Source organism: Nyctibius grandis, chromosome 13, assembly GCF_013368605.1.
Source record: "Nyctibius grandis isolate bNycGra1 chromosome 13, bNycGra1.pri, whole genome shotgun sequence".
NCBI lineage: Eukaryota > Metazoa > Chordata > Aves > Nyctibiiformes > Nyctibiidae > Nyctibius > Nyctibius grandis.
In genome coordinates, this window is record NC_090670.1 from 13,112,142 (window position 1) to 13,178,080 (window position 65,939).

The window sequence follows — 65,939 nt, forward strand, 5'->3', positions numbered from 1 at the left end:
GATTCATAGCAATTCCACATTTTCATTTGTTCAGCTGAGTCAATTTAATCTTAAAGTGCCTCAGTATTAGCTTGTATTACAGTGGGTTATTAAGGAGGTATGATAGCACGGGATAGAAAAGCTCACATTTTAGGCAAGTACAGTTTGTCCAACATGCTGAAATTTGCTTTCCTTTTCCTGATTTTGACCAATGTATGTCAAGTCTAGCTCTGAATGGCATTTGGCTCTTGCACAGAGGTTGCTGTACTAGTTACATGCTAATACAGAACATGTAGTACTTCCAGTACTCTGTTTACGCTCTTATGAAATATAAAGCAAAAACACCTACATATGTTACATGTAAAAGCAAAACTATGAATCATAGGCAGGTCACCTGCTGAATATTTATGGAGACCATTTTGGCTTTCTAAAGTTTTTTGCATCAGTAATAACAGGGTCAATAACTTTCCTATGTATATTCAGTACAAGCAAAATGCTCTCCTAAGAAGAGGACCAACAAAACCTTGTGTGGGCTGCTCAAATCCTGTGTAAAAACCTAGTTTCAGGAATTAAGAGTTAGGAGGAGTAGGTGGTATATTAAGCCTCTGCAAAGGGTGAGTGTAGCTGTAGGGATGTCTGTGCAACACTGAGAGCATTTGTTGCAGCCTGTGCAGGAATACGTGAGCATCATCTCACCTCGCTCGATGCGTACCTGTGACAAGGAAGTCATGGAAACAGTGGCTTCAGCGCCAGCTGGATGAGGCAAATGGGCACTGGCTACTTATTCTGGCAGCTGTATCACATGATAAAGGCTGTGCAGCTGGGTCTTGGCTGCTTAGTTCTCACCAGACTAGCTGGACTGACACTTACACAGGAGCTGCAATCATCTCTTAGGTTGTGGTATAACTTTTGGTGACGTGCTATGCCTTTGTCCCGGACTTGGGATATTCTATGGCTCTACCCAGCGACAGGTGTGGGAATCAGCTCATTTGCAGTGCCATGACAAGAAAGCAAGACCTGAGGCACTGGCCCATATCCCCTTCAGTCTTGAATCAGATCACCTACTCATGACGGGAGCTTCTGTCACATCCAACATAGTCTGTATAATATTAAACAATTTCTGTAATCTAGATACCATCTTGCAGCTGTATTCTCAGAGAAGACAAAGAATGTACAAATAATATAGTCACTCTGAGTTCTCACTAGCTCTTATATCACAAAGGGCCAAGTGTTCTGCTTGTTCTGCTTGTTCAGCTTGGATGTAAGGAAAAATGCAGAATGCTGGCATTTCAGTGTCACGGAACTGAAGATCCTTATGCAGCTCAAGGCCCTGTGATGTTACTTTTGCTCCAGAAGAAATCCCTCTTGTATTCTTCTATCCATTATAGGGGAGAAATGGAGAACCAGGGTAAGTAATACACTATTTCATAGTGACCTATCATTATTCTTCAGGTTCTTGTAGTCTACACTGGTGAGCAATATCTTCCTACTTCATGCAGGCTTATTGTGGATGAAGGAGTAGTGGTGGTCATCATCCTCTCTTGCATCCTTCATGCAAACGTTAAGGTCATACAGAAAATTAGAACAGGTTAATCCTCCCTCCAGCTTCTTTTTCACAACAAAATTGTTGTTGTAAATCATACATCAGTTTATGATGGGATCATACATCAATTTATGAATTGAATTATAGGATAGGACTGCCCACAATAACAAGGGACTGCATTTGATAACCAGATAAGCCTTTTCTACTCCTTGCTTACTTTCCTGCTCGACGATTTAGCCCATGCACTGTCTTGTCTGAATTCCATGGGATTTCCCCACATACTCAGTTTACGTGAGAAGCTGTATATACTGAATGGACGGTTCATTAAACATCGGAATTTCCTGGCCTTTTCTTTGCCTTCACCCTTTCCCGTTGATAGCTGAATGTACTGCTTTACTTAAGAAAAACAAGTGCCCTGGCAGGAGGGAGGCACAGCACAAGCACATGACCTGAATATGGAGAATTGTGAGTGCAGCTCTGGCAGCGCATCTCATTCCCAACCCTCAGCACCTCTGCCACGGGCATGTCTGCAGGGCTCATCAGGGCAGACTTACCATGCATAGCAAACACCCTGTACAATGGTGCAACTATGCAAAAATTATCTACTGAGAGGAAAATCTTAGAGCAGTAAGCTCCTTCCCTGCTTAATTGGAATGTGAGGACATGGGTCTTACAAAAGAAAATGCTGATAGTCTGTGTCACCCTGGTCTTTCCCTCTTCAGCCTCTTTTCCTGTGTCTTAAACCTGATGATACCTGTTTATACATGTTCTGTGAACGCAGCAGTCTTGCACATTCTGTTTTAGATTCATTTCTTGTCTGAGGTGAGCAATGTGAATAAAGCTCTGTACGTAGATATACGGGAATCTGAAGGTTGATTTTAAACTTGAAGCTAGGTTACAAGGATAAAATGACAACGTAAAATCTTGTGTTCCGTCTGGTTTAGAATGGAGCTCTCGCATATCCATAGAAGCATTTTGCTTTAGTGCTTTCAAATGAAGAAATTCTGCATCATACACTGGGAATTTATGACTATGCACACACATATACCCACACACAGTATTTCAACCAATAATAAAAGCTTCTTATTACTAAAAGAGCTATCAAAAGTCACAAAGCTAAATGGGATATTCAGACCAGCATCAACTAAAGCTTTCTGTTTCTCCACTTCCTCAGCACCTCTTTCACTGTACTTAACAATGTGATATTTTCATGCAAGTTTTACTGTAGTTGTAACAGGGCCAAAAATATTAAAACATAACTAAAACACCCTTGGATCCTCATAATTTACCGTGATATTGTAATAGTGATTTTTTTACATGAAATTCTTAATCTGTTGTATTTTAGGAATAGTTCCTTGATGCTGTTAAAGCACCTTTGTAAATTTAATGGATTCATTGTGAATTATTAAGCTTGAACGTTATAAATACTTTTTATAAAGATTGCTTCTCATTGGTGCTTTAATATTTTTAAAACACAATGACAAATATAAAGCTGAACTTAATATCTCATGTCATCTCTTCATAAAATAGTGCTTTTGCCTAACAGCATTAACCCTGTCCGAGATGAGTCTGTTCTGCCAGCCTACCTGCAAGAGCTGAGCTGGTCTAATTGTTCTGGCATGTCAGAGCTTGCCATTCTCTTCCTTCTCTGCCTGCATGAATCTACCACCACTAGGAATCCAGTTGCACAAGACCTTCTGTGCAAATTAAATAGTATTGCTGCTGGAACTGATATCAATTATTGCTGAGTTAAAAGTTAACCATGGCTTTTGCAGGCTGAGCTAATTTTGAAAACAATAAACAATTGACGAGTTAAGGCCAAGAAAATGTAAACTGATTTCTGGAACGTCAGGGTCCAGAACAAAAACATAACTATATGATTAATATTTCTTGTGCAGGTGGCCAACTTGGCAAAGAAAGCAGGGATTTAAGTGTCCTTAACTGAACTACCTTTATTATAATACTAAAATACCTGCCCACAGGTCAGGAAGACCCTCACCCAGGTGAGGACCCTTCCTCTGTGCAGGTACTGTAGTGTGAGAAATGACTAAGCAGATATTATATGTTAATTGTTAACCAATCATTGTAGCTGGGAGTGTATGAACCTGTAATGCATGTGTGTAAAAGATATCGCAGTGATGAGTTCTGGTGTTCTTGATTTGAGGAAAACCACTGAGTACCTAGGATTGTGCAAACCTGGAATAAACAAGCAATGTCTCTTCCGAGTGTGTGACAATTGGCTTATTGCACACTGGGCCATGAGTCTGCTTTTCAGACTACAGAACCACCATAAAAAGGGAGTTAGTGAAACCTCTATTGCTAGTTTCCTTTAAAAGGCTCATAAAATGTAGACTTTTTAGTGAAATTACAGGAAGACGTAACATGTCTTTTCACCCATTCTCAACCACTGTCAAAATCACAAGAGCAGAGGACACTTTCTGATTTGGTACCCGTGTGTGTGAAGTCTCTCAGTGTGGGTTACAGGTTATCAGGTTAAGCATTGATATGCCCATGTCCACTTAGAGTTCTGTAATCACCACATCTGGTCAGAGAGCAGAACTTTTATCTTTTCTGCCTCCTTTTTTAAACCTCTGGCTCTGTTTTCTTTTATTATGAGTACTGAACACAAAGATTTTTTTAATGTGAATCAAAAAACTTGTTTTGATTAGACAAAAGGAATACATTTCATTTTGGGTCAGTTCACTGTTCTGAAAATTACTTCTCATGTTTCAGTTAAGTCACCGAACCAAAATGAAGTATTCACACCGTTCTTATAAGTACCTCACTGACGTGCTAGAAGGCTTACTTAAATAGTATTTGTGAAGCAACCTGAGATCTACAGAAATGCTGACTAAGATGCGTTTATGGCCACTTCTCCTTTTTCTACATCCCATTCCATTGATGGGGTATGTCTGCCTTGTCACTTCCTTGCACTGAACTATGCACCGAAGAACCCTAAGGCAACAGTCTCCTTGGGCTTCCTTGTATCCAGCTCTGGTTATTAAGGCTGATGTAATGCAAAAAAAAGTGTAACATAAAACCAATAAAAAATCCTATTATAAACCAGCTTAAATGTCACAAATTCAGCATCCTGTTAATCTCAAAAGCCTGAGCCCCAGGTCTTTGGATATGAAAACTTTGTCTACATAGGTTCAGTTTTTAACCTGAACGAACAAATTTGAAAACCTTCCCACTTTCAGTAAAGCTGAAGGTCCCTGGGCATTGGTCAGTGTTTCAGTAAGGTTTCAGTAAGGTTCACAGGTAGAAATAAACTTCCTACAAAAATGTGCCAAATAAAATCAATTATTTTAAAAATGCTAATCCAGAAGTGGGGATCTCATTTGTACTGAGCCAGGTGTTGAGGACTCCTGTGTTTGTAACACGGTCTCCAGCAGAGGACACTCACATGGTTCCTGCCTGAATTTTTCACAGCATTGTGCCATTTCTTGTCCACAGAGACATGGGATGGTCTCATGTGTGAACCCTCTTAACAGTTTGGTTGCACAATTTTCCGTAGAGTATTTATACGAACATTTGAGCAGTGTAATATATTGTTTAGAAGTCCTGTCCTGTTCAGTATAAGTAATACCTAAAAGTATTTTTTTTAATCCTGGATGAAGGTCCTTGTCCCTCCCTGTACCCTGGACCAGGTACTAGCTGCAATCAACACAGCACTGTCCTATCACTACATCTAAAAATTTCATTGCAGTTTTATTTACTTTTTGGCTCTTAAGACATAAAATCTGTAAATGAAAAGCAACAACTTGCTGCTGCTGCTTCATGTTGCTAGGAACCAGATGCTGCCCTTGGTGTCACAGAAGCACAGCATGGGTGCCATAGCGATGGCTGAGAGTTCTCCCTTGGGATTCTCACTCAGCTGGTCACTTCCTTTCAGCTGGCCATCTGGCAGGATAGTCTGGCTGCTAAGGTAGATGGCTTCAACTGAAAAATTTACTCAGCCTGAGAAAAAAGAATTTAAAATGGAGCTTTCCTCATGGGAAACTCCAGGGGATTCTGTTCTGGACAAGGGATTTGATTCATCAGGCTCAACTTCTTCACTCCGTCCAGCATGTGACATGAGAGTAGCTAGTCACGCTGCCTTTGGGCCTCCGATAGATAAATGGTATGTATAAATTTTGACTAAGCAACCCTGGTCACAAAGTAGGAAGTGCATAGAGTTTCACCTACAAATAAATAGCACTATAGCATTATTCCTCTGTTTCATGTGGGAAATGGGTTCAATATGATTATGTGAATTGTACACACTGCAGTCACTCACCAATTCTGCTTCACAGTGGTGGTCTGTAATGCCAAATTCGAAGACATCACTTCCCCAAAATATCTTTTTGCATCTGTTGGCTTTAGAATGGCGTGGATTCACCCCTGTATCTAGCTTTTTCCTACAAACACCTGAGTAATGTCAGTTGAGGACCAAAATGTATTCGATCCTCTCAGACAAAAATCTTGCTGGCATCCAGGAGACCGTCACTGGCATGGGGTGTTAGCACTGCTCCCTTGTTGTGTGATAAAGATCCATGCTTTTCATGCATAGTAAAATGTAATAAAATAAAAAGTCTCTAAACAAATCCAGAATTGTTTTGAAGATCAGAGGAGAGAGAGATTCAATTTTGCACCATGAACAGCGTGTCGGTATCCAGCTGCACTCTTTGCAGGTTTAGGTACACAGGAGACTACCACACACAACTTCAATCTGAACCTTTGGCATGAAATAAAATGATGGGCTTGAGAGTCGGGCTCAAAGAGTTAGAGTAAATAGGGTTACATCAGGCTGGCAGCCAGTCACCAGTGGGGTTCCCCAGGGCTCAGTTTTAGGGCCAGCACTCTGTAATGTTTTTATAAACGACCTGGATGCAGGAGTCGAATGTACATTAAGTTTGCCACTGATACTAAACTGGGAGGAGCTGTGGACTCCCTCGAGGGTAGAGAGGCCTTACAGAGAGATCTGGATAGACTAGAGAGCTGGGCAATCACCAACCTTACGAAATTTAACAAGAGTAAGTGCCAGATTCTTCACTTGGGACGGGGTAATCCTGGTTATACATACAAATTGGGGGATGAGAGGCTGGAGAGCAGCCCCGTGGAAAGAGATCTGGGGGTCTGGGTTGATGGTGAGTTGAACATGAGTCAACAGTGTGCCCTGGCAGCCAAAAGGGCCAATTATGTCCTGGGGTGCACCAAGCACAGCATAGCTAGCAAGTCGAGGGAGGTGATTGTCCCACTCTGTACTGCACTCCTGTGGCCCCACCTCGAGTACTGTGTGCAGTTTTGGGTGCCTCAACATAAGAAGGACAACAAACTATTAGAGTGTGTCCAGAGGAGGTGACAAATATGGTGAAAGGTCTCAAGGGCAAGACTTCTGAGGAGCGGCTGAGGTCACTTGGCTTGTTCAGCTTGGAGAAGAGAAGGTTGAGGGGGGACCTCATCGCAGTCTACAACTTCCTCAAGGTGGGCAGCGGAGGCAGAGGTGCTGATCTCCTCTCTCTGGTGACCAGCCATAGGACACGAGGAAATGGAATGAAGCTGCGTCAGAGGAAGTTCAGGTTGGACATCAGGAAAAGGTTCTTCGCTGAGAGGGTGGTCGGTCACCGGAACAGGTAAGTGGTGACAGCACCAAGCCTGCCAGAGTTCATGGAGCGTCTGGATGACACTCTTAGTCACATGGTTTAGTTTTAGGTAGTCCTGTGAGGAGCAGGGAGTTGGACTTGATGATCCTTATAGGTCCCTTACAACTCAGGGTATTCTATGATTCTCTGAGATGACCTTGAATCAAGAAGTGTGAAACGTATCTCAATTTTATAGGTAATTTAAAGACTAGAGGGTAAGTGCAGAACTGTTCATTAAGTCCATAGTGATTCAGACTCCAACCACAGGGTGGTAGTGCCTGTGCCACAGCCACGGTGGCACTAGAAGACCTTAATGGCCCTGCCCAGCCTCACCTGTGGGTTCCATCCACACCCTGCCCATTGCCCAGGAGCCCTGTTTAAGCTCATCTCCAGGCCTCCAGTCCCAGCTGGAGTTCTGCTGGAAGAGGGCTGGTCCCCAGCATAGCTGGGTCTGGCTCCCCCAGCTTCGGACCTGATCCTGACCTACAGGCTGACTTTGTACTGTGACTGCAGACCTGCTTGACCATCAGGGACGTGTCTGATGATCTGGACTCTGGACTGACCATGGCCATGCTTTCTGGGTCAGCCTCTCTCAGGTACTGTGGGGTGAATGCTGGTGAGGCCCCTGCCCTGCTAGCCCTGTTATCCCCCAGCTCTCCATCCTGGATGGAGCAGCCAGCCCTTGCTTTGCCCTGACATGTTCTTTAGAAGGTATTTGTACCCTTGCATGGCTTGGTTTTGCTTCATGTCAGTAAAAGACTGGTGTTTAGCCTTTCTCCCCATGTTAATTCATGGATGGCCGAGTTCACTACCTCCACTTTGGAGGGATGGAAATTGTAAGTTCTGTACCAGTTTTGGTACAAAATCCCAGTTTTTTTCAGCTCAAATGGCAACTTGTAGGTGTGGCTGAAGCACTAGTTTGGGGATAAAAAGGACATCCAAAGACACCTGCTTCTTATCTCCTTCTTTGAGGTGGTGAACTAATTGTAAGAAAAGTAAATACATTAGTTTATCTGCGACTGGTGAAGCTGCTCTTTCCTGTCCTGCAGTGAGCTGGCTATAGCCATCTGGGCCTATGACAGCTCTTGCCTGGATTATTTTTCTTTATTTGTGCCAGAGTAAGAAGCTCAGTCCTATCAGCTTTGACGGGGATGAGAGATGGCAGACAGTTATGAGGTAGGACAAGCCAAGGGGAGCCTATTATGTCAGTACTCTGCAGTTTCCTCTGATTGCTTACAGTCAACTCTACAACAAGGTTTTGATGCTGTTCTTAATAGGTATTTAAATGTGGGGCATTTAAAAATCATCTCCTTACAGAAAACCCCAGGAAAAGTTGTGAGCATCCTGCAGCCCCGAGAGCTGTCCAGAGTCTAGCAAAAATGCAGCCTTCCCAGGTTCTGAGACAGCTTCTCTCCCAACAAGGAAAGCCTAATCTCTAAGGCTGTGTCGATTTCTTTAAGCCTGGTTGATCTTTTTCCTTTGAAAACAAATTAGTTTTGCCACTTATTTTTTCCAGTTATTTAAAACTCTTCCTTGTATTTTTGGAGTTTTTTATCAAGTTACTAGAAAACAAATTTCTTCCACCTTCAGCAGTCAAAACACACACAAAATTTTATTGCCAAAGACAAGGGAAAAATTGCTCTGTCTTGTTTGTCAGCCTCTTACCCCAGATATTGTTTTTTTTTCATAAAACTTTCCACCCTATTAAAAGCTATTTTCTCTTCAAAGTTTTGATGATAAAATGTTCATGCACTTTGTTCAACGGTAAATTTCACAGGATCTCCTACCATCTGCTTCATTGCAGAAGATTTTGCCCCCTGTGAAATGCAGATTTCATGTCAGCAAGTTCTTCTCCAGAGACTAGGAACTATTTGCATGAGCAGGAACTATTAGGTTGATTGTCTCTTAATATTGAACAGTTCCTAAATTGCTGGTTAAATACATCCAGACAACATACAGATAGACTGATTTTTATTTATATAATGTATATAATTAAGACAATACAGAATGTGAAGGAGCTGTAAGAATACAAATCTATGTAAATAAAGAAATCAGATCTATGCAAATAACTGACTTGGGGCATGATGAAAGGAGTTTCTAGTTAAATGAACTGTTTGACCTGACAGATCTTGTTTTGGAGGGTTTTAACACTTCCTTAAACTTTCATGTATGAATCAACTTTTTTAAACAAAATACAAAAACCAAAACTTTATTGATCTGTCAATATTTTAATCCAAAATTCTTTCAAGTTGATCTGAATTTTAATTTTCCTTTTCTTCCTCCTCAAATACCATTTATTTGCTCTGGCACCTAACTTATGTACTGGAAAACAACTTGCTGCAGGAACTAGAGGTGGAATATTGTGAGCTCAGTGCCCCTCACTCTAACCAAAAACGCTGAGGACTTGCACTGTAATATGCACATGAACCGGGAGTTGGTGCAGAAACAGTAGGGCAGGGAAGACGTGATTTAGTCCCGAACAGAAGTCTAGCTGACATGGTGTCCTGGTTTTGCTGGGATAAAATCATAGAATCAACTTTCTGTTACATTTTGGTTTAGTTTGTGGCCAGCCATGGTATGCAGGTTCCCATGGTGATCAAGGCCATTAGCAGTTTTGAGTTAGCCAGGTGCTAAAGCTATGAGGAGGGAAAGCCAGGGCAGCTGACCCAGGCTGGCCCACAGGTGTATTCTATACCATAAATGTCAAGTTTACTATAAAGTGGAAAGTTTGCTGGGGATGGTTGGGGAATTTTTGTTCTTCTCTCCTCAATGGCCGCTGTCTCTGGAGGGTCCTGCCACTACTATGTGAGCTAAGTATAACTTTGTGTCTTTTGTATGAGCATTAGTATTGACATTGGTTTTCTTATTTTATTAAATCTGTTTCAGTTTCAACCCATGAGTCTCCCTCCTTTTCCCAATTCCCTTTCTCGGTTGGGGAGGAGACATTGGGTGATAGAACAACTGGTTATTGTTTAGCCCTGGATGTGGGCTAAATGGAGACACATGGACACACAGTATTTGGAGGAAGGCAAGTGTTGTCTTACCTGACCCTCAGTGACAGTTGCAGAACAGCCTTGTAATATTTCCCAGAGTCTAAAACTTGACCAAGTGCAGTTGATGTATGCTGAGCTAAAAAGAACAGTTTCAAAAGTGACCCATCATGCTATGTGCCTCACCTGGGTGTCAAGAACCTTCTGTCTGCTCAGTGCCCAAGAGCAAGTATGAGACTTATTTAGTTACATGAAAACTTGGACTTGAGGCCTCAGTCTAGCAACACTTCTACAATTGCTGAACTCTAATCCTGTGGCTAATTGTCTTGCTTGTTTTGGGATTGCTCAAGGTTGTAAAGTCAAGGATGAGTTTGCAGAACAGAAGCTCAACAATGCAGAAGCTGCATTGATTGGCAGGAGAGGAAGAAATGAAACCTGATCTTTTTACCTATGAAACTACTCATAAAATGTGTATGCTTGATGGAATGTGTTGTACTTAAAATGCAAGTGCTGTATTGAACTCTGTTCCTCTGGAGGAAAATAATTCTCAGTCTGAGAGACTTGCCATATGAATAGCTGCTACTTACGTAATCTCTTCTCCTTTTCTACTTTGTCCTTTTGCTGAAGTAGTGACTTACAACAGAGGCAGACAACTCAAATCTCTTGATCTGAGAGTATTCCAACTTTGATATATCCACGTATACCAGGGATATGAGAGTTGTCATGGGGAAAGTTAATGAAATTTATTAGTCCATCTTTTATGAAGCCCAAAGGAATGGTTAGTGTGTGAAAGCCTGTCTGCTATTTCTGATTTAATAGTTGATTACCTGCTTTTGGAAACTTTCAAAGGTTTGCTGCCATAATAGGCTACATCAAGTTGTTGGTTTTCAATGCCCTTAAAAGCAGAACTTGTGGTGCAATTATTTGGCTTGAGTTGGTCTGGTAATAAGTAGAAGTGGAAATAACTGCTAACCAGTACAGCCCACCTCCAGCATTGCACCTCTGCTGTTCTGATGTCTGACTTTGCACTGTGCTACTTGATCTCTCACCAAGGTTGTGGAGCACAGTGCCTTGCCCTTAGGGGAAACTCAGACTGGGAAACTGACCTAACCTTGCCACTGAAAATTTCTGTAGTAGTGCTGCAGTCCCTTAGAAACCTGGAGAATCATGCTAACAAAATCCCGTGTGACTAGCAAATGTTTGGAATGAGAATAGATTTTCATTCCACACAAAGCCTCTTTTTGGTGCTCCAGAAAAGGCTGGTCACACAGGGAGCCAGAAGCAAGAAATGTCCTTCCTCTACCTCCAGCCTGATAGCTAGATGGCTTATGGGGTAGAGGTCTGCATCTATCATTGCTGAAGGAATGGCAAGAGACTTCCTGAGTGCAGTATGTATCTTAGCTTTATTAACACTCTTTTCCTAACAAGCACATAGAAAGGAATAAAATACTGAACAGCTCATCCTATCTGCTCCAGCCCCCCCAAACCAAACTTTTCCACAGGCAAAGGAGGAGCTGCTTATGAGCATGTGGAACAGCTGAAAAGTTCTGTGGTTTCTGTTAACGAAACCTGTCTCTGAAGAGAAGCAATGGTTGGAACACTAAACACTGAAGTGCAAAATACTTCTCATTCTGTGCAGGTACTCCACAAAAAACACGATAGTATTTTTCAGTGAAAGAAGAGATAGTGGGTTAGAAAAAGAATAGAAGAGAAGGAAAGGAAGAAATAAAAAACAAAATTCCAATGTTGACCTTTTGCAGACAAAGATAAACATCTAAGAGTTTTCAGTGATATGTATTTTCTATGGGCTGTTTTAAAAACACTAAATGCAGAGTCTTTGGAAGAAGCACAAGGTATTGTTTTCTGATGAATCATAGTCAGAAAATAACTGAATCTGAGAGGCTTGTGAACATTGCTGTTTGAGATATAAAGAAACACTGAGACATTTTCCCCAGACTTTATCCGCCTTATTGTAGAAGTGATGAACTTGCAATGGAGCAAAGGGAGATTGTTCATTTCTAGGAAAAAAGCATCTTTAATTTATAGCAGTGTTTCTCAGAAAGGTCGCTGATTTTTCCCAGGGTAAAATCCATGTGCTTCCATGGGAATTCTTCAGTGCTTCTGTGGTCTTGTGCGTGACTGTTTGTAATTATGTTCACTCTTCTGCTTTTTTGAGAGACCAGTAATCACTGATCTAGACTTATTAATACTCATTTGCATTCATTCTGTTTTCAGAGTATCTTTGTCCTACTTCCACAACCACCCTATTTGAATTCTGTTATGCAACAATGTTTTTTACTTTGGCAGGAGGATCATTGAGGCCCAAAATGAAAAATCAGAGCATTGGGTGATATGTATTTCCCTATCTTTCATTCCTGTTCTAACAATCTTGTTTCCTGTGCTATTTAATTGCTTCTCTGTGGTGTTCTGCACCAATCAAACTTCCTATAGAACTAATTTCAAAGTACATGAGGGCTGATCCCTGAATTGAGCTCCTGTTGCAACACTGAATCATGAGCTACATTAATTTAGACAAGATGAATTAGCTCTGTTTGGGATTGGGAGAGGGAATAGCAAACAAGAAACGTATCTCATCCTCACTAGAAGCCTGAATCTAGATTGCTCCATTTATGAGGGCTAATTTCATATAGTGATCAAAGCTAGCTTTTGGCTTTCTATCTTGTGAAGCTGGATGCTAATGACACAAGCAGGTGTAAATCTTTAGTAGCTTCTCTGAAATCTGCTAAAGCTATTTATCCTGATATGATTTAGAAAAGACTGTTTCTTGAAGTATGAGTTTTTCTTTCTTTCACCTGAGGACAATTTTCACCTACATGTAGAAAGGTGCTACTTTATTCTGGAAAGAAAAATCTATCTGTTATTTAAAGATTCCTTTGGCAGAAGAGAAACTGTTGTAAAGTTGCTCATAGGATCCCGTGGGAAATAAAGGAACAGAGTATGCTGAAAGGGGAGGAAAAAAAAAGAAAGGAAATGTCTTCAAATATGTGTCACTATATTATTGTGATCTATAGAGGCTTTTCCCAGTGTGATGCAGTACCGTTTATTTTAGGGGGGATAGCACCCTCATGAGGCGCAATTTTGAACTGATAGATGTCAAAACTGGGGGGGCATAAATAGCATAGAAGGGAACTGCTGCTTGCTTCTGCCATGTCTTTACATAAAAACCAATTTGCTGTGAATAATAGTGGCTTTGGAAGCAAAGGAGAGATAAGTGTGCAATAAAAGACGAAACAGTGTAGTGATTTTGAGTGCTCTCTTCACACATCTATGTGCACAGTCATGCTAGGAGAAGATTACAATTCATGTAAATAACTGTTGTAATGACTATAAGGATTAATGCTATTAAACTAGGAGTCTTTCTGAATTCTAGGGGTGTGTGAATGCCAAAGCCTGCTGGTATTATGAACGGAATTAGGAAGAAGTTCTTGTCAGTGATCACCTAGCCCTTCGGTGAATGATCAGTAAGAAGCAACACACAGTGTTTAAAATTAGCAGCTTTAGCTCTCCTTCCTTGGAGAAGACTAAAACCCAGCAGGAAATTCATGATGACATGCAATTTGTATGCATAAAACTATGGGCATAAAGGCTAGATAAATGCCCTTAACTTGGATCACTGAGGTCCACAATGCCCCTACCGCCTTGGAAAACAGAGCTGCATGTTAGTTACGCATGGTGTGGGGCAGTCAATCAGTAAGATCTATTTAACTTTATATTTCTGAATACGTTGCTACTTTCTGCCTTCTAGGACATGCTCAACATTTCATGCATATTTTGGATTTGCAGAAAAGCAAGTCATTTAGTGCCTGAAATGTCTCTGCATTATAGGTCAATAGGAACTCTTTAGTCAGCTTTTTCCCTTCTCTGTGTACAGAGAAAATTTCAAAACATGTCACTCAGCCCAAGAAACAAGCTGATGCTCTGACTAGTTATTTTTAAATTTGGGTCTTCACAAACAGATCTAACAGATTTCTTAATTTGTTATGCCACTCACTGGCTTCAAATCTATAGCACCATTCAACAAGACCAGTTTTGCTGTCACTCTTGCTACCTGCTATGTTGTACTACTCTACTACCTGCAACCTGCAGTACTTGGTGACAGTCCGTTTGTTTTAACTAGAAGCAGCTTCAATTATAGTTTAAGCAAACTCAGTTTGTTTTGGTATAGTAGATTAGCATGTTTACAGTGCATGCATTTTGCTACCTACCACATATGAGCTGAGTAGTTCTTAGGTTTTATATCACTCTAACTTGTTTCCACACAAACATGAAGTCCTACATCTCTAATACAGGGGGGAAAGGTCTTCCATCTATGTGGTGAAACAGTAACAGTTGATGAGTTCTAGCCCTCACTTTCCAGTGTATTTCTTGGGTTATCTGTGAGAAATTCTGTTATGCTCAAAAGGGGCTCCTTCAGTCTTGGACTGCTCAAATTAACATGCCTGTACTGTGATCTTTGAGACACTGTCAATAATTATCTGAAGTTGGAGCCTGAGGCATTGAGAGCACCTTAAAACTTTGCCTCTGTGTGCCTCAAACTTGGCTTCAGTATTGGTTACAAACTGTAAGACACAGACATTAGCCTACCAATGTCTCTGTCTTTTTATGTCCTCCTGTTTGGAAAACACTGAATACTGTCTTAGTGAATGCTGACAACTACGTGGAAAGCATTACGGTGGCGTGTAGTTTTTGATGGTTTTCATTTGCCTTTTCTGATGAAATATCCTGCTTCTACTCAATGATTTCCACAAGTACCATACTCATCCTCAAGGTCTCTTCATGCAAGCCTTGCTCTGTGAAAGACTTTATGTTCTGTAACTGTAGAAAGTGATAAATAGGTTTTTCTATTATCTGCCTCCTTTAGCAGCTCATTTTTTTCCACTTTCTATTTAATTTATCAGTCTTGCTCAGACCCAGAACTCTTTCTTTTCAAGTTAGGGCATAAATTTGATAAATGTTGAAATCATGTACTTTACATTGCTTGTGCCTTATACCCTTTCTCTTAAAACAATTTCGCCTACTCATACTGTCAGTGGTTTGGAGGTAGGACAAACCTACTACTCTAACTGTACTGTGCCAACCAAGTGAGCTCTTGCTCTAGGCCCTATCCAATGCAGTAATGCAGCAAATGTAGTAAGAGGAAACTGCAGTGAAAGTCACTGAGAAGCCGGTTGCTAGACAACTGAAAGAACAAAAGAGAAAATAAAGGCAATACGTTTGCAGGTAAAGTTCAAGTAAGTCTGAAACAGTTTTCTTTAATAGAAAAGTAAAAATGGAATGGTAGACCAAAGAAAGAAGGAGAAATCAAGAACCTGACAAAGAGATCAAGGGAAGTCAGTATTTTAGACTTGACATATTTGCTGAAAATTTCATATTCTTGCAGATATTCTGAATGAATGGCTTGCACAGCATGTGTTTCAGGCTCTAAGAATGCTGGGAAATGTCTCTTATTGGTGGATGGACCAAGAAGGATGCTACTCCCCTCACTGTTTACTTAATTTAGACTGAAAACAGACTTGAAAAGAGACACCTCAGTTGTAGTTCTTTATTTAGGGCATTAGGAAGACAAATAATTTTTATTTGAACATAGATCCTCACTTTTCTCCTCGGAGAATGCTTGCTCTGTTCTGATGTACAATTTTGTTATCCACAGGGGCACATACAGCCTCTCAATCACCTTTTCCTCATTAAATAGTCTCTCTGAATGACTTACTAAATCACTCTTTTTCATGTTGGGAAGCTGTCAAAACTAAAATCAAATCAAGTGAACACATCAGCAATAGCTAATTACTATATCTCCAAGCATTGCTGGGATTTGATAGACCTGTTTCATGTACAGAGGATTGTTGGATCTACCCTGCTCCTAGTCAGGTAACAAACAAAACAGTTCTTGATGTTAATAGGAATCATTTTTACTTGATATTTGGCTTATTCAAGAGCTTAATTAAGATTCCTGGCCTATTATGATAGACCTCAGAAATAAAGGAGAAAGATACTGTGCCACAGAGCCTGCCTACGCCCTTCCTGTCCTCCATCAGGATCACACTCGTGGCTTTTCCTCCTGTCCTCCTCCTCTTGTGGGACAGAGGGCAGGGAAAGGGTGGAAACAGGCTTTATGCTGTTGCTCTTTTCAGTGTGTATCTTGGCTTTTTCAGTTCATACAGATTCACCATCAACACTCTGCTGGCTCATAAAGCCACTTGCTTGCCAGTATTTATCTTCATATCCAGGATCCCATTTTTATCTGCTTCAGTGACATCTCCTTGGCCTTCCATCCTCCTCTCAATTGTACCATCCAGAGCAGGAGTTCTTAGTTTTTCTTCCTGTATTCTCTACAAAACTCTTATTATCATTTTGATAACAGTCATCTTCCCTAGCACTTTAGCCCAGAGGTTGCGATTTATTTATTCTTTGTTCAATCAACAACAAATAGTTGAGAAATTACCTGATGAGCAATATTATAGACTCACAGAATCATAGAAACGTTTTGGTTTGGAAAGGATCATCAAGTCCAACCATTAACCTAGCACTGCCAAGTCCACCACTCCTCAAGTAACCACACTCCTGCTGTTCTTCCTTGGGCTGTTGTAAAAAGCATAATGGGTTTGCAATGGGCCTAAAGCTTTGACTAGCTTTATTTTCTTCTCTTTCATGAGTGACACAACTAAAGCCATTGATAGCCTTTACAGTTTACTATAGAAACATTTCCGTTAATATGAATTGGTACAACAATTTGTGTTTATACCATTTGGAAGCTGCTTTACATGAAAGTGCCACACTACTTCATTAAGACAAATTCCTTCGGGGTTTAAGATGCCTGTCATAATAATGTCATGTAAGAACAATTGGTCTCTTGTGATTCTGACTGAGAATGCTTGTTTCTTTCTGCAAAATGTTAGACAGTCATTTCAGAGGCATTTTCCTTCTATTCAGAGATGCTTTTTCTCAGCTGTTGGTTAACTGTGTCTGCTGTTATTTTATCCCTCTGTGTTCATCAGCTACCTTTTGGCAATACCCGACATCACTATAAAGAAGAAAAATATTGTCTCCTAAGCTTTATTTTTAACCACAGATGTGGCATTTTAATATTTAATGAAAACTGGCCACAGGGACATCACTTCTTGTTCCATCAAATAGCATGAATATCTGAACATGCTTGAAATGCAGAATTACTGCACCAATACAGAATCATAGAATAATTTAGGTTGGAAGGCATGTCTGAAGGTCATGCAGTGCAACTCTGTTCGTAGCTGGGCAACTTAAATCCTGAAGACTGATGTGGTAGATGACAGGAGGAATCCTGACCTCACTGAAACCAGTAGCAAAGCTCCTGGGTACTTCTGTTCAGCAGAGCACTTCACCAAAATGAATCTTATCGCAGGACCTCAGTATTTGTGGTGTGGTTTAGTTTGTGATACAGAGTGAGAAATAGCTTGTGATTCCTAGTGATGACTTCTTTCATGTCACCAACCCAAGCTGTTGTTTTGCATGCAGACTAGGTGATGCCAAGCAACAGAAAAATGGCCACCTGCAACTGGTGCAGAGGCACATCTCTGCAAGAATAATCATGTCTTTCACTCATTGAAATCTGTTAACTTTTCTTCCACAGCTGAAACACTTCTTCCACCATCTCCCAGATTCAGCAGTGTCTGTTGTTGCAAGAGATCCAGAGAGCACTCAGAGAATAAATCTACACTTCTTTTTTCCATGTCTTCTGAAAAATGTTACACGTACAAAAGGAAAAATGGTGCATTGAATGAATGCCACCTCTTTAAAATGCAAATCGGTAATCATGTCTGACATCAAAACGCTGGAATTCTGCCAAATCTTTTATAAAGGTGTGAATTGCTAATCTGACTTAGTACAGGACTAGATGTTTTGACAATAATGCTAACAAATGCAGAAGATGTATAAAGCGGGGAGACAAATGAGTTTTGCTAAAACACATGCTAATCACTAGCTAAAAGACCACAAAATCATCTATTTAGTCTCATGACTTTTTTTTTTAGGTGGGTGGGGGAACAGACACCATGTTGTGTCCATGGCATTGAATCCTTGTCACACAAGTTGTGATGCAAGAGCCTTTCAAACTGTATTTTCAAAAACAGAACATACACTCGCAGGCTTTTGCCTACAGTAGAATATGTAAATATAGGAAGGAATTAGCAGTGGAGTTAATTTATATTTTCTTATTGGTGAATATACCATATAAATTTGGGGCTGAATTCCCTTCTGGTACAATTCCATCATTTATAAAGGAAATAATTTTAATTACGTTAAATTAGGTCCAGCAGTGCTTATGCTTGCTGTCTGGTATTTTCCGTAGTGCCAGAGAAAAGACCAATCAATGGAGTCAAATACTCTACTGATATTTACACATACAAGAACCTGGCTTCCTACTAACATGATGATACACCTGCATGAGATTTACGTTAGTCTTTCAGGTGCTTTGCTATTGAGGAAGTACTGATTAATACTGGATGATCTATCTAGATGTATCTTTGTAAATAAAAGCACACTGGTTATTGTAGTAATGATTTACCTAAACTCACTTATTCAAGCCTAAGGTCAAAGATATGTCATCAGTATTTTCAAACCCAGATTAAGATATTTGAGGCAAATGTTCTCTATGACACTTTAGTAAAACTAGTTCATACTGGTTTTAAGAATACCTAAGTGTCACTTGTGTTGAATATGGGCCTAGAGCCGTTGATTGTTACCTGAGCTGAAGGGACTGTATAACTCGTTACAGAATGGTAGGAATATTCATGATAATTAATTTCCATTTAACTTGATTATCATTGTAAGTAGAATATTGCCTTCTTTTCTAGTATCAAAATGCATCTTACTTTCTCTGGAATTATATTTGTTTGGACCATCATAAACTACTTGTACTTCTTGCGTGTTCTAAAAAGTAACGGGAAAACGTCCTGGTTTTGTCTATCTGTAAAGCCAGGGCCTTTGCTTTATACCATATACTTTTATAATCGAGATTCACCTCTTCTGTAGTCAGAATTAGACCATTCTAATGGGTTACTGAAGCTAATTTTTACACATATATTTATTCACCTAAGTGTCCTGATTTAGAATTTTCTAAACACTAAGCAGACTATCTTTTTGAAGTTATGACCTTAATTTTTCTGTTGTTTTGTAAAGATAGACTTTTCTAACTTGCTATTAAAAGGTAGTTTAAAAGTTTTGAATAAGTTTCCATTCCTTGTTTGATGCTCCCAACTTTTTTTTGAGATTAAATTAGAGGGGACGTTCCTTTAGCAGCCTTCCATTTAATATCATTATGGTTTTGGTGAAAATCTCATTTGATTTGGTTCAGCAATACATTGTTGAAGTGGAGCTTTTGAAAAAGTACAGCACCGATGTCCTTCCTGTACAATGAGAACATTTACTTGACTTTTCATTAAAGTCCAAGAGAGCACAACCTCACTCTCCACTTTCAGTACGTATGATTTTCTTTGAAAGTCTGTGAAAATGAAAAGAACTCTAAGCTGAAAGGGACATGACCATTAAAGTAGAATAAGTATAGTGTAATAAGTAGAATAAGTATAGTGTAGTTAAAGGGTTCATAAGGGAACTTCAGGATTAAGTGTTTCATAGTCTTCTGAGTGGATGAAACTAATGGAAGAACAATCTAGATCATGGTATACAAGACAGTTCTCAAAATTAAAATACATTTAGCAATAATAAAAAGAACCTTTTTAAGTTTTTGAATTTAATACTAACAAAAATAATAACAAAAGGCATTATACGTTCTTAGTGTTTAATTTGGTTCAAATATGGTTCCTGGGTTTATGTGAAGTATTATTAGTCCTAATGTAGTCTGTAGGCAGTATTTAAGGAGCTAATACCATATCTTCTTTCAAAATTACAGGGAAATGTATAAACTATCATAAAGCATAATTAAATACGTAGCACACATCAGTATTCTGAAGACAAATTTGTATCAGTTCGTTTTCCGCACAAGACAAATTGTCTTTGGGGGTCCTCTTGTGGTAAGACGTAATTATTGCACTTAAAAATCTTCGTGGCCAGGCAATCTTCAAACCGATCTGTCGTCAAACATTTTCTGCAGTTTGTGAAGCTACTGAAAATGCAAGTTAACATTAAGTGATTTTTGAAACCCACAGGATAAAAAAGAAAGGTTAAAGTATATCTATGCCAAATATGTCCAGGATGTAAACCTATAAATGGTATGTCAAAGACTGTTTTTCAAACTAGTAAAGGATAAAATGTTAGCTGTTGAGACAAAAATGTCAGCTAAGTTAGCTGAAAAAAACCCCAGAAAGCAGGACTAAAAGACTGTTATTACAGGCTGTGTCCTTTGCTTTTTATTTTTTTTCACACTATTCACCTGTTGCCACAATATAAGATTACAGCGTTGTTTTCTATAAAAATTTAGTGGAAAGATACAAATCTTTGAAGTTATATATGCTTGTAATAGGAAGTTAAATATCACGGTCTGTCAGGACTATGACATTTTATATAGTACTTCCATAGCACTCCCCATCAGGGTCAATACAAATAATGTTAAGGCCATATAAACGTACTGGCATATATAACCTTTGAAATACAGACCTATTGCTGCCCAACATCACTGGGAATTCTGCTATGGATTGGGAAGAGTCATGTGATCTTTTCAGATTAATCTCAGCAAAAACTGGAGTATGTTCAAAAGAGGCAGTAAATCAGCCTTCATAAATCTCTGTACTGGCTTCAGTATTGAAGCATCCTGCTCATATGCACAAAATGAATGCACCGCTAAAATCACTACCTGATGATCGCTCAATTGATTTACCATGTGTGCTGGAAAAACCTGCTTGCATTCTGCAGAATTAGATGTGAAATATTCTAGAAATGTCTCTCTCGTACAAATAACTTTATGTTCTAGATTGACGAGAAATGTAGACCCTATAAGCTCACAAGTTCCATCTTTGAAGTTGATGCTGATAATATTTCCCTTTAACAAATACAGAGGAGCTGGTGAAAACTCGCTAAAGGCTCATAATGTGGAATTCATCTAAGTGCAGATGTCTACAGTGTAGCTGTCTTCATCTGAATTGTTATCTAAGGTTCTGCTTGTGGCCACCGAAATGTAGGGCTGTGCTTGCCTCACTCTCAAGACGGTGAAGTGAATCACAGACATTTTGATGCCAGGAACTCCTGGATATGATTCTTAATTGTATAAACCAAAGCCATCCCTGGTGAGTGAACTTGTAATGCACCAGTCTTTTCTATCTGGCAACATTAATGCCTATACTCGTGAAAATCGTAGAATATTAAGGTTTACAGCTTCCAGAGATATAAACTACTATTTAGGTGCTGTATCTTCATACTAAAACTCACTTAACTGAAATGAGGACTACTGTATAGATTACCATACAGTACTCACACATAGCCATCCAGCATGCATATTGTAGGGGAGCATCTGTATGTTTATGGTTACAAATGCTGCCCAACCACATGAAAAGCATTGAACATTTCTCTTGCATTGCATTCTAACCAGTTGTACTCCAAGTTTTCTGTAATTTTTTTTCTGTTTTAATTCATCCATTTTCAAGATCCACATGATTCAGGGAATCTTTTCACTTTCATCTCAAATGTGATTTGGTTAATGATTAATAAAAAAAAAAATAGCTGAATAAACTAACGTGCAGTTTGACACATGAATGCGAGTGTCATCTGTTAACGTAGACTGTTTACAATACCAATGCACTTCTGCAGACGAAATAACATGAAGGCTTAATATACTAATAAATGCATTTGTGGGGTTACGAGAGAAAAGGATAGAAACTCATGAGTGGAAGATCAAACTGAATAATTAAGTAGCAAAACACTACATGGTATGTTTTCAAATTCACTACTGATATTCAAAAAGAAAAAAGGGAATGTGTTGCTGAGAATTGTAGACCAACAACAGGATATACAGATATTGTTCTGGAAGAATGCAGAAATTACTATTAATTTTAAACGAGACCCATTATTCCAACAAATAACATAATACGGAGCAAATAAGAAAGAGATTGCTCACCAAAACAATTATTTCACAGGTGAGTTGAATGACAATGACAGTTGGTTTTCCGATGACCAAACCGAAGTAGAACTTGATAGTTAGTAGGCAGTATTTGAAAAATACTTATTTTTAGAAGATTATAATTTTGTGAGTTACGATTTTAATAACCTTCTGAAGTTTAGATTTCAGTCTTTACTTCTTTGACTCTTCTCTGTGAAACTGGGAAGCTTCTGTACTGCAGACACAAAGTAGACCTAAATCCCTCAGGCTTCCTTCCATATTCAGGTCAGGAAGATACAGTATACTGTAGAAACTGAAAACCACTAGTGGAAACATATATCTGCACTAAAGTGGAATCTGTGACAAAATGAACCTTGGACGCCTATCCATTCTGAACTTACTATACAGAAAACTATACATTTGGAGAAGGAGAAGATGGAGTAATAACTTACAAAAGAAACAAATAAACAGTCAAGTTTATTCGAAGGTCAGCTTAAGTAATTATGATAGAAAATCAATACAGATTAGTTGGGTCTTCTCATTAATGTATTTTTACAAGATCGAAGAAGATTACCCACCAGTCTAATACATATACTGAAGAATTTTTGGTTTTAATCACTTTACAATATTTGGTTTTGCCTTTTTGTAACGGTTATGCCTCTCCATGTGAACACTACCTTTTAGAGTATTTTATTGGGACTCACAGATAAAGTTCACATTAACTATTCAAAGAACTGAATCAACGGGCATAGCATAATCTGATTTCTCGTACACACACAGTAATGCTTGCACATCTTCCCTGGTTTAGTTCAACTTCTCTTAACAAGTGCTGGGAATATATCCACTGTTCTACATCCCAATTTGGATATACGTCATTTCTGGGTATCGCTTCAGTCAAGGACAAGCTAATAAAACTGCAATATTTTGGTTATATTCAACCTTCAGCTACTACTGATCAATCATAAAGCAATCTTGTCTAAGAAGTTTTTCATCTTTATATCTCTATTGATTGTAACTGCTTCTTCCAATTGCTGACCTGGTTGTTATAACATCACCATTTCAGTTCGATTACTGAAAGACACTTTATTGAGACCACATTGTAAACCAACAGGAAAGGAACATCTGACCACCTTTAAACTAGTGTGATAGCCTCCTGCCCTCTGAAACTTTTGGCTAGAGCTATAAACTGACAAGACAACAGTCTGAACTGTTTGGTCTAATTGAAATACCTCAAAATCCTATGTATCTCAGATGAATGTAAAGTCTTTTTTTTCTCAGTATCAAATACAGTCTCAGAAATAAGCTACATATATTGTGACTACCAGGCTTAGATGGAAATACAGAAGTCTAAATACCACCTCTATGGCATGCTGAAAACCATAATGTAGGGGAAAAGAAGTCAGCCAGGAAAGGCTCCTGTCTGAAGTGATGCACAAGGAAAAGCAGCAGATAAAAATTTGAAAGGTTGAATTGAAATATCTATGAACCTTGGCAAGACTAAGCTGAAGCCCAAAATAGGTGTGTAAATAAGGAGAACTGTATAAAATTCTATTAAGAGACTTGGATAATTAATCGGATTACCGTCTCTTAAAAAGAACATTTCATGACTAACTCTTATTTGTAGTCCCTGACCAAGCCTTAAGGTAAATAGCACAAGATGGGGAAAAATACTCAGTTGTTCCTGTCACTCTTACCCCAGTGTCTATATGAAGGGTCTTTCACAAATCAATGCATGAGCACTTCATGATGCTGGGAAAGGCTCTGATTGTTGCTCCTGTTCTGAAAGACTGGTGTTGATGGCTACATTTTAAATGCTTAACTCCTTCTATGTACTGAATCAAAGCCAGCATTTCCTGGTGAAGATCAATAGACAACAAACTTGAATGCTAAGATACAAATCCTAGGGAAATAGTATTAGCTAAATTGGTACCAATGATCAAGGATACAGGACTCTGACATGCCCTGGGGAGTGCCAGTTCCTTTAGCTTTCTGTCCTTCAACTTTCCTAAGGAGGACAAGATGGGAGGAGAGCTTTCTCTTATATTCTCTACAAATATTTAAGAAAGCATTTGAGTAAATCCATTAGTGAATAAGTATCAAAGTTGGGGTTTTTTTTAAATTATTTTGATGATGAAAAGAGGTATGCCAAATGCAGAGAGCCTGAAGTACCTTCAAGTAGCAGATCAGCCTGCAAATACCAAGGAATGTAGATCTGAGTAAGAAATAGAAGCACCGAGCATCTGTAGAACCAAACCCAAGACCTGGAACAGGGGAGTTGAGATTGTTGGGGAATATGAAGGAATTTGGAGGGGGGTAGAGAGGTGGGGAATTTTCACTGAATTATAGTCCCATAGCCACTGCATAGTGTAACTGAACACTAGGTTATATATAAGAAGTCTAACGTTTGAATGAAATAACATTTCGCCTTTAATATTAAAAGACTTTAATGGAATTACTGAGATGTGTTTTTATACTGTCATTGCATTTGAAATATAGACACATTTAAAAGGATCTAGTTTTCTCTAAGTCTACGTGAGAACTAGTTACTTAGTTTGGGAACACATTTCAGAAGGGATGGACAGTTCAGTCTGAAGATAGTTCAAAGTAAAATAGCAAAACCAGTAAGTAATTTGGAAAACAGGAAAGGTTGAGAGTCAATCAGCAGAAAAACTAGAGAGTATGCTCTGGAAATATGTAAATTCTCTCATTAAGTAGACAAGAATTAGAACATTCACTAGTGAGAAGAAAATAAAAAATGTTGAATTTAAGCAATGGCAAGGAAAATTTAAGTTAAGCATTAGGGAAGATTATACAGTACAGCAGCTTTTAGCTTAGGGCAAGTGGTGAAATCATCACTGGAAGTCAGAGCTAAATTAGGCACCTTTATATTCTGTCTGCTCAGAGATAATCTGCCTGTGTGAGAGCAAGCTATTTTATTAACTAGAGAATAATTATGACAAATAATGAATGCAAAAAACCCACTTCTGTTAACTTTGTTTTAGAGCTGCGCATCATCTCTTCCAGTAGACTGTTGAAATTTTGAGTTGAACCATTTATACGGTTTCTAGTTTTTAAAAAAGTATTTCTAACATGAACAAGTCACAAGAGAGGTCTATTTTAACTGAATTTCTTTATGGACACTCTGTGAGATCTCATTTCCAATGTGTTTTTATTCACACACAAATCTTGTGTCATTGCTGCTCGTCTTTACATTTTTCCTCCTTCAGTCCTCTTGGACCCTCTGCCACCCCCAAGCAAGTCAGTCCTGTGACTGCCTGTTTAATGAGCACAGCACACTGTCAAACTGAATCATTGGATTGAATTGATCCTTCATCGTACTCAAGAATTTTGCTGAAAAGAGTCTCCAAACCTGATGAAAATCAAACACCTTCCCTTCAAGGCACACTGAATAGCAATATACTATTAAATTTACTTCAATACTGTGAATGCATACAATAAACATCACAAGAAGCAGGTGAACACAGTACACAGGGATTGCAACAGGCAACTCTCAATGTCTTGCACATTAAAAAAATAAACAGAAAGCAAAAATTTTGGTGGCTACGAAGAAATACCATGCACCCTTTCATAGCTTAAATGTAAAATGCATACTGAGAAATACTGATTTGCAAGGTCTGAAACATAGTAATGTAAAAAACAAGAGGAAGGATGAAATCATAGGCTTGCTGATTTCAAGAGTTTTGAAAATTCATCAGTAGGTGCAGAATTTCACCCCATGACTTATAAAAGGGGAGCATCACACACTTATTCAGAGAACTCACAGCCATGGTAATACATCGTAATTGTGTTTTTTGAGCGTAATGGTAGAACTACTTCTTTTCTTCTTATTCTTTGTAGTCAGTAGGAAAAAAACCCACATAGGAAGATCATGTTAATGTTTGTGCAGGTCTAATAAAGGCTGAACAAGCAGCTTTTGTGCCAGTATACTTTCAGTTGTAAATGCTCCATCATGGATACAGCAGCTCTTTAAAACTTTCACCAGCAGGTTCTACGGTGAACCACATGCAGTCTTACACTTTACTGTCATAAAAGTTGAGGTGTTGAAATGTCTGTGAGTGTCCACATGTAGCTAAAATAATAGTATATGTTACATGGTGATCTTGTTTTGTTCAGCAAAGCTCATCTGAGATGGAGAGGTAGAAGGACTAGCACATCAGCGTTCGAGGCCAACAGGTCTGTTCATGTTGTACTACAACACTTAAGAGGTGTTGGGTCTTCAGCACAACCACAGCAGCCAGACCATTCGTTAGTGCAGTACTCGTTAAAAACTGCCCCAACAGTTCACGTTGTATTCTTCCCTCTTGACCATAACCAGGGAGGCAGAGCCCACTGCACGGCTGAGCCCCCTTTCCCCTGCTGCGACCGCCATCTCTCGCAGCACCCCTGATGGCCTCGAGCCGAGGCCCCACAGGCCGCGGCCTCCCCCTTCCCCCGCCCATCCCGGCAGCCCCCACGCTCTCGGCCCCATCATTCCCATCGCCTCTCCTTGGGGCTCTGCAGCGCCATCGCTCCCAAGAGCCGTTACCCGGCCCCGTTTGTTCACCCAGGGGACCGCAGCACTGTCCCCCCGTCCCCTCCCTCAGCCCAGGCCTCTCCCCGCCCGGACAGGCGGGTGCACACACACGGTCACCCCCCCACGCCGTCACCGCGGCCTGACAGAGTACGCCGCGCGCCCCGCCCCACTCCGGTCACAACGCGCAATTTGATTGGCCAACGGGGCAGTCACTCAGCCGCGCTCCAGGAGAGGAGGCGGGTTCTCAGGCACAACTGCCGGGTTCCAGGGCGCCGCGCCGCTGCGCGCGCGACCCGGCCGTTGAGCAGTGGGCGAGCGGCGCGTGCCGGCTGGGGCCAGCTCCCCGCCCCGCCCCCGCCGCGGCCCGTCACGTGACGCGGGCTTAGCGTTTACATTCGAAACGGGCGCCCCCCCGCCCCGTCCCCCGCGCGCACCGCCCGGCCGTGACCGTTTCGCTTTCATTTCCGGGCGGAGGAGGGTGACGAGCGGCGGCGCGCGGCGGCCCCCCGCGCGGCCCTGCCCTCCGCCCCTCGCGCGGCCCCACCCCCTCAGGCTCGGAGTGTACCGAGAGTCCCCTTCCCCTCCCCCGCGCCGGCACATACACACACACACCCCCCCCCCCCCCCCCTCCTCCTTCTGCTCCTCGTCCTCCCTCTCCTGCGCCGAGAGAGAGAGAGAGAAAGGGAAGGGAGGAGGCGCCGGGCCTGGGTCTCCCGCACCGAGACGCCGCGGCACAACATGGAGGAGCTGGTGGTGGAGGTGCGGGGCTCCAACGGGGCCTTCTACAAGGTACCGGGTGCTTGGGTGGCTGGGTCGGGCTGGGCCTCAGGGGAGGGAGTGGGGCCTGGGACGGGAGGAGGAGGAGGAGGCGGTGGCGGCTCCTCCTCCCCGCTCTGAGGGAAAGCGGAGGCCCCGGGGCAGGAAGGAGACGAGGAGGAAGAGTGGGGCAGGGGTGGAGGCCGCGGCGGGTCCCTCTCGGGGTCTGGGGAGAGGGAGCCGGGCCTCTGGGCTAAGCAGAGCTGGCGCGCCGCCGCCCCAGGGCTGAGGGAACTCGAGGCCTGATGAGGAGGGAGAAAGGGAAGACGAGAGAGGGCCCCGGCGTCCGAGGAGGCCTTGGGCCTTCCCCCTATTGTGGGAAGGGGAGGCCCTAGCGCTGCCGGTGTGTGAGAGGAGGCGAGGAGAGCCCTGGGCCGCCGCCTCCGTGTCGCTGAAGCGAGGATCAGGGCTGGGGATGGGGCATTAATTGCTAAATCCTCAGCTTTTGTCGCTACTTAAGGAAAGTCTGTCTCGCTCTCTAGGTTTCCAGGAGAGCTGCACTGCTAGTGCATGGCGTTTAAGGCGGGGGAGGAGGGGGGAGCCCTTGTTAAATACACGTTCATGATAAAACACTGTTGTGGATTCCTGCTCTTGGTGCCATGGCAGGGGACACTGCCTGCTGATATTAAAGAGAGCATTGCTTGACCAAATATATATGTGCTAAATACATTTAATTATCAAATGTACTTACTGAAACTACTTAATGGCATTCTGTGTTTGCTGCCAAGCCCTTGTGCTGGTGCTGAATAAAGCCATCACTTGAGCCTTCAACATATATGCTGAGTACTTAATATTTTTATTAATACTGTGTAGTACTGCTGTGGCTTTGCATGAGTTGGGTTGTGTTAATCAGCATATTAATAGGGTATAATTTGTGGGTTTACTCTATTCACAGAAAAATAAAACTTGGACACAGTGGGTTTGGGCCTACCATCATTGACATCTTATAAACATACCAGAAACAATCATGGATCGGTTTCTGCAAGTCTACCATTGTTTAAATGTTCCTAGTACTAAAAAATTGGGCCTAGTTATTGTGCGACATCCAATATTTATGTTAGCAATGAAGGAACAGGTAGAATTTCACACTCTGATGTTAGTGTGGTAGGGCAGGTTGATGTCCCAGTGATACAGTTCCAACAGCTCTGAGTGTTTCTAAGAAAAGAAGACCTCTTAAAACCTTAATTTTAGAAATGAATGTGATAATCTTGTATTCTGAATTTTTTTTTTAAAAGTATGTATGAAACAAGTCTGTAAATATGGTAAATAAGCATCCTGTGGGTTTGCAGTGTTGTAGCCAAAGTCCTAGATCTGTATATTGCTTCCTGAAATAAAATTATTTAGTACTTTCAAAAATCAGTTTTTACATTTTTAAAGCTACAGCATTCACTCAGAAAGAAAGAGAAGGCATAAATATGTTCCATAAGGGAACTTTTAATGAGGCTTTTATCAAATTATATGAGAGTATTTACCCAATCATGTGAAATAAATTATGATAAAAATGACATTAAGCATTCTTTAGTAACAAATATTATCAAAGAAACCTGGGAGAATTGAGAGGTTCTGCAACTCTTTTTGGTTATATTCAATTTTGACATTAAGGGGTCCTCTACCCCTTTTCTCCACAACATACTGACATTTCTGGTTGTAGTTTAGGTGAAAATTTCATTTGAGCATATGTTCGTGGGAGCTTATTCATTAATTATAACTTAGTGTATCCAAGTTATAACACAGACATTGCCTTCAAGTTGCATATTATGTTTGCCTTTTAACTTTTAGAAATTTAAACATAGGATTTTTTTTCTCTCTTAATCTCTAACAAAGAGGACTTGGTGAAATTATCTAATGGGAGAAATGGGGCACACAGATTTAGTGTTCTTCACCTGTATTACCTGCCTAGATGGAGCATCACACTTAAGATAAATGCAGCAACTTTTTTTTTAAACTAAGAAAAGTTGGTTTCTTTTTTTTTGAAAAAAAAAAAAACCAAACCCCTCATGGAGTAATGTTCAGTGTAAATCAGAGATTTTTCTCTAGTGTGAACTACTTGAATTTTAGACACAATTTTTTCTTTCATCATAATGTCTGAGTATCACTGTTAGTAAGTAATTTATCTAAATGTTTTCTTGTGAGTTTTATGCCTGTCTTGCAGATGGGGAATTATAAAATGAATTGGTTGACCCAGCATAACAAGAAGTGTGTGATGATGTCAAGTGTGGATTTAATTGCAAGATGATTTTTTTTTTCATGTAAAAAGTTTCTTTAAGTAGCCTCCTGAGAAGTGTTTTGCAACAGTAACACTACAAACAAATCAAAAGCAAAACAATTCTTTTATTCAGTCTCATGGTTTAACTGATAACTTGTGATAATTTCATTGGCTTTGAATTGTTCTGAAGATCTTCATCAGAATATGTAAATGTTTTGGAAAAATACACCTATGTCTTGGTATTAAGGCATGGAGGGGAGGAATATGAGGCTGCTAGAGTCATGAAGGGGGACTAAGTGGCACAAGTAGGCACCTAATTGCCACTTCAGGTTTTCATATCCTCCTTGTAGCCCTGTTTGAGAACCCTATAAATTCAAGTCCCTAAGCACTTAGTTTCATTTTTGAGTGTACCCAGCAGCATCTTGGTCTTGACAGTACAAAACTGGTGCCTAATTGTCACCTAAGCCCTACTGAGGGTAATAAACCAGTCTTTTCTCTGCTTGTATTACATGTGGGACTTGATCCAGAATGCATTCTGAGATACATCTAGAGGGATCATGTTCCACACAAAACATAGGAGATGATTGGAGGATGCATTCATACTCAACTGGAAGATTTGAATTAAAATTTCATACTGGTCAGGTGCACTGCGTTTCACAGGGTCCTGAAGTGTGTTGATGTGATCGCTGTAGTGGAGACTAGTTCTTTCTGAATGGAATTAAAATATCGCTTGGTGAATGCTTCCTACTTCCATGATTTTTTTTCCTCCTTGGAGAAGATGAATTATTCCATGGAAAGCGCAGTGTGATCAAAGAGCATGATTCAGGGATAACTGACAATCTAGTACCTAGAGATGCTTAGTCATGACTTGGTATGTTGCTGGGCCCAGAATCCTTGGAAAGAAAAGATTAGATTCCTTTGTTTATTTTAAGATGATTGGTCCAACAAACTACCGGGACTGTGAATCCTAAGGGGAGGGAACTGCCTTTTGGCAGCTCACAGCTCAGTAACTAAATCTTGAAGATGTGTGCTATCAGGGCATATCTTTTCATGTCTTCTCTTGTATAGGTGTAGTAAATTGGGTTTTGACGTTCTTTTCTCATTCTCGGAGGACTAATAAACAGTCCTTTGTCTAATCTTTCCAGGACTAGCTTTAGATATAATTTCCCTCTGAAAGGGGACATGCTGGATGCCTTTCCAGCATGGGATTGATTTTTCTTTTGCAGTTTGGGAGTGATTGTCTCTTGTATCCTCTGCTAAAGATGGAAAGCATCCTGTTTATGAGGCAGATAGTTTTGGAATGATGTTTGCCTTTAACATCTTTTTGTTGTCTGTAACCAATATTTACCGCTTCTTGCTCTATAGCCTTGTTAAAAATCTTCCACTTTTTGTGCCAGTAGTTTCAGGACTTTACCATTGTTTCCTTGGTTTTATAGATAGCTTCAACGAAAAAATGTGAAAAGCAATTGACAAAATCATTTGTCTGTCTTAGTTCTTCATTACTTAAAGTCTTGCTGTTTTACAACTGTTCCTTTGGCCTCCTGTTGCATTCGATATCAATTTTTTCTTTTCTTTCACTGTTCCATACAGACATACCCTCAGCAAATATCTCCAGTCTCTTTATATGTTCACAGGCCTGTCTACTCAGTCCTTCTGAGGATGACAGCCTGTACTCTTTTCCCTCATTCAGTTACCATTTTTGTGACTATTACCATTTCTTTACCTATTCTGTTTCTTTGTGTGGCCTACCTTTCTCAGATTTGATTAGCCATGTGAGTTCCCTTTTGACTTTCTCCTTCCAACAGGTATGAAATGTTACAGAACTGTTATGCAAACAGTCGATGCATATTTTTATCAACATAGCATTTTTTTAATCTTAAAAAGTGTATTTTCCCTACTTTCACTCCTTACAATTAATTATCCTTCTTTATTAAAATGGTGACAACTCTCACATCTGATGATGTGAGCAGACTTTAGAAAAAGCAACGAAACTTCATGGCAGCTGGGGTCTTTATTTGTTCCTTTGAAGTGTCTGTCATTCCATTTAGCACAAAAATAACAAATATGGTGGTGTTTCCAATAATTCTTATTTTGTATCAAATAATTTGTAGAATTTAGACCCCTCTTAGAATGTGAATGCTCATGTGCTTGAGAAATGCCATGACATGTCAATGTTGGATTGTAAACTTTTTTACTTAATTATGTCTGAAGCATGGAGAGAAATGTTAATGGTTTATGTGACTGAAAGTCAAATTTGGTGTAGAAAACTTACCACATTTGATTTTTTTTTTTTTCCCACATTAGAGAAGAAGAATCAACCTTAGCCATGGTAAAATATGCTTTTGTTCACAGAAGTAAAAGCAAACCTTTTTCACTGATTCTGATTTCTTTTTGTGTACTCTTATTCGGTATCTCTGCCATTAGTGGTAGTGTTATCCCAGCTGCTGTAGTCTTTCACTGTCCTGTTCCCTCATTTTACTTCCATCTAGTTTCACTATGTTTTTAATGCTTTTCATCTATGTATTTACGTTCATCATAGCCAGTGTTCTGTCCCTCCTTTGATGTGCATTTCAAAATCACATCTATGCACCTTTATGTTTGAATTTCCATGCCCAACTTATACTCTTTATTTCAAAAAAAGACTGATTAATGCTTACTGTACTTTTCATACTGCTTTATGTGAAATCAGTACCTCTTCTCTGCCTTTATTGACACCTGAGGCTCGCTTCTTCTGTGTCTGTGAATTTGACTTACGGTGTTAAAGGTCTCATTTCCTTTTAGCATTGTATATAATTTTACATGTATCACAGAATAAAGAAAATCAACAGTTCTGATAAGCTTTAATTTTGGTTTTCCAAAGACATTAATGGTTAAGTATTATTTTTTTAATGAAAACTTAGAAATGTTTCAAAACATATATATTTGTACACTGCTAAGTACAAATAGAAAGTGCTGTAGAGCCCAAATACATTTTAGTTCAGATCTGTTTAAGTATTTATACCAGAGGAAAATTGACTTAATGCTATGATACTCATCACATCTGCTTTTCATAGTCTGTATCTGTGACATTTTACTGTGTCACAAGAAACTGAAGAACAAGGAAAACCACCTTTCTATAGGTAGATGGGATTAGACAACTGAATATTTAGGCTATTAATATATTTTTTTCTGGTTAATTGTTTTTTTAGCATAAATCTCACATAGAGGTAGGCAGAGTTGTTGTATATATTGCGTACTTGAAATCAGGTATTTGGCAAGGCATCATTCACTTTGTAGTTAAAAATTCATTACAATGAATTTTTATAATTTTGCGAGACTGGAAATTAAAAGGCAAACAACGGTGTTATGACATCAACTTTTTTGGCCAGGCTGGAGTGAAAAACAGGTATTCCATCTGTTTCTGTGGTTGAGTCTTCTGAACTTGGTATAAATGAAAGAAAATGTCAGTTTTATAATTTTCACTAGCAATGTCTGTATTGATACTACCTGTGTATTGTCAGCAGTTATCCTTAATGATCCTGGTTCAGGTTCCTTCAGGTTTCTGGGTTGTGACCAAAGGAATCTTGAAGACCTATTTAAGGAGAGCTTAAACAGAAGAGCATAGTTCAGTACTCTTTCAACTAGCTATGTGTCCCAACTTTTACTTTTTCCAGATAACATAAGTACTAGACTGTTTAAAGGTCTTGGGCTAGTCTTCAACTTGATAACTTACATTTATTTATGTCACCATCTGGTTTACTTGTTAATGGTAGGTTTTTAGCATTATTACCACTGGTTACATGTATTGCTGTAGTCACTAGGATTCTACTCAAGATGACTTGGATGTTATGAGCTATCTGATCTGAATATGAGATGTAGTCTTGCTCTTCGCTGCTGTGCTTCTGTATTTTGCAGTCATTTATTGTAATTTTTAGAGTGCTTTCAGAGCATCTTTTGTGTTTTCATCACCACAGAGGGGATGACTTCTTCTCCAAAAGCATCTTTCTTAGCAGAAGTTATTTTTTGCTATTTTATGAATATGAGAAAATTAAGTATCAACAAATTCTTTCTCAGGGCATTGTCCTGTGTTACTCTTACCTGTTTTCCTCAAGGCTATCAAGTGTTCTTGATGTCATTTCTGTTGGATTTGTTTTATAAAATAATCTCTGCTTTTGCATACTCAAGAGTTACTAATAATACTAAGTCGTATCCTTTTCCAGTCCGTGGCATGAAGGACTCATATCAAATACTTGGTAGTGATTACAGTATTTTTCAGGTATTAAAGGCATCCATTTCTGCTACATCGATAAGAATAGGTGCTTCAGAGCAAACATTGGAAGAAATGTGGTTGGAGCCTTTGAAGGTGGTATGTTTAATGTTGCAAAATCAGTCAGGACTACCGTAGTATTTGTCAAGTGCATATCCAGTTCTGGAGTTTTCTTACAGAAGACACAGCGATATGAAACATTAGGTAAATGTTCAGTGTCCATAATGATCAACTGGGAGTTCTGTTGCCTCTTTATATAAAAAATAGCATTTCTGTACTACTACCAACATGATCCTGAGATGTGGTCTTAAATCTATTTTGTATCATGTCATTAAAAAACTATTGACTATGCTGGTAATCCCCTTGGAAGGAATATCTTGGAATTTTGAAATATTTAATTATATAAGTACTATTAGAGACTCTTTAAAATCTCCTTTGGATGCTAGCAATAACAAACTTTCCAGTAACCTTATTCTTACAATATTGAGAGGTGGACAAGGTATAAAACCATTTTTTGCTATTGTCAGTGTGGCTTTGCTTTGACTTCTGTTCAAGGTGGCATTAATTATTTTCAGTTTATTAACTAGCATTGCACTTCTTTCTTGTATTGAGCGTCTCTGACTAATGACACTTGTGCGTGTTTTTACTGCTTAATTGTAGTATAACCAGTTCTTGGAGCTCTGTATCAGTCATCAGATATTGGTCATCATTGATACTGAGATACTGCTGCAACACAGAAAATACTTTGGAATACTTTATAAAGGAAAAATATCAGAAGAATTTTATAAAACCATTTAGATTCCATATGAGAAAGAAACTCTTAGCTTCTTGTAAAAGATAAGAGCTGTTCTTGTCTTGGAAACTTGAAATGCAAGGAGAATAAAATGTTCCATAGTTCATTAACTAATTCTTCTTCAGAAGAGGTAGTTAACTGCTAAATTATTTTCAATCTACAGAGAATTTTAGGTCTACTAAGACGGATCTCCATTGGTAGAACAAACTTTTATACTCAGTCTTGCTCATGGGCTTTTATCTCCCTTCCTGGCAAGGATATACTATATATGGACAAATATTAGTGGAATACTCAGCACTTCACCAGTGTTTAGCTGTTTCAGAAGTTCATAGACATTTTTAAAAAAAACCCGATCTTTTTATCCCTCGTTGCTCCATGACCTCCATCATTTGAGGCTTTGTTAAAAAAATTCATTGGTAAATCCTGCAGTTCTTTGATTATTGATCTTGCTGTTCTGTAGATGGGGGACGTGTTTGGTCTTAAAGCTGAAAATGGATCAAAGGTCAGTCAGTTGAGTACATAAGGCAGGAAAAGCTCTCTTGGTGCTAAATCTTAGTTCTGTACTCTGCTTTGTGGTTGTGTGGGAGACTTGGTACAACTGCTGTCCATCGCCCAGAAGAAAAGTGAAGGAAGGCTGCAGGGTGTTTATCTTAGGTTTCTGCACTGTGGAAGTTAAGTGTGATGTAGTAAATAAGAGGAAAACTGTGCTGAAGTGGATATAGATGAGTTTTGCTAGTGCAATATTCAAACTTACCTTGAGGTAAAAGAGAGAGGAGACAGGTTTGTTTTTTTTTTTAAGGAGTACTGATACGGTTTAATTTCCATACCTGTCAAAATACACAAGATGTGATTATAAAATCAAACATTTTAAACTTGCACTATCAAACTATTCAGAATGATCTTGTCATTGGTTACTATCCTCTCCCGTTGCTTCCAAAAAGTAGGAAGGACGCATGTATAGCTTGAGCATTCTGTCTGTGTATCAGTATGCTGGCAGTCATGAACCCAAGGAGGTTATCTGCTTTCAGTATGCGTTTTATATAAGTCTGTTGCAAAATTAAAAAGGCTGACTTGAAAGCATACTTAAATTTTGGATTTCATCAGTATCTGTGAAAGGAAGGCATTGTACGGCTTCAAAATTATTATTTTTTTTAAATATCCATAAGCACACCATAATTATACCTTTTTTCTACACAGGCATTTGTAAAGGATGTGCATGAAGATTCTATAACAGTTGCATTTGAAAACAAGTAAGTGTATTGCTGATGCTATACCTATAAATGATACAGAGTATCAGCCTTGCATTTGATTAACCTAAATAAACTTAATAATGTAGAGTAGCATCTTTTAGATACTCTAAGCTTGCTGCTATGTTGTGACATTTCTGTATAAATGCTTTTAATTGTTTAAATATTTTTAAGTACAAAATTATAGTAACATGGAATTTGTTGGAAAGATAAGTGTGTTGTTGTTGAATTTAGATGATGACAACCCATGTTTGAGTAAGTCAGCAGTGGTACCATGATTGCCTCTCTCTCATGTGAATGTCTTATTTTAGATTTAGCAGATTACATTATTACAAAATTTGTTTTATAGATAAGTGATGAATACCGGTTTTCTAAGCTAGAAATGATGTTCCTTTTCCATCATTTAAGGGCATAAAAAGTTAACCTTCCATTATACCATTTAGTTGAGGTTTCATTTCCTTCAAGAGGGAAATAAAACACTGATATATATTTGTTCCTGTGAATCTTTGTTATGGCATCATTTGTTGTATTTTGGAAATTGGTTTCTAGTTTCTTGAAAAATAATCTTTTCTTGTCATGCTCATTTTACCCGGTCTCTGTTAAAGAAACTGAAAATTAAAACTCTCTTCAGTCTGAATCCTGGTCAAGTTTTCATAATCTGTAGTAGAACCAAAGAAAAAGAAAAAAGGGTCTTGTTTTGAAGGAAGTGTCCGAATGTGTTATGAAACATATTCTAACCTGTGTTTCTAATGTTGGAGTTAAAACATATCACTGTGATAGAGTAAAAACTGCTGCTGGAAGATTTCAAAACAGTGCAGGTAGCATCAGGGATTAATTTAAGATGCTTAATGGTCACTTAGGCGTGTTTCTTCTTATTATATATACGTTGGATCACATTACCTTTAATACATATATGCACAAAAGCTCCACAAAATTAAAAAATGTAAATTAATGGATTGAAAATATTTCTGGTTTCGGTTTACAAAGAAGGTGAAAATGTTTAAGCCATTCACTGTATTTTTATTTGTAGCTGGCAACCAGAGAGGCAAATACCATTCCATGATGTGAGGTTTCCACCACCTGCAGGCTATAATAAAGATATAAATGAAAGCGATGAAGTAGAGGTGTGTATGCTCCATTAACAACATTTGTTTTGAGAAGTGAGAGAACTCGGGGTGAAAAATGTCAGCGAAGCCAGCGGACGGTTTGCTTCCATGTTATATGCTGTCACCTTTTTTGATTCAAAGCACTACATAAAACACAATTTCAAACATGTTATCAAAAAGAGGTTTTGACAGTTGTAAACCATATGGCTATTTTGGAATTCCATGTACCATGACCTCCATGCTGATTTACAAATATCATCGGCATTTCTTTGATTACAGATCAGTTCTTTATTAGAAGTGAATTAATCTAGAAATAGATGCTGGACTGTAGTTCTTCAGCTGTAAGTTAATAATGTCTGTATTACCAAAGCTTCAAGCTGAACGGGATAATTTTCATTATATGTGTATGCACATAAAATATGTCTGTATGTAAATACTTATATATATGTAGAGAGAAACTGACTTTAATATATAGCACATTCCTAAAACCTCCTTATTTTATAAAAATATAAAATTGTTTTTTATTATTACTTTAAAAAAGAGAACTTTGAAGATTTACATTTTGCTTGCATGCTATTTTAAGTTTATTTTGATTTGAAAGATAAGAAAATGGCAAAACTTCTTTGGTGTGAATGTGGCCAATATCATATATGTGCTAAGGAAGTGTAGATATATGTCCTCTCCCTTCCAGTCACTGGTAGGACCTCATCAGATCTACGTACAATTAGAAATATTGTTGATTAATATTAACAGATGTAAAAGGCTGAATTATCTCTTTTGACTATATACAAGACTGAAGCAACTAATGCCAGTAGATTGGGTACAATATTATTTATCTGTACAATCTTATATACATAATTTTATATCCTACCTGTATTTGCAGTAGACGTTTCAGCTGGTACATGCTTGCTATGTAGTGCTTAAATTAGAGACTTTATGTACCAATATATTTTGCTGGATTTTGTTCCTATAGCAGAGTTCCTGATCCTATTAGTTAGTCTCAGCTTTTGTGATCTCTTTTAAGAATGCTACAGATATGTAATGTATGTATTTTGTTTAGGTTTATTCCAGGGCAAATGAAAAAGAACCCTGCTGTTGGTGGTTGGCTAAAGTGAGAATGATAAAGGGTGAGGTAGGAATATGCATATATATACATATATATTTTTTTCATACTTACTTATACTTTGTTTTTCTTATGCTGTTTTTTGTATTGATGTGCACGGTGTTTTTAACTTGTCCTTCTTCATTTTCAAAGTTTCTTGATTAGGACTGTTGCAATTACCATTAACCTCAACCTGAAAAGCTCAAATTTGACTTTGTACAGTTAACAAAAGTGCCTTTCACTTAATAGTGTAATGCTCACGCTTGTCATAGAATGTGTGGCTTGGATGATTTTATTATTTTTATATCAGTTCTACGTAATAGAATATGCAGCCTGTGATGCTACATACAACGAAATTGTCACAATTGAGCGTTTGAGATCTGTGAACCCCAATAAACCTGCAACAAAAGATACTTTTCATAAAATCAAACTGACAGTTCCAGAAGATTTAAGGCAAATGTAAGTACAAGCATTTCTTTAACTTCTTTCAAAATGTGTGTAACTTCTTGAGCCTGAGACAAGAAGGAATAAAAATGCTCTTTACTGTTCCAAATTAACTTTTAAAATTTTCATATAAGGATGTAGAAAATACAAATGTGGGCATGCTCGTATTCAGAAATAGAAAAGATGATTTTTGAAATGCAGTTTAGTCCTGGAGGAGAAGATACTTTCTTCAAGGTTTTAAGGTTTGTGTGCATTATAGATTAAGATTCTGATTCTTACAGCTGTTCAGTAATGTGCACAGGTTAATCTGAGTCCATTCTTTGTCAACTTTATTGATAATTTTCAAGTGGTCACTCTTTCATTGATAGAGTATCTGACAATCTATGCAAGTTAGTATTTAATGACAATAAATACTAACTGTGGGATGATGGATGTGGGAATAGTTGTGCAAAAATCAAACCTCCCATAGTACAATATAGAAACAACTAGTTTTCTCCTAAAACACAGACACGTTGTTCTCATGTAAATATAGCTCTAAAACACAGATTAACACTGACGCCTCTTTTTTTTTTAGCTTCAGATCACTTTCGGCTTTTTTGAGATACATGTTATTACCTCAATGTGGAATAAGCTATAAATTGAGGTTAGACTAAGAATTTCTGATCTTGTAGTACACAAGTTCACTAAGTAGTGAGTGGACAGAAGAAGCCTGGAGAAGCAAAATACAGCATGAGATGAGCATAAGGTCATTAGAATGCTGCAGTGGTTACAGTAAAGTCACACATCATACTGGTTCATGGTGTGTTTGAAATTTTGGACTTGCTGATTGTAATGATTATAGCTTTTTAATGTAGTTTTGCTTAACTGGTTTGTCATTTTATAGATGTACATACAGAAAATTTCTGAAATATTTCTAATCCTACTCATGTGAAAATGAAAGAAAAATGAGTAAAATAAATTATGATAACAATAAAATAATGCCTGCATTAAAAGGGAAAACTTGGATATATTTATTTAGATTCTTTGTATTAAGAAATTAATATTTTTGGCTGTGAACCATAAATGCAGCAGTTACTGTTTTTAACTTTGTAGCATTTTTATTCCTAGGTGTGCCAAAGAATCTGCACATAAGGACTTCAAAAAGGCAGTTGGAGCTTTTTCTGTAACATATGATTCTGAAAACTACCAGCTTATTATTTTGGTAAGTACAGATGTCTAACCATACCATTGGCAGTGATTTGTTTCAAAAGTTCATGTGTAAACCACTGTTTTCTTTGTTATTATGTAGTCAATCAATGATGTAACAACAAAGCGGGCAAATATGCTGATTGATATGCACTTTCGAAGTCTTCGTACCAAGTTATCCCTGATACTGAGAAATGAAGAAGCTAGCAAACAGCTGGAGGTATGTTGTTTGTTTTCCCTGAAGTAATTTTAGTAAAAAAAAAAAAAAAAATAGTCGTGCATTTCTTAGCTGGTAGGACTTGCATCAGGGTGAAAGTAATTATTATATACTGATATTATTCTTAGTTTCAAAAAGAGACAGATGCAGAAGTAACCCAATGAAGAAGTTTATGGTTAAAGGGCCTGTTCTTGCAAAGACTTATTTTTATCCAGTCCCATTTTACTCAGCAGCATTTTGTGTGGGTTTAAATACAAATGTGTGTGTGTGTATATGTATATATACACACATACGCACATTTCTTTCATAGTTTCAAGCATAAAATAATTAGCCATTGTTGCACAAATAGTGCCACATATTCAATAGCTTTGAATTACTGTTTTTAAAAATAGATGGGAGTGAATATGGCATGATGCTGAGTTGGGCTAGAACTGGATCTTGCAAAACAACACAGTGAAAATGAGAGCTGGAACGGGTGAGACTGATGTTGGTAGGGTGTATGAAGGGATGGGTTTGTGTATAGATAAAATGTGAGGAAATCATCTTTCAGCAGATACAGCTTCTGATATTCCTGTGACTGGAGAGTAGGTGTTGACTGGCAAGAAGCTTGACTCACACTTGTCCATGGGAAGAAAAAAAAAAAAGAGTAGGCTAGGAAATAAGGGGACCTTTATACAGTAGAAGTAACATTTCTTCATGGTTCTTCTCCTATCTATAAATCAGAAAAAATAGCAACATTTCTGAAAACTTCTTTTCTAAGTCACTGTCAAGAACTAGAAGTACCACTCGAACTATTGTAATTCAGTTTTACACGGGTGTATACCAGCTCTGTTACTTCAGAGCCAGGTTTCGTTCCCCCCCACCCCAAGGGTTACGTCTATTTGGTTTTAGCTTGAGGTGGGATGTGGTATAGTAGTTCAGGCCTCTTGTATCCAGTAGGTATACTCACTGTTACAAGAAGTTCTTTCCTCTTTTCTTCTCTTTTTAGTCTCTTAATTTCTATATTTCAGAGCTGTGATCCAAATTTGTTTAGGTCTTGATTTTTCTCAACACCAAGAAAGGACCAGTTTCTTCTCATTGGTGTTCGTTCTTGAGCATCCAACTGTAGCTCTTCAGTAATCCATTCTTCTCTGTCTTCCTCCAGAACTGACAATTGTGTGGGCAGTTTACCTCTTGAAGTGCAAAGTATTATTTTGGAGGTGGGAAGAACAACAGTCTCTTCGGAGCTAATTCTCTTTACATGCCCCCACAGATACATGCACCAACAGCTGTTGTCATTGATTCCCTTCCCAAACTAATCTTGCATTCCTGCTGTCATTGTAAGCTGAACCTTTTTGCTACTGTGAAGGACTTGAGAACTTCAATAACGGTTTTCTAGTAAGAGCCAAATGGACTTCAGTTTCTGCCTAAGCAGTGCTTAAGTGAAGGCTGTGAGATAAATATATATGGTTATAATTTGCGTGACAAAAGTTAGCTGGTATTTTTCATGTTGGCATTTGTGTTTTCTGTACTTATAATAAATATAAAATCAATTTCAACCAAACCTGAATAGAAAAGCTTCAGATAGTAAAAATACTCATGATTTCTGTTGAGACACTGACATACAAACAGACTGCACACTTCAATCTGTAGAAGAAATATTTAGTGAACACTTTGGGCTTTACTGCATTATTTTTACTGCATTATTATTAATAGCTCATTGTTTCCATCGAACAAACTCTTCTATGTTTTATACTCTCTGAACTTTAAATGTCTGCCACTTTTTAGTTCCAGCAGTTTTACCTTTTCTGCTTTCTAAGCCATAATCACTAGACCAGCTTCTTTTTTTGTTTGTTTTTTCTTTCCATTTATTGTGTCTTGTACCTTCTTCATTTTCTGCATATTAGTTCCTTGACTGGCATCGCTCTACTTCTCAAACATGGCTTTTAGAGCATCAAGTAAAATAAACAATTATTTTTTGCTTGCGTTTTTCCCGGTAGGCATGGCTTAGTTGTCGTTTTGACATACTAAATAGCCTGATTTTACAAGTGTACTCTTGCGTTCTGGTTTGTGTTTTATTCTATGTAAATGCAATTCACTCATGGCCTCTAAGTAGGTATTAATATATCATTTGCATAGTTATTTTTTACTAATTTATTGGAGGGAAGTAGAATATTTCCCTCCATGTACTGGAGGGAAGTAAAATAAACTACATCTTGTAATACATAATTTACAGAAAAGCTAATGATGTTTAACTTCAAGCAATATTACTGCAGTTTGACTGTCACAGCCAAGGTCCCCAGTGATGATGTAGCTTCATTGCAGTCTACAACTACCTGAAGGGAGGTTGTAGTGAAGTGGGAGTCGGCCTCTTCTCCCGGGCAGCTAGCGACAGGACAAGAGGACACAGCCTCAAGCTTCGCCAGGGGAGGTTCAGGTTGGACATTAGGAAAAACTTCTTTTCAGAAAGGGTTATTAGACATTGGAATGGGCTGCCCAGGGAGGTGGTGGAGTCACCATCTCTGGATGTGTTTAAGAAAAGACTGGACATGGCACTTAGTGCCATGGTCTAGTTGACAGGGTGGTGTCAGGGCAACTGTTGGACTCGATGAGCCCAGACGTCTCTTCCAACCTGGTTGATTCTGTGATTCATCTTTTCTACGGATTGTAGAAGTTGCGTTAATAACTGATCATTTTCTTGACCATCCTGTTCTCTACTCTCACGTGGTGGTCTATAACAGATGTCAACTAGTAAATTGGCATTTGGATTATCTATTAGAATGTAGATCTGTGAGCATTTAAAATAATGTTTGCTTTCTGAGTTGTCTGTAATCTAGTTAATAAAGTGCTTGATAGAGCACTCAGTATATGAAGTATTTCATGACACTTGGATACTTATACCACTATCTTCTGTAGCCAATTCTCTGACAGTGATTTAGCACAGGATATTTATTAACAGCTTTAAGCAGGAGCAGATCAGATAACAGTAGCAGTTCAGCTGGGACAGAGTAGGGCTTACTGTGGGCACTTTATTGATGCTTTCTCAACCTCTGTAGGGTCTCATGTTGCAGAGGTTAAACTGCTAATTTAAAGTGTGCTTGTATATGTCTTCACAGTAGTTACAGCTTTGATTGTGATGCAGAAACATGTATGGGATTATATATCTTGGCTCTGGAAGGACACTGTACAGCTTTATCTTTTTTCTTCCTTGCAAAACACTCCATTTTACTTAATAGATTATCACAGTTGGAAATGCTCTATCTTGCCTCAAGGCATTAAACTACTGTTACTTTCCTGTGTCCTGGTATGTTCAGATGCTTGTAGATAGCATCCACATTTTTACCTAGGAATTTTACTCACTATGGTAAACAATGACTTTTTTACACACTTTATATTTGCTTTTCTCTGTAGATTTAAGTACTAGAACTTTCTTTAAGTGTATGAGAACTTCATTATCATAATATAGATTTTGTTCTGTATGTTTATATCTTACTGACTTCTCTCTGTATGTTTCTTTTAGTTCTCAGGGTGACCAGACTTAGTGATCTTCATGCTTCATATAGCACAAGCATCCTATAAGAAAACTGTTTGGTTTTTGAAAGTGTGAAGAGGCTGTGTAGGCGAAACTTATCAGTCATTTTTTTAGTCTTTTTAAACATGTGTTTTTGTTTTTGAAAAAAGAAACCATGTCCACTTATCTTTAACAGTTTCCCCATTTGCTTAACAGATTCTGAACTGCATACAATTCAGCATTTCCCAAGTGTTTTTTCTTGCACTCATGAGGTCTGTTCATGCTAATAGTCTGAGCCACCTGGGATTGACAGAGGCCATTCATGTCAATGCAGGATCATATGGGTGTTGACGAAATATAGATTTCCTGCGTGTTTGAGTATTTTCAGCAGCATCCAACTCCACAGTGTGCTACAAGATATTTCTCAAAAGCTTCCCTATGTTCCCAGCTCTCTTCTGCATGCTTGCTGTGTGGTGGAAGCTTTATACAGTTAAGAAAATATTGAAACTGTATTTTACGTATGGGCATGTATGTGCATCCTTGTGCATCAGGTCAGAGCTCACTAACTTAGTTCTGTGGAAAACTCAGGACTGCTTTAGGGAATTGTTTACTATGATCATTGGAGTTACAGTTTGTTTGTTTTTTTCCATTTTGTATATTTTTTGCAAGTTTTTTCCAGGTTTCTAGTGATACTTTTTCTGTCATTTTGAAAATTCTCTTCCAGATCCAAAACTTAGTTAGTTTTTGGTGGGTTTTCTTCTTCTTTCTTGGTATCTTATTTCTTATAGGAGATTCTCATTAAGATTCTGTAAGCTGTTTTGTATTGTTTGGTTACACCATAGCAGTTGCATGCAAAGGTGATGAGAGTTGCAAAACAGTAACCAGGTGTTTAGTTCGAGAGTAACTGAGCCGCAAACATGTTGTTGAAAGTTGTTTTAATAGTATAGTCTTTAGTCATTGTTACTGCCCTGCTGAAGCAAGGAATTTTGTCTGGATAGCATGTGACAGTCTCAGGTTTTCAGCTTGACCCTTATGTCTTGGTAGAAATGTGATTCCTGGATGAAATTCTTAACGTATTTGTTTTCTGAATTCAAGCAATGTATTGCAGTTATACCTTAATTTTGTGTTGTCTTGCATAGGCACTGATTCTTCATTTTATTTTTTTAAATGAAGTAGATAATCCATAGCTACTCTCTTTTCTGTATAAGTTTTCTGTCCAGTGATTGAGTTATTGCTGTTTCCCCCTACCTGTTGAAATGGGTGTAGGTTTTTTTTTCTTGGACATCATAGGGTTTGCTTTAATAGTCAACACAGCTCCTATTTTACTAACTTACACGAATGCTGTCTTACCTAGTAACACTTGATAGCTGTAGATATTCTGTGGTAATTTAAAATACAGAGGTGTCAATACAGCTAGAGGCTAGCCTTATGTTAATATTTAAAAGGTGATATTAGGACTTCTGAAGAAGACTCTTCAGTGTTTTTGAAGTGAAAATAAGTGCATTAAAAGGATTGATGAAAATAAAAACTAGGCTAAGTACCTGATTAAAGAACAGGCTCTAAATTTATGTTGATTTTCTCTCCAGTGTGCTAAAAATCAAAGTAAGCTAACATTATTTTTCTTCAGAGTTCTAGACAACTTGCATCACGATTTCACGAACAGTTTGTTGTACGTGAAGACCTAATGGGTTTGGCCATTGGCACTCATGGTGCTAATATTCAGCAAGCCAGAAAAGTCCCTGGAGTGACTGCTATTGATCTTGATGAAGATACTTGTACATTCCATATTTATGGAGAGGTAAGTTCCTTTCTTTAGCCTTTCAAAAAAAAAAAAAAAAAAGGGAAAACAGATCTTGTTTCTCTCGTACAATTATTTTGGGAGTTATTGAAACACATCTCAAAGACAATGCAGTCATTGGTCCCAGACAGCATGGGTTCATGAGGGGAAAGTCCTGTTAGACAAATTTGATTTCTTTCTATGACAAGGTTACCCACCTAGTTGACCAAGGGAAGCCAGGCGATGTAATCTTTTTGGATTTCAGTAAAGCTTTCAATACTGTCTCTCACAGTATCCTCCTGGGCAAAATGTCCAGCATACAGCTAGATAAACACATAATGCAGTGGGTGAACAATTGGCTGACGGGTAGGGCTCAAAGAGTTATAGTAAATGGGGTTACATTGGGCTGGCGACCAGTCGCTAGTGGGGTTCTTCAGGGATCCATCTTGGGGCCAATGCCCTTCAATATCTTCATTAATGTTTTGGACACAGGACTTGAAGGGCTACTATCCAAGTTCGCTGATGATGCAAAATTGGGAGGAGCTGTTGACGCTCCCAAGGGCAGAGAGGCCCTGCAGAGAGACCTAGATAAATTAGAAAGATGGGCGAACACCAACCGCATGAAGTTTAACATGGGAAAGTGCTGTATTTTGCACCATGGACATGGCAACCCTAGATGTACCTACAGACTGGGGAACGAGAGGCTAGAGAGTAGCCCTGTGGAAAGGGATCTGGGGGTTCTGGTCGACGGCAAGTTGAACATGAGCCAGCAGTGTGCGCTGGCAGCCAAGAGGGCCAACTGTACCCTGGGGTGCATCAGGCATAGTATTGCTAGCCGGTCGATGGAGGTGATTGTCCCGCTCTATTCTGCACTGGTGTGGCCTCACTTTGAGTACTGTGTGCAGTTTTGGGCGCCACAGTATAAAAAGAATATGAAGATACTAGAGAGTGTTCAGAAGAGAGCCACAAAGATGGTGAAGGGTTTAGAGGGGAAGCCGTACGAGGAGCAGCTGAAGTCACTAGGTCTGTTCAGCCTGGAGAAGAGAAGACTGAAGGGAGACCTCATTGTGGTCTACAACTTCCTCAAAAGGGGAAGTGGAGGAGTAGGAGCTGACCTCTTCACCCTGGCGACCAGTGAACTCGAGGGAACGGCAGCAGAATATGCCAGGGGAGGTTTAGGTTGGATATTAGGAAAAGGTTCTTCACCCAGAGGGTGATGGAGCACTGGAACAGGCTCCCCCGGGAAGCAGTCATGGCGGCAAGCCTGACAGCATTCAAGAAGCATTTGGACAATGCCCTCAGACACATGGTGTGAATTCTGGTGTTGTCCTGTGCTGGGACAGGAGTTGGACTCGATGATCCTTGTAGGTCCCTTCCAACTCGGGACATTCTATGATTCTATCCTATGATTCTAACAAATTCTATGATTCTGTGATACGTCTGTCTATTTTAGGATCAAGATGCAGTGAAAAAGGCAAGAAGTTACCTTGAATTTGCTGAAGATGTCATACAAGTCCCAAGAAATTTAGTAGGTATGTCAATTCTGGAGATTAACTGTGTGATAGTAAGGAAAAATGCCTTCTCAGAACTGTTTTTTACTTTTAGAAGGGTGGCAGGGTAAAAGTTTGAAGAAGTTCTCTTTGTGAAAATGTTCTAGGTGGCACAAAGTTTTCTGGTTTGGGGCTTTTTTGTTTTGTTTTCCAGCTCCATGCAGAATTTTTACAGACACATTTACCTCCAGTACATTCTAAGAAATTACCTCCTGGTTTGCAGTTCAGGAATAGCTTTAACTAGAAGCAATGTGCTGATGTTTAAATATAAAGTAGAATAGCTTCTGAATTGAGCTAAACAATTAAATTACTTCCTCCAAAGATGTCCAGAGATTAGTTCAGCTATACAACAGATGAATCTGCAGTCTCATATTTTCCTAGTATATTTTGAATCTTTTATTTTACTTGGGTTTGTCTCTTTTTTTCCTGTCCTTTTACGTCTGAAATACTGTTTGTTTAGAAGCAGCACTGTGGGATGTACTAAATGTCTAGTTAAGGTACCCAATGATTGAGAAAATACCCCAGACAATCTAATAGATTTCCATTATCAAACACCCTAAAAAACATCCTCCAGAATGCATGCAGGCCTTGTGTGTGAGGGGAAATTTTTAATGAGCTTTTGGTGCTACAAAGCAACATGAAAATAAATGGCTTAATTCAGTAGATAAGAAAAGAACAGGAAAAATAATATACAGTATAACATACCTCTAAAAGCAAATACTTTAATAGCTTGCCAAGCAGCGTATGAAAGCTGGTGTTGAAGCAGTGTGAAATTCTGCAATGGGACCAGTACTTACAAATGTGGCATGTCAGCTTTGGAATTGATTTAAAAACGGTAGTTTTCTCACCCCCACTCCCTCCTGAGTCTAGTGGTGATAAGTAAAAACTATAAGCTGCCATCATTATTTTAACTTGAGGTTTTAATTTCTTTGTTTCTGTTTTCTGTTGAGAACTTTGCAATTATTTCTGTTTTGGCAGTTTTTCATTTCTACTCTGCTTCTTGGCCTGGATCCTTTAGAATATAAAATTGGTTGAACCATATGTTATATCCAAAATAAGCTATGTTTGATAATTTGTTTTTTTAAATTTCTAATAATTTGCCAGAAAACTAAATTTGCTCTAAAAAGGCAGAAGGCTTTTTTCCTTTTACTACATTATTGATATGCTGAAATTTTTTATCTAAAGAAAATGCAAACATCTGGCTTTCTCTACTTAATTATCCTTTAAAAAATTTCAAACCAAACAAAACCAAAACAACAAAAAAACCCCACCCAAGATGCTGCTTTTTTTAAAGGCTGTATGGAAATTTATAAGCTGAAACATAAGTTAAAATTATATACATACAGTCCTTAACTATTTTTTAAAGTTTTATATGTATGTAGCTGAATTCTAAGTAAACCCAAATATTTAAAAAGATGTATTTCTTTCATTGGGACAACCAATGTAAGATTCTTTCTTTTTTTTTTTTTTTTTTTTGGTTCGGTTTACTTGACTCTCTTAAATCACTACCAAGGCTTTTTTACATTTATTAGTAAGCTGCTGTTACATTTGCCAGTGATGTGTAATGGAATAAAATACTCAGAAGAAACTTTTGGCTCTCAGAGCAGCCGTTGTCATCAAGGAAGAACTTATTGGCCGTCTTTTGTCCTGTCTTCTACAAATATGTAGGTTTTAAAAATTCATGGTAGAAAAATTGAAACTCAAAAATGAAGATTTATTTAGCTTTGAACAATAGGAACAATGTCCCAAGTGATTAAAAGTGGGTTTTAATTTGCTCTTCATGGATTAATTGTATCAGCAAAACAATAGCTGTCATGCACTCAGTATTTTTTTGCCTTTATTTCAGTTATGTGCCTGTGAAAAAGATTACGTTGCAAGTTTTCCAGCAGTTTTATTAAAAAAAAAAATAATCTTTTTTTGTTATGTGTAGAAAACATCTTTTACATAACTCTCTTAAGCTTTTAATGCTGTGGTTGAAGGATATGGCCTTTTCTCATTACCTTCCAAGCAGCTCAGTTTTCCTGTTGGTTTTCAGACAGCAAGTTATTTTGCTGAGGCTAGAGAGAACTAAAGTTTTCATTTTCATTGTCTCAAATTAGAACGTCTAGTTCCTAAGATAAACGTCTGCATTACTGGCATTAGAGTATAATTTATTTCCATTTTTATCTTTGACTTTTTAATGAATTATAAACTATTTTAAAATATCTCTAAAAAAACTCAGTTTCAGAGAAGAGAATTTTACATCTGGCTCAAACAGTATCTTCAGTAGTATCAGAAAACTTCATCAGCTAAACTTTTTGTGAACAAACTAAGAATTTTGCTTTGTTCTCTACCCAAAAGTTAGTTACAGCAAATGTTAGGGCATTGTAAAATTTTTTTGGGGGGTTGGTGGTTTGTTTAAATGCAACCATCAATGTTTGTTTGTAAATCACTGAAGTTATTTTAAACCTACCAAAGCAAAGCCAAATAAGCATGCAAGATACTGAATATTTCTGTAACCAGTATGTGTAATTTCAAATAATTTTATACAAAGGTAAGGTATTTGTGATTGGATTTCCTTTGTTCTCTTATAGGAGCTTTGAAAAAGAAGGAAACTATACTCAGTAACAAACTTTGATAATGAAGTTCCTCTCTTCCTGTATGCTGCAGTGGTTGTTTTGGAATGCTACAAAGTTAACACTCCAAGCTTACTTAGACATTTTAGTTCTTGGTTTGTTAACTAAATCTTTGTTATGGAGTATTAAGTAATTTTTGACAAGTTCTTGCACTGGTACTAAATACTCTTGTTTAATTAGAGTATAGTAATACTCTCAAGTTTGTGGGAAAACCCTAAGGGTGGAATGTTCTTTGTGTTCTTTCTGTAGGAAAAGTAATAGGAAAAAATGGAAAACTGATTCAGGAAATAGTGGACAAATCTGGTGTTGTAAGAGTGAGAATTGAGGCTGAAAATGATAAAAATATTCCACAAGAGGAGGTATGTTTTCAGTTAATATGACTTCTCTATGTGTTAGTTGGTGGTTATATTCTACCCAGTGATGAAATAAATTCTTCTTTGTATCTTCGTAGTGGTAAGATAAAGTTTTGATTAACGTGTGTTTTTCTAATGGAACCTCTGTTTCCCTATTAATGCTGAGGGGCATTTTTATATAAATTTGGCTTGTTATATGTGTTTAAAAAATGCTTTCTGAAATTTTTTGGTGAGATTTCATTTTATTCCTTGTAGAAGCAGTGACACTGTTTCCCAGCGCTTGCTAAGCTGTAAATCAGTACATGTGAAACTTACTACTTTCATTCAGTAATTTGCTTTGAGTTTGATCTCTTAGGGTTTTACCTGGTTTAAGTTTTTATTAGTAATTTCTTACATTGTAATGAAAAACTTGTGCTTTCAGTATAAACCTCTCCTTTTTTTAAACATTACCTAAATTCACAATAGCCTGTAAATTGTAACCTGAAACAAGTGTGAACAATGTGGAACTCCAGGTTTGCACAGGAAGGCTATCAGGGCCTTAAAGAAGTCTTGAACTTTGTAATTTGAGGTGCTTTTATGTGGGGCTGTGTTGAGGGGAAAGGTTGCAGGTTTGCATGGAAAGCTTCAGGCATGAAGCTTTTAACATCTCAATGCAAAAGATTCCCTGCAATTTCAAATGTGAAGTGTGCTTAAAGCAAACTGAACTGTCTTTAATTTACCTGGAAATCTAAATATGTACCAGGTAAGAAACCTTTGCTACTTGTAATAAGATATGAAATATGTTTCTGGACCCCTTATGTTCTTGCTTGAGTAGTTATTTCATCTTTTGTATTATCACTGTAGAACTATTACTGAAGATCCACAGTCCAATTTTTGTCTTTCTGTAAGTGGTAGCTAAGCAATTAATTAAGTTTTTTACTACTTTTACATCTATCTGAAATGGTAAAAGCATCAATGTTTAGATTTAAAGGATTCACTGCTATGTCATATTTCATTTCTAATCATAAATTCTTGCAGCATAAAATTCTTGAACTGGCTTAATAAGCAAGAGGGTGCTATTATTGCTGTGGGCTAAATCTTTCAACATTTCAAATGTGTCAGCCTACAGAATAATAGAAGGGTAAAAGAGCAAGTAGTCATGGCTGCAATTAGTATGTCAGGTTTTCTTCTTTTCTTCTGGCTTGAAAAAGCTTATTTGTTGACATTCTTCAATCCAAAATGCAGCTTTTAAAGATTAACTTGAAAGCTTTTTTTACCTGCCAAGCTGTGCCTTCACAACTTCTGTTTTTCCTGTTAATGACATTGCTAACACTGGCATTGCTTGCACTGCTTCACATGTTAGTTGTGTCATACCAGGAGCAACACAGAAACCTGAGATCAAATCTTGGCAGATAAGAGTTAGTTCTTGTAAGTTTATTTGCGTTTCATATTTGAAATAAATGTGCATTAATCTTCCCATGTGTGAACTTGGATATTACAACCCTTCTTTTTATAAAGAACAGTAGTTCAGTTTTAAATTTCAATACACCATTGGTTTCCCTTTCTTATGACTGAGATGTTAGAATACTGCCCATAAATTTCAGGTGCCATTTCATAACTCCCATAATTTTATAACAGGATCTTTAGGCTTTTTGTCTTTTTAGAATGAGATAGGTACTGTTTGTTATAGTAGTATACATTATTTTTATCTCTAAATTTCTTATGCACATAAGAACTGCTCAGTATTTTCACAGCTGAAACTAAGTTGAAGATTGGTACTTCTGTTTTGAAGACAGAAATAAGGTTCAGTAAAATAAGCACTTTGATACTTTTGTATGGCTGAAATTGCTTGACACTGTTACCAGCTCATTTTAATAGTTGGCATTGCTATACCTAGAATACACTGCTAAAAGCAACAACAAGCTGTTTCCTTAAATGCCTTTTTAAAACAGTTGTCTTGTGATCTTTTATTAATTGATACCATGTGCTAGTTAATGCCAGTTTAGTAGAAATTTCATTGCTCTTTATCAGGTTGTATTAAATATTTGTGAAACTTAGAATACCCCAGATAACAAAACAGTTCAGTCAACAATGCCTGTGGCTAAAGGATTTCTAATGCTCATGAAAGTTGGTGTTGAGGTTTCTTAGGATTAGAGGATTGTGTAATTTTTTTCGTTGTTATTTAATGCAAATGTGTAGGATCTAACAAAAGTTTGTGTGTAAAAGAAAAAGAAAAAAAAAACCAAACACAAAAAGCAGAGACAAATTATAGACTTACCACTCTTAGGGACCCTCAGCATACTGTGCATGTATTATTTTTTAAGACATTAGTGTCTCAAATAACTTCACTTTTGCAAAAAAACCCTCCTTTGGAATGCAGTTCTGTAAAGGGTATGTGTACAATGAAAATTAATGGTGTCTATAGAGGTCATGATGAGATACCAAAGCAAAATTCAAATGAATTCAGTAGATGTAGCTGAGCTCTGGGTCTGTAATAGCATAGGTTTCAGCAGCTGAGTGTTTATGACACTTTCAGGTTGACTTCTCTGGTCCACCATGAAGCTTATGCTGCAGCTGGTACAAGAGTCAAGTAGTTTAAAGCTAGCTCATGGGGTCTGTGTGGGCTGCAGTCACACCTCTGAAGTGCTGCATAGACCTATTTTAGCATCAGAAGTTTTCATGTGGAAATTATCCTTACATCTGCTAAAGGTTGGTTGTTTTCAGCACTCAGGGGCCCTTTTAGGTAGATTTCTTAGCCTGCTTTGGCTGCCTAAGTTAGTCTTTATGTATTTTATCTCTAAGTGTCATAATTTCAGGCATTAGAATTTCCAGCTTTACGTTTTTCAGGTGTTTGTTGAATCACTTAAACAAAACGCTTGACTTTTAGAAATTGAGAGATCCCCAAGAAAGATCAAGCTTTGTTTTATGACATGGTGTTAATTTGATTTGATTTTTAAAAGATCAAAGGTTTCTTTACTGATGTGTAGCCTAAAAGAACCTGGTGTGACAGAGTAGACATGTGATCAGCAAAGGTGGTATTAATTATCAATGGAGGAGACCTGAAGTGTTTTGAATTTACTCTTTTTTTTTTTTTTTTTACTTGTTCAGAAAAATAAATGTTGGCATTGTGATGCATATGATCTAAATTTTCTTATCAAAAAAAGCTCTTTGCATAAAGGGTATTAGACTACATGATCTAGCCAAGGTCAAAATTTAAATATACTATTGTCTCTTTTTTCTTAAGTTATGATTATCCATGTTGTAAAAATTGCATTGAAGTTTTACAGTAATATGTTTGGTTCTCTTCAGTGTTTGATGCCTAATCAATAACCATAGGACTACTGTTATTGTGTTTTAGGGAATGGTACCATTTGTGTTTGTGGGAACCAAGGACAGCATCACTAATGCAACTGTTCTTCTGGATTATCATCTTAATTATTTAAAGGTGAGAAAAATGATGTTTTTCTAAAGTTTTCCTATCAATACTTAAGATGGTGACAATAAGATGATCCAAATCTGTTCAGGCAGCAAAGGCTGTTGAGAAATTGGTGTTATAACAGGTTTTCAGTATAAAAAGCTTTCTTGTAAAAGCCATGTTTTATTAAAAGAGTCATTTATCTGAAGGATGGAGCGAAAACCAATTTTTTTCAGAATGCAAAATACAAAAGAATAAGAAAAAATTTTAAAAATCTATCAAAAAATGCTGACAAATTTATATACAAGGAATAGTCAGTCCCTCATGCAGCTGCGAAGCAAGCAGCGTTCTATGCAGAGATCTTGTATACAGTGGGCATTTTATTAGAAAACCCTGAACTTCTTTTTCTGTAGTTAATTGACATTTCATATTTGAGGATGTTTTGTAGGCGATTCAGCTTTTTGTGTTGTGTTTGCCTCTTGGCTTCTTCTCCAGCAGTCTGCACTGCTTGTTGTCTTTTGTATAGGGAGCAAAAAATATCCCACGTTATTGCTTATAGTTGCTTTTGCTTATGGTTTTTATGGCCGGGTGCTCAATCTTTGCTGGCAGGGCCAGATGCTGACAGTAGGGACTGCTTGAGTTCATTTAATTAAATATAACATACTTGCATCTCTTTTGAAACCTCCAGACCTTTCATAATTTGATGCATGTCCAGTCTGTGCAGGAGCTATCATTGAATCTTCTAGAATGCTAAAATTTCAGTGCAGAGCTAAAAGAAACTTCTCAGTACAGATATCGGAGGAGCGAGAAGAAGAAACTACTTTTGTTCCCTTTCTTACCTACTCAGTAACTATACCTTTTAATCCTGCTTGTGGAGCACTTGGATTTATCGGTGTTTTGGAGCAGCGATACAGCAGCTCTGCAGCTATCAGGTAGTAGAGGCAGAGAAAGTACCACAAGAAAACCAGTACTAAAAATCAAGCTCCTTTCTTGTATTCTCACTATTATTTCAGAAGGTATCCCTGATTTAACTTCTTTGGCCACCTGAAATGGGTACTTGCATGTGAGTCAGTACTTAAATGGGTACTGACGTGAGTGGAAAATGCTTAATAGCCCAGCAGTTTTTTTAGATTCTTCAGTTCATTGTCAATTAGAGTCACTTTCTCTTAATACTGTCCTTCTAACCTTTCTGCACAGAAGGGCACGTACAATAGTGTTCATCAGTCTGTATAACAGCCAGAGGATAGATTCTTATCTTGGAGGTTTTAATCTCGGCCTTCTCATCCCATTTAACATACACACACATAAAACGTTATCGTCTTAGTGGCCTGTTGTGTTGTGGTTCAGTTTCAGAATAATGTCCTCCAGTTCACTGACAAGAAGTGGAGCTGACTTGTTCCTTTAAGATTTTCTGTGTTTCTGAGCCTCCAGACAAAGTTTATTAAGCAAACTCTTTGTAAAAGATACGCAATAGGGCATCAACATCAAATGTACTGTATCAACTCATAGTTATGTGCAACAGTGCAAGAAGCTTGTGTTGGAATTTAAAAAGTTTAAATTATGCCACTGTTGGAATGCTATAAATGGGTTACGTTACAGTGCTCAAAAATAAAGGAGTGTTAATTTCTCTATTTAAAGAATGTTTAACTTCCTTAAGGGTAAAGTTCTCATAAATTTAATACTGAAGTATAGTTAATTGTATCTTCTGAAAACAGTTGATCTGAGTGCTTTTTCTTGATATATCTATTTTAAACAAACCTAAACTTGCCAACTGTGCCACAGAGGGAATTGTATTGGTAATAGATTTGAACATTTGAAAGTTTTTTTGGTAAACAAATTATTCTCAAAGTTGAGTTACTACTTGTCTTAAATAGCTTATTAGTTGTAATACTTAAGTGCTATTACTTTCTGAGAACTGCATGTCTGTACATTCAGATGATTAAACAGTGGTGACATATGACTTGCTATGCTTGTGTTTGTGTAGGAAGTGGACCAGCTGCGTTTGGAAAGATTGCAAATTGATGAGCAGCTTCGACAGATTGGAGCTACTTCTAGGCCACCACCAAATCGTACAGATAAGGAAAAAGGGTACATGACTGATGATGGTCCAGGACTTGGACGCGGTAGTCGACCTTACAGAAACAGAGGGCATAGCAGACGTGGTCCGGGCTACGCCTCAGGTAGGTAACTAGAAGTACACTTACAGTTTTAAGAGTGGCCAGTTGGTCTTTTGAGTTCTTGAAAAAGACTGGACTTGGAAACAGAGCTGTTAAAACAGAAATTCAGTTAATATTGAGTATTAATACTTTAAGATTATATAGAGCTTTATGCTGTAGAAAATATTCTGAAGTAAAATGTAGTGCTTATATGTAATCTAAACTTATTTCCATGCAGTTCCTGTCTCTTACAGCATGCTTAGGTATTCTATATTATGAACTCTTCAGAGCAAGGATTGTTATTTTATCTATATTTTGACCACTTCCTAATAATAAAGCCTCAGTTTTCATTTGAGCCTGTAAGAGGCTATCTTAATATAAATACTTATAAGTGAAAATACTGTGTAGCTCAATTTGCAGAAAAGCTATTTACCTCATATGAAATTGAACTTTTATGTTTTTACTAGAAGAGCATAGTCACCAAAATATAGTGTTCCTCTTTAAAGCCTTGTATAATTCATTAATGAATAGTTTTCAGGATTGTGCTTCTTCAGAGCAATCTATTACTTCATTATCCATAATGTAGGTCAGCTGGTATTTGTCCTGACTGAAAGGCCTGTAGTATGAGCTTAATAAGACAGTCTTAGCTTATGTTTTACATACTACAAAATGAATGTTTTTGTGCTGAAGCCCATTTACTGGTTTTAGAAGATGTGAGCTCACTTGGCTAATGACAGGGTTATAGGGGAAAAAATTTGGGAAAAGAACCAGCTTTTATCGGTGAAGGTAATTTGGTAACTGGAAAAATTGTAATGGCCAGTTACTTTGGATTGCATACATTTCTAGCATTCTAACTTTGTTCTCTGCTTTTGTAGTGTGTGTTACAGGCTGTTTCATGATGGAATATTTTTCTTTTCATAGCAGAGTTGCAGTGATGAGATGAGACAGGACACGTTATATTCGGAACTTTCAGTTTTAGAAATATGGAAGAAAGTCTAGTCTATTAGACTTCTTACATTTTACTAATTACATTTGCATAGTAGATTCAATGATATATTGATAGGCTGGTAACACCAAGTAACTAGAAACATGTGGCACAATTATTTAACCTTAAACACACTTTTAACTTTTATTTATGTCTGTCTTGACCTTTTGAAGAAGTAATGTATATTATACGCATTTCTGTATTATGTATGTTATAGAGGTTGGGAGGCAAAAAATCCCAGAACTGTTTATTAACAAAAAAAAAGATCATTTTAAAATACATACTTTTTTTTTATTCTATGATAGTATTTTCATGCTAAGGTACTCTGGCACGTTTGGATTTTTTTTTATCCTCTTGATAGGAACTAATTCTGAAGCATCAAATGCTTCTGAAACAGAATCTGATCACAGAGATGAACTTAGTGATTGGTCAGCAGCCCCAGCAGAAGAGGAGCGAGACAACTACCTTCGTAGAGGAGATGGGCGAAGACGTGGAGGTGGTGCAAGAGGGCAAGGAGGGAGGGGTCGCGGAGGATTCAAAGGTAAATGTAGACTTAATTTTGAAAAAGAGGTCAGTGTTTGAATCCTTAAGCAAACTCACTTCTGTCAGCCTCATGTTTTGTCGTCTGCTCCAGCCTCCTCACCATCCTGGTGGCCCTCTCCTGAACTCTCTCCACTTTGTCAATCTCTTAAATTGAATATTTTGTTTCAGATGTGTTGAACATTCAGCAGAGGGGAATGATCCCTTCTTTTGACCTGCTGGCCACACTCCTACTAACACAACCAATTATTCAGTCAGCTGTCATTGTTGCAGGAGCACACTCATGTCTTATTCAAGTTGTTGTCCACCAGGACAGCTCCCTTTGTGTGAAGCTGCAGCATACACAGTCAGTCCACAGCGTGTGCTATTGCCTGGGGTTGTCCTGTTGAAGCTCTGGGACTTGGGATTCATCTTTGAAGCTAATGAGTTTTCTGTCAACCCATTCCTTCAGCTTGTTGAGGTCCTTGTGATTAGCAACCCTGACTTTCAGTGTATCAAACCACTTCCTACAGTTTGGTGGTATCTGCAGAATTGCTGAGGAGGCATTCTACCCCAGTGTTTATTCATACATTATATAAAGCCTTTCTTCCTTCTATAAATAAATTGGGATAGCATTCTCAATCATTTGCTTTCCTAATATGCATCTTGACTCAGAAGTTTGTGGGCTGTGCCATCACACATGGAGGTCAAGGAATCGAGTTCTAGTTTGTCAATGGATATAGAAAAATCTTTTATAATCTGCCTTACTCATTCAACTATTCGTATTCCCATGTTCTTGTATTTGATTTTCATGCAACTGGATTATATAAGGTTGTAAGTTGTGTTCAATGTGAAGGACCAGGCAAAAGTAAGATGGGAGAAATTAAATAAGTTGAATACATATGTTTTATAATGTGATATTTCATTATATTTATTTGTTTGAATATTTTTGTCTACAACTCTGCTTATTTCTTGAAATGTTTTTTTCAAAGTATGGGTATTGCTTAATTTAATAAGATTTTTTGAAAAAAAGGTGTAATGTGGAATTTAGAAAGTTCATAAGCCATATGGTGTTTTTTCTTAAGTCAGGGGACAGTCTCTTTTAAAATGTGGTGGTTTTAAACACTATGGGGTTTACGTTGATTAACACCTGAGAACATTTTCTTTAGTGATTCTTGGCCCATAGTTTAAGAACTGTTGTTGTATGTTCCTAAGAATATTTGTTTAATGTTCTTTAGCATGAAAATTTTGAAGTAATTCCCTATTACGCTTGTGTAAGTTTTGAGTAAAAGAAGATCATGTGTTCTTGTCGAACAACTTAGTTGATGAATTCTTATTACAGGAAATGATGAACAGTCACGAACAGATAACCGTCAGCGCAACTCAAGAGATGCAAAAGGGAGAACAGCAGATGGATCTCTTGAGGTAATTTTTCTCTTATTGGAAGTCTGCACTGTTTAAATTGCTTAAGTGTCATGTACTGACATTAGAGTCTTCAAAGCCGCAAGCAACACAGTGGCCTTGTGGTTCCTTATTCCCTAATTCCGCAGTCAGATCTACAAGAGTTCTGTGTAGTTTTGTAACATATATGCAGGAATCGCAATCATCAAGTTGTGTAAAGATGCAACTTTGTAATGTTAGCTTAGCTTTCCTTTTGGTTAGACCTCTGATCACGAGTCCCAAGGGTTTACTAACCAGCTTGATTTCAGTCTTTGTTCTTACTAGCTTTTTGGTTTTAGCTTTTGTTTCTTGCTGTGTTGTGTATTGTTGTCAGTCGCCTATATGCCTGAGGGAGGAGAATCCTTAACACTTTATATAAAGAGAGAGTGTGTTGTAGCCAGATTCTTCAGAGTAAGAAAGATTAAACTTCAGAAACTACCTTCACTACTAAATGAAACATTTGCAATTGAAGGCTATGCAATCTAGAAAGTAAGTTAAAATGCACATCAAGAAACTGTTCAAGTCATATATTGAAATATTTTATAACCTTAAATATTTTATGGCCTTTTATGAAGATATTTCTGCAATTTTTTCAAATGTTTTCTTGCATAAAGTTGTTCAGGCTGATATTTTATGTATATCTGCTAAGTTTCTCTACATGGAAACTGTTCTTGCTTCAAATGATAATGTGCAAACCTTCCACCATCTCTTACCGCATAGGATGAGTTATGTTGGGAGGAAGAAATAATGAGCAGCTTCAAGCTGTCGCCTTCTGCATGCTGTTACCAGGAGTCATGGTTCCGATGGGAGATTGAGATGACTCTTGGTTTGATTTTAGAAAGCCTGTTTAAGAAAGGAGGGGGGAAAAAATGGAACAAGTGACCTAAATGCTTGGTTTTCCAAGTGGGAGTGCTGAACTTCAAAGGTGTAGTACCTGAATACGCATCTGAAATTCAAACAATGTGCCAAAAAAAATTTTTTATGGCCACACAACTTTTATAGTTAAGTAATAATTAACTTGCAAAGTTTCAAGTGGACAGTGGAGAATTGTGGTGCTGAAAAAGAAACTTAAGGCACTTATGAACAAGTCACGATTTTTTTCTGTTGCTCTGAGATTTGGTTGAGATTTCTGTATGAAAATAACTACTTGCATATCATTGAAACCTGACTGATCAAGTTGTAAAAATTTTGTAATATTTCAAGGCTCACCCCCTTTACAAGCATAAAAATTTTGCTTTCAAAATGCTTTTTGAAGTTTTTTGTGACCACTTAAAAAAGCTAGAGAAGTCTTTTTGATGGATTAAATGAAACTTTTTTTCAGATTCAAAAAAAGACTGAGTAGATTTTTTTGTTTTTTAAGTCTTAGTGTCATTTCATGGCAGCTTTTCTATGTTTCTTTTTTTTCAAAAAAGATGATTGTACACAACATGTAGGCAGTTAAATTATTGAAAGTGAAACGATGTTTCAGAGTTCCGTCTGCTGTTAGTTCTTCAACTTTCTATTGCACAAACACACTGGAAAAATACTTTTTAGCTTCTAAGGCTAGGTAAACAGGAGCTTTTTCATTTTGGGGTTTTTTTTAGGTCACGAGTATGTGGCATTTTTGAACAGAAGAGAATTCACACACTCTCCATTTCAGCTGGATACATTTAAAAAAGCCATAAGGCTGTGGTTCCGAGTATTTAATAAAAAGTGTTCCTCCCAGGCTGCTAAGGTTGCAAACGCGTAAGGGGTAGATGAAAGGAAGAGAATGCTTTATATAACTCTGACTTGTTCCAGATCAGAATTGACTGCAATAATGAAAGGAGTGTCCACACTAAAACATTACAGAATACCTCCAATGAAGGTAGCCGGCTGCGCACGGGTAAAGAACGTAACCAGAAGAAAGAGAAAACGGACAGCGCAGATGGTCAACAGCCGCTGGTGAATGGAGTACCCTAAACTGCATAATTCTAAAGTCATATTTCCTATACTGTTTCAGTAATTCCTATTCCATGTTAGAGAAACTTGTTAGGCCAAAGACAAATAGTAGGCAAGATGGCGCAGGGCATGAAATGAACATATGTTCTCTGTTAGCCTTTTTTAACATCAACAGTATGCAGTTGTTTTCAGAATAAGAAGTTATTCAAATATTTGCATAAAAATATCTGAATTTCCGAAAATCGCTTTCAAGTACATGTTGCAGTTCCAACAATGAAAGATTCTTTTTTGTTTGTTTTAAAAATACTGAGCTGTGCATTGGTAAACTTTCTGTTCAGTTGTACCATTTTAATACATCGGGTCAGATTCACTGCTCAATTTCAATTTTCAGAATAAATAGTGTTTGCAGTAATCAAATTGGCTTCTGTTTTCAATCTAACAAGTTCTTCATGAAATGCTATGTCGTTTTATGTCCTGTGTCAGTTCACATTCTGGTCCACCTTTTTCAATATTTTAGTGGACTCTGAAATATGTGTGATGTAACAATTGTCATTTTCATTAGCAAAAAAGTTGTATGATCTGTGCCTTTTTTATATCTTGGCAGGTAGGAATATTATATTTGGATGCAGAAATCAGGGAAGATGAGTTGGTAACACTAAATGTAAAATATATGTAGCAATCCTTGTCAGACGTTAGTACTTTATAGACAAGTGCATGCTTTCCATAATTTTTTCCTTACATAAACATTGAGTTTAGGCAGTAATAAGAATAGGAAATTTATTTTGCACTGAAGATTTGGCAAATAGTGTTATTGAAAAAGGGGTGTAATTTTTTTCTTTGTAGGCAGTATAGAAGCTTTTTTTTAAAAAAAAAAAAAATAAAATAAAAAAAACCCCACAACTTTCCATTGTGGAAAACTAAAAAACTCATTGTTACTGAGGGAACAAGTGTAATGTGTTCACAAGCTAGTAATGTGTGCCTGCTATTTGGCCAGATGACCAGTTTAAAGCTCTGATGTTTTTCATCCTCCAAACATTTTTTGAATTGCTTATTTTAATTCGAGGGCTATCTCAGGAGAGGTAGGAAGAAAAACGCCATGTGTAGTGCCCTGGAAAGCACAGATATAGTAGTCAGAGATATTGGAGGTAGAACAAAAATGTCATATTTTGAGGTGCAAGGTCTGAATTACCAGCCAATTTGAAAGTGTCACAGAGTTTGATCCAAGGTACAGTTGTACACCAGGGAAGGGTGGGAAGTGGTGGGAGGAGCTCTGCTTTCTTTTTATTTCTGATCACACATTAAACTTACTGGGCAAAACTGTATAATGACCTTCATTTTAATCCATTTTTATTCAGATTACTCCAGAAGGAGAGCCACTGTTTGTGTACAGAATTGTACAAACTTGACCTTGCCTCTGATGTATTTTGTGACTTTTGTTTCTCTGCTTTTTTCATTCTTTTTTTTTTCCTTGCATACAGGTGAGCATACTAAAAATGGCAACGAGCTGCACATGATTTAACAAATATAAAAATGTCTTAAAAGGTATTGCCAAACATTAATGTTGATTTCTAGTTATTTATTTTGGGAATGTATAGTATTTGAAAACAGAAATTGGTACCTTGCACACATCATCTGTAAGCTGTTTGGTTTAAAATACTGTAGATAATTAACCAAGGTAGACTGACCTTGTAATGTAACTGCTCTTGGGCAATATTCTCTGTACATATTAGCTACAACAGATTGGATTTTATGTTGACATTTGTTTGGTTATAGTGCAATATATTTTGTATGCAAGCAGTTTCAATAAAGTTTGATCTTCCTCTGCTAACTGATGTTGATGCAATCCTTACAAATGATTGCTTTTAAAAATCTCAAATTGCAAAAAGCAGAAAGTATTTCTTTGTTTAGACTTTAACTGTAGCCATTGTTTATTTACGTGTTTTAGAAGACTTCTAAAATATTACCAGTTTTCAAAAAGATGGCACATAATGCTCAAGAAAACACAATCTCATTATGAAATGGTACAGTACCTGTTAAGCTGTCACACTACATGCACTGTGTTTTTCACATTCAGTGGTTGAGTTCACTAAGGTGCTAACTAGGTTAAATGTGAAATCACTAAACTAGTCTGACTAATTAGCTGCATTCCATTTTCAAGTGCATTTTGGGTTTATGACCTTTTCCAGTATTTGTGTGCTTAACGTGTATCCCTTTCAATTCAAATTCCAGTGGTTTTAAATGTTATTAAATTCCAACAAATTAAACTGTGAATCTAAATGTACACTTTTATTTTGAAAAGTCATGTTGTTACAAAACTTGAAAGTGCAACAGATGTCTGATGCTTGAGTTCAGGTCCGTCCTATTGGTAACTTATAAAGTATGGTCTAATGAATTAAAATTATTTTTAAAATAAAGTTCTTTAAAAAGAGTGAGAGGTATTTGTGAATGACGCCAAAGTCTAAATTCAATAGGGTTAAGATCAAAGCCTGTGAATTAACAAATGCTTACGAAAATAGAAAGTTTGTGTTTCCTTTCTTTATTAAATGCGTTTTTGTTAATGATGGTAGGAAGTTAAGATTTTCAGAGTTGGTATGAAACCTTATCAAGGCAAAAGTCTTTTTATACAGTTTTTTGAAACATAGATAAAAATCGCTGTGAGCATTCATGAGTTGAAGAAGCAAATAGGTTTAGTTTCTGGAGTACAGAAATTATTTAAATTACTTATAGATTAGCTTTTTCAGCCCTTTGTGTCTATAATATCAATTATTGTGTACCAGGCTTGCTTTCTACAATCCAGAAGTGAAATTAAATACTGTGAGTATGATACTGAACGTAGACTCTGCATTCCTCGTAGGAGCACTTATGGTGAAAGAAAACTTATTTTCCTGAACTGCAGTGTGTTTCTCTGCAAAACCCTTCAGTATTGAATATTAAAAGGGAATAGATTAATTAGCCTCCAGTGAGTATGCCTCAGTCACTTCATGAACCCTGTTGTATGATTCTGGTGAGTGGCATTTGTATTAATCTGAGAGAGGAAGGGAGGGTCTCAAATTTTTTTATCCTGTGTATTGTTAAAGATTTTGTCTATTCCCAGAAAGAGTAAGACGACTTGTGGAATACCTATATTGAGGGATGGGGGGAGATGTTGATGTTGGTTCTAGCAGCTACTTTAAAGAATTTTTTAAGGAGTGACAGGGCTTAGCTTGGTGCAGTTTCCACAATAGTGTGTAATAAGCTTGTTCATTGTCCACTTGAACTTAGCAGTACTTAGGTTTTCATCCTGAAGGACGCTAGTCAGAGTCTTTTTTCCAGCTGTATTCACATCCATGAAAATCAGGGTGACTAGAAGAACTTTTAATACCCTAATAGTGTAAGACAGCTTTATAGATGTTATGAAAAGTGAGGTTAGTTCTTCTGAGTGAAGTCTTCTGAATAGATTCCAGTTTGATCTGCAAGGTTCTTCTTGCCACAGTTTCACTAGGCTTAAGTGCAGCGTAGCTTTCACATCACGTTTTTATGCTGTTTTCACCATTGAAAGGATTAAATTTACTACAACAGCTCTTTACTCCTCAGCAGTCTGAGTCTCTCACAGCAGCCTGTGGATCTTTTGCCTGCATCAGGGGATGAATTTTTTTTCTACTCCTAACAATTTTTTTTAGATGAATCCCACATCTTTCACTTCTGCCTTCGTGGTTATGAAGATCATCCATCTTGAGCAATTCATGATGGAGATAAATAATTACTACTAAACCATGAATACGAATTAGTTGCCACTATTACTTTTTACATTGTTTAAAAGTGTCTTTACAATAGGCTTCAAAGTAGTAATTTTTATGTGCTTTGAGAGCTGTATGGAAGTGAATAATAAAAAAGAGCAACAATCATAGATGATTGGTTTGTGTTTCTGCTGAGGGTTTGATAGAAGATGACGTCTTACGTTTTTGCACTGAATGTAAGAAACTCATTTCCAGTAAAAGCAGTTAGTTTAAAGCAAAAAAAAAAAATCCCATGGACATAGTCTGTATAAATTACTTAGGAACTCGGCTGTTGGAGAGATGGTACAACAAAGAATTGTTTAGGGTGGTTTGGGGTATTGGATGTGCTTTCTTGGCTCGTGGACTCATGTTGAGCCTTAGGTGTGGACTTACAGTAAGGAGAGTGAACAGTCTTAAATTTAACAAAAAAAAAAATCAATTAAATGGTCAACATAAATGTGGGGGCAATTTTCTCAGATTGTTAGCAGTCTGAAAAGCCACCTGTTTGTGCATCAGAAATGCATTGCATTATATGCAGTGTTCCATGAGAGAAATCAATGTGGAAAATCTTAATTGCGTGTGAAATGATATGCTTCAGAAAATGAAGAATGTTTGTTCTGTATTAGACACTTCTAAGTATCTCCTCATTGCTGCTATTGAGAGAGGCTCTGTGTAGTCTGTATATAGAATGAAACAATGAAATTGAGGATACTGTATATTGTTGCTTATATTAGCAAGCTAATGCTGCATACAAATTGGGTTAGAGAGAGTCACCCTTTAAACTCATTACTCAATTGAAATTAAAGAAACCCACAAGATTTGCATGTGAATATACAACTTTTTTCAAGATCACTTATCTGTTCGGATGGCTGTTGTAGCATATGTTTTTTCTATAACATAACAAACTGCTTTTGGCAGCTCAGTTGTTTGGAGAACTGCTGATTTGGGGACATCTATGTTTTAGGTTTCTGCATTTTCTAAAACATTGTTCCTAGTCTATTCAAAGAGCTTTTCCCTAATAAAAGGAATGGAAATGTCTCAGAAAGATTTGTGTCAGACTGTGCTTTTGCTTCAGGTGTGCAGCTTCTGGTGAACCTGTGGAATGATTACCTAATTACTTCACATTTAATGGATTATTGGGAAGCTCTAACTTAAGCACTCTGTATTTTGATATCCTGAGGTATCTATTACCTGATCTGCACAATTAGGTGGTGTTTCTGTGTTGCACACTGAAGTGTGATTGGTAATAGCATAAACTTGTTTTTAACTTAGTGAATTAGAAGACTAAGAGGCTTTGTAACAGTCCGGGGGGTGGAGGCTAGTATTTTCAAGCTGCGTGTTTAACTTTTTTCTGGCCCCTCTTGATGCATTTATCACACCTGTACTGTTGATTGAGCTGCACCATAGTAACAGGGAGCCCATTGTGATGAGCTTTGGTTCCACATCGTTGCGCGTAGCAAGTCTGCAGTTGCTGTGCTGTGGATAGATGTAGTCTTCCAACAGTAGCCCAGAAGACAGCAAAAAAGGTATGTAATGGGGAAAACTGGAATTGCATCTTACCTCCCTTGTTTTCCTTCTCCCAGGAAGTGTTTTCATCTTCCCAGTTTGTCCTGGATGGCATTAGTTTTTTAACAGGTATCTTGGAAAACATGATTCCTGTCCTCTTAAGAAATAATTTCGCATTTAACTACACAGTTTCTCTGTGGGACAGAGTGTGTTTGTGTATTACTCTACAGAACAGGTACATTCCAATGGCAGGAAAGCTTTCCTTGGTTAGCAGTGGGAGAACAGACCCTTCAAAGGCCAATACCTGTGTAAAAATACAATCTTTCTTTTCCCTGTATAGCACTTGAGAAAATGGGGTTCTCCTCCCTTACCAATACTAAAAATAATCTCTAGGTTTAAGCTGT

The 65,939-nt window shown here is 37.8% G+C and overlaps 1 protein-coding gene across 3 annotated transcripts; it reads left to right on the forward strand.

Moving 5' to 3' along the window:
• Positions 1-27,193: 27,193 nt before the first annotated feature.
• Positions 27,194-60,691, forward strand: FMR1 (fragile X messenger ribonucleoprotein 1). Of its 3 annotated transcripts, none has more exons than XM_068411961.1 (15): positions 27,194-27,502; positions 35,972-36,024; positions 37,052-37,145; positions 38,188-38,259; positions 38,540-38,688; positions 39,781-39,874; positions 39,962-40,078; positions 45,193-45,363; positions 46,796-46,874; positions 49,757-49,866; positions 53,198-53,284; positions 55,239-55,434; positions 56,757-56,936; positions 58,257-58,339; positions 60,139-60,227. In XM_068411961.1, the coding sequence occupies exons 1-15, from the start codon at positions 27,452-27,454 to the stop codon at positions 60,142-60,144; spliced, it is 1,542 nt and encodes a 513-aa protein (XP_068268062.1). In that variant the 5' UTR covers positions 27,194-27,451; the 3' UTR covers positions 60,145-60,227. The 3 variants fall into 3 exon arrangements, with proteins under 3 accessions (XP_068268062.1, XP_068268060.1, XP_068268061.1); XM_068411959.1 differs by having other exon boundaries at positions 27,195-27,502; positions 60,134-60,691; XM_068411960.1 differs by having other exon boundaries at positions 27,195-27,502; positions 60,185-60,691.
• The last annotated feature ends 5,248 nt before the right edge of the window (positions 60,692-65,939 follow it).

Bases quoted from the DNA above. Each gene is read 5' to 3' on its own strand.
- FMR1 (XM_068411959.1), top strand. From the start codon at position 27,452: ATGGAGGAGCTGGTGGTGGAGGTGCGGGGCTCCAACGGGGCCTTCTAC. The intron at 37,146-38,187 runs GTGTGTATGCTC...TATTTTGTTTAG, and splicing joins ATGAAAGCGATGAAGTAGAG to GTTTATTCCAGGGCAAATGA. The intron at 45,364-46,795 runs GTAAGTTCCTTT...TGTCTATTTTAG, and splicing joins CATTCCATATTTATGGAGAG to GATCAAGATGCAGTGAAAAA.